The following is a 72089-nucleotide window of genomic DNA, read 5'->3' as shown; positions in this document are numbered from 1 at the left end:
GGTAGTATGGGCTGAAGTCAGAAATAGGAAAGGAGCAGTCACCTTGTTGGGTGTTTACTATAGGCCCCCCAATAGCAGCAGAGATGTGGAGAAACAGATTGGGAAACAGATTTTGGAAAGGTGCAGAAGCCACAGGATAGTAGTCATGGGCGATTTCAACTTCCCAAATATTGATTGGAAGCTCTTTAGATCAAGTAGATTGGACGGGGCGGTGTTTGTGCAGTGTGTCCAGGAAGCTTTTCAACTCAGTATGTAGATTGTCCAACCAGAGGGGAGGCCATATTGGATTTGGTACTTGGTAACGAACTGGGACAAGTGATGGGCATGTTAGTGGGTGAGCATTTTGGTGATGGTGACCACAATTCTGTGACTTTCACCTTGGTTATGGAGAGAGATAGGTGCATGCAACAGGGCAGGTTTTACAATTGGGGAAAGGGTAAATACAATGCTGCAAGACAGGATCTGAGGAGCATAAGTTGGGAGCATAGGCTGTCAGGGAAGGATGTCGTTGAAATGTGGAACTTTTTCAAGGAACAGATATGACGTGTCCTTGATATGTATGTACCTGTCAGGCAGGAAAGAGATGGTCGTGTGAGGGAACCTTGGTTGATGAGGGAGGTTGAATGTCTTGTAAGGAGGAAGAAGGAGGCTTACATAAGGTTGAGGAAACAAGGTTCAGACAGAGTGTTGGAGGTATACTGGATAGCCAGGAGGGAGCTGAAGAAAGGGATTAGGAGAGCTAAGAGAGGGCATGAAAAATCTTTGGCGGGTAGGATCAAGGATAACCCAAGGCCTTTTATGCGTATGTGAGAAACATGAGAATGACGAGAACGAGGGTAGGTCCGATCAAGGACAGTAGTGGGAGACTGTGTATTGAGTCGGAAGAGATAGGAGAGGTCTTGAATGAGTACTTTTCTTCAGTATTTACAAATGAGAAGGACCGTATTGTTGAAGAGGAGAATATGAAACGGACTGGTAAGCTAGAGGAAATACTTGTTAGGAAGGAAAATGTGTTGGGCATTTTGAAAAACTTGAGGATAGACAAGTCCCCGGGCCTGACGGGATATATGTTGGAAGCAAGAGAGGAAATTGCAGGACGTTGGCAATGTTCTTTTTGTCTTCACTGTCAATGGGGGTGGTGCCAGGGGACTGGATAGTGGCGAATGTTGTGCCCCTGTTCAAAAAAGGGAATAGGGATAACCCCGGGAATTACAGGCCAGTTAGTCTTACGTCCGTGGTAGGCAAAGTAATGGAAAGGGTACTGAGAGACAGGATTTATGAGTATCTGGAAAGACACTGCTTGTTTAGGGACAGCCAGCATGGATTTGTGAAGGGTAGGTCTTGCCTTACAGGTCTTATTGAATTCTTTGAGGAGCTAACCAAGCATGTGGATGAGGGTAGAGCAGTGGGTGGAGTGTACATGGATTTTAGTAGGGCATTTGATAAGGTTCCCCATGGTAGGCTTATGCAGAAAATCAGGAGGCATTGGATAATGGGAAGTTTGGCCAGTTGGATAGAGAACTGGCTAACCGGTCAAAGTCAGAGAGTGGCGGTAGATGGTAAATATTCAGCCTGGAGCCCAGTTACAAGTGGAGTTCTGCAGGGATCAGTTCTGGGTCCTCTGCTGTTTGTAATTTTTATTAATGACTTGGAAGTGGGAGTCGAAGGATAGGTCAGTAAATTTGCAGACGATACGAAGGTTGGTGGAGTTGTGGATAGTGAGGAGGGCTGTTGTTGGCTGCAATGGGACTTAGATATGATGCAGAGCTGGGCTGAGGAGTGGCAGATGGAGTTCAACCCTGCCAAGTGTGAGGTTGTCCATTTTGGAAGGACAAATAAGGATGTGGAATACAGGGTTAACGGTAGGTTCTTAGTAAGGTGGAGGAGCAAAGGGATCTTGGGGTCTATGATCATAGATCTTTGAAAGTTGCCACTCAGGTGGATAGAGCTTGTAAGACGGCCTATGGTGTATTAGCATTCATTAGCAGAGGGATTGAATTCAAGAGTCGTGAGGTGATGTTGCAGCTGTATAGGACCTTGATAAGGCCACATTTGTCTGCAGTTCTGGTCACCTCACTTTAGGAAAGATGAGGAAGCTTTGGAGAAGGTGCAGAGGAGATTTACTAGGATGTTGCCTGGAATGGAGAATAGGTCATACGAGGATAGGTTGAGAGTGCTAGGCCTTTTCTCATTGGAACGGCGAAGGATGAGGGGTGACTTGATAGAGGTTTATAAGATGATCAGGGGAATAGATAGAGTAGACAGTCAGAGACTTTTTCCCCGGGTACAACAGAGTGTTACAAGGGGACATAAATTTAAGGTTAAGGGTGGAAGGTATAGGGGGGATGTCAGGGGTAGGTTCTTTACCCAGAGAGTGGTGGGGGCATGGAATGCGCTGCCTGTGGGAGTTGCAGAGTCAGAATCATTGGTGACCTTTAAGCAGCAATTGGATAGGTACATGGATAGGTGCTTAAGCTAGGACAAATGTTCGGCACAACATCATGGGCCGAAGGGCCTGTTCTGTGCTATATTGTTCTATGTTCTATGTGCTGAAAGGCAGAGGCAGATGGAAATGGAAAAAGAAGCCATTTGATGAAGCGTTACTGGACCCGAAACATTAACTCTGCTTTCCTTCCACAGATGCTGCCAGACCTGCTGAGGTTTTCCAGCAATTTCTGTTTTAGTTAAAGAAACGGAAGATGGGAAGCGATTCTGGACCAATCAGCTCTCTGTGCTCTGGGAATGTTTGACTTCTCCATTCACTCAGATCACTTCTGTCCCACACTGAACCCTCACAATCCTGCCTCTCTGTTACCGAGAATAACTATTTCATTGAGTGAACTCATACGGTCATGCTATAAGATAACTTCCCTTGTTTCTTGGGTAATGTTCAGGGAGAGTTCCCATATGTTTTTCTCGGAACCTTCTGAATAAGTTAATTCTGGTTCAGCTCTATTAACATGGAGCCGCCACTGTCAGTGTCCCCAGGAAGTGGCCATTCTCATTCTGTGACTGAGCAGTTTTGTTGGTGCAGAGCTGGAGTGGAACCTGCCCCTTTGAAGGTGATATATTCATTGTACATTCGGCTGCACCTCCAAATGTATGTCTGGAACTTCCAGTACAGCAGAGACAGTTTTCACTCAGAAACTGGTACCTTAATAAAAGCAGCCGGAGAGAGAGAGAGACCCTGTTTTGGGCGGTGACATTCTGGGAGAAGGGACCTGAGGTCCACCTCGGAAAGTGAACTTCCAAAATGAAGGTGCCCAGTGTGCGGCCTGAACCCATGTCCCTGAGATTAAGGGTCTCATGTTCTGCAGACTGAGCTAGTCAGGCCTGACTTGGTGCTGTTTATTTTCCCATTTTACATGAAGCCAATTCCACCTGGAACCCCAATTCCCACAATTCCAGTTCATTCCTCCCGATCACAAATAACATCATTCACATCTTTCACTGTTCAGCTGTTACTCCTTCAGAGCAATGCAATCCATTTTCAGCACTTATTACAAGATTTAAGGTTCAATGCTGATTAGCTTAGATTACTAACAGTGTGGAAACAGGCCATTTGGCCCAACAAGTCCGTACCGAGCCTCCGAAGAGCAACCCACCTAGACCCACTCCCCTACATTTACCCCTTTACCTAACACTACCACCGATTTAGCATGGCCAATTCACCTAACCTGCACACTGATATTTTAATGTTATTGCCTTCATCTTTAAGCAAATAGAGAGTTGATTTGTGTCTGCCATCACTGAAAAAGTTACAGAACATCTCTCAGAAATACTAGGTTGCCATGGTACCAAAGGCAACCTGAATACCAAAGACTCATGAAGGGATGGCACTTGAAACGTAACTGGTAAATCAGTTGTCATAACTTTACTTCGTCCTAGAGTTTTGCCAAGGTGGAAAGGAAGATAATGGATACGTTGGTTGTTGTATTTCAAATTTTTCTAACAATATCAATAGTTTTGGCTTCAGCCTGCCTGCATGCCTCTCTTAGTTTCTCAGTTTTTGCTCTCCGTGAAACCTATGTTCATTTTTTTTGACTGCATATCTGCATCAGATGACTTCTGGTTCTATATTTTAGTTTGCACTTCCGATTTCTGCTTTCGCTCTGTATTTCTGATCCTGATTATTTCACTGATTTTTTTTATTGAATACACCGTCATTTATTCTGAAATTTAAACACAGAGTAACTGCACAAGATTAAATAACACTCAAGTTTCTTTCAGAACTGTGACCTCATACAGCATATGAAACAACAAATGTCCCGACTCATTTTCATAGTCCCTGAAACTGACAATGACGAATACCAACATTGATAGGAATAGACTGGAGTTAGTGTCCTGCTGCTTTGAGTCATGTGCTGCATTGAATCACGAATTTTTGTTGCAAGTTTATAATATACATAAGCTGATAATTTATCGTAGATCTAAAAACTCAAGTTAAACAAATCTCAGCTATAATTTTCGCAATTTTTAGGACATTGGAGCAAATGATCTTTAGATTGCTAGGATAAAATGAAGGCTTTCTTGTTGTTGTCACATGGGGACATTCAAAGCTGTATTCACAAAATGTTTAAATGCACAGAATGCAGAAATCAGTTTTTGGAAGCTGAAAAGGAAACATCCATATAGTCGCAGTTCTTGATAAGAAACAAGAGTGAGCTAAAGTAGCCGATGAAGAAGATTTGAGTGTAATATAACGAGAGATTTTAAACAAGTCTCAAAGTAGACACATTGAGGTGAAGGCAACAAGTGAACTAAAAGTAGCAATACCCAAACAGGAACAGAATGCAATGGCAACAAAAGAACTTTGGCTTAAAGATTTTGAAAACTGGGCATGAAGAGTCAAGACGCAAATTGTTCTAAAAAATTAGGACAGCTAAGCAAAATTGAGGCAGCTGGAACTATTGATTAAGAAAGAATTAGATGTGTTGGAATAAATGAGTTCTTCGAGCAGCTCACATATTTGGGTGGCACAATGGCTCAGTGGTTAGCACTACTGCCTCACAGCTCCAGGGATCTGGGTTCGATTCCTGCAGTGGGTGACTGCCTCTGTGGAGTTTGCACATATTTCCTCCCTGTGTCTGCATGGGTTTCCTCCCGATGCTTTAGTTTCCTCCCACAATCCAAAGATGTGCAGGAAAAGTGAATTGGCCATGATAAATTGCCCATACCGTTAGGGGCATTAGTCCAGGGTAAATAAAGGGAAGTGGAATGGACCTGGGTGGATTACTCTTCAGAGGGTCAGTGTGGACTTGTCAGGCCAAAGGACCTGTTTCCATACTGTAGAGAATCTAATCTAATCATATCTTTCTAGATTAGATCAGATTCCTGACCGTATGGAAACAGGTCCTTTGGCCCATAAGTCCACAAGACTCTCTGAAGAGTAATCCACTCACACCCATTACCATATCCGATATTTACCCCTGACCAATGTACTGAGTACTATAGGCAATTTAGGATGGCCAATACAACTGATTTCCCCATCTTTGGATTGTGGGAGGAAACCAGAGCACCCGGAGGAAACCCACGCAGACACGGGGAGAATGTGCAAACTCCACACAGACAGTCGCCCGAGGCAAGAATTGAACCAGACTCCTTGGCGCTGTGAGGCAGCAGTGCTAACCACTGAGTTACCATGCTGCTCCACATGAGCCAGTTTGATAAAAGTTAATAAAAAGAAAGTAAGAATAAAAAGATTCACATCTGAGAATTTGTGTGTGTATGCGTGTGTGTGTTTATGCGTCTACTTGTGTTCTGTTTGTATGTATATCTATGAACCTATATGGTAGTGGGAGAGAACCACTGTGACAATGGTGTCACTCTAAAATGGTTATTTTGTCCAGGGGTTTTTTTAAGAGATTGTAAAGGCAGATGTACCGTAATGTCTAGTGAGCTAGGACTTCTTAAAAGCAGTTTAACAATGGAAGGAGAGTAGCCAGTTCTCCCAGTTCATGTTTTCTTTATTTGTTAGGTGGAGTAGTTACAGGATTTTGGAGTTGCAAGCTTCAGTCATTGATTCCTAAGTGGCTTTCTCTGAAATCTCTCTGGATGTTGTTCCCTCCTGCCTGTAAACATCTGTGTTTGAATTTACCTCTTTGCCAAGGGATGTGTTTGTATAATGTTACTATATTGGAACAGTTAATTAGTTAAGTTACAGTATTGAGTATTCAGTTAAGTTTTCCAATAGTTAGGTTTTTCTAAATTTCACTTTCTTTTGTTTATGTTCAAACTGTAGTGTTCAAATTAATTGTGTTTTGCTTAAATCGGAGTGCTTTGACAAGCTGCATTACACCTAAAACACCCACATCACATCTACCTTTAAAATAAGAAAAGGTTAAGGTCTAGGCTACCTTTTTAAAATACTTTGAGGGGGTATGGCCTGGTGCATAGCAGATTTGGCACTCTTGTTGGGATCATTCAATACATTCAATTTAAGTTTAAGGTTTTTGGATTCAAAGGCAGCAAGTGGTAGGTGTTAGTGTCTTTTGTGTCAGGTATTGAGTTTGGTTGCTTTAAACAGTACTTTACGTAGTAAATGCTCTTTTGGTCACTAGGAAAATTCTGGGAGTGGAATAAGTAACTTTGGAGGTTTTACTAAAAGTGAGCAAGTCAAGGCTGTTGGAACTTTCAGACTAACTGAAGCTGACGTTGCTTTTGTCGTGAGAAGAGGAGAGATAATTACAGCAATAGCTCGACATTAAAATTTACTGGAAATGCCACCGGAATCTTTGCAAATGGCTAGAATTCAATTGCAGATGAAGGAGCTTAAACATGAAAAGGAATTGAAACAATATGAATAATGATTAAATGCAGAAGAAGGAAGAAAGGAAAGAATTGCCCTGGCAGAATAAAAAGAAAAGGAGAGGAAGGCCCTAGCAGAACAAAGGGAGAAAGAGAGAGAAGAAAAACAGAAATAGAGTTTGAAATTCTGACATTGGCTGTTAGAAAGGAAAGTTGATGTAAAGGATGGAGGTGAAGATAGAAAGTCAGTTTAGAGAGGAGGATGGTGATGATCAGCAACCCGTTTAGAGCCAAAAGCTCCAAGCATTGCCTTAATTTGACGAGAAGGATGTCAAAGCCTTTTTCATTTCATTTGAGAAATTGGCTAATCAAATGAAGTGACCAGTGACGATGTGGGTTTTGTTGATCCATACAAAGTTGAAATGTAGAGCAACTGAGGTATTTGCATCACTATCAGAGGAGTTGTCTGGGGAGTATGAGGAGATCAAGAAAGCTACCTTAAGTGTGTATGAGCTTGTGCCAGAGGCCTACAGACAATTTTTCAGAAATCTCAGGAGGGACCTTGGTCAAACATCCACTGAGTTTGAAAGAATCAAAGAAAGTCATTTTGGTAGATGGATAAGGGCATTAAAGATAGATCAAACATATGATGCCCTGAGATAGACGAATATTTTGGAGGAGTTCATTTCCTGACATAGTGAGAACTTGTGGAAGAGCAACGAGTTAAAACAGCAAGATTAGCAGCTGAAATGGCTCATGCTTATGAGTTGGTTCATAAGTCAAAACTTGGCTTCCAACATCAGCTTCAATCCATGACATAGAAATTGGGGAGAACAGAAATCCTCAGGTGATAAGGGAAAAGTAGATCTCAGATGAAGACAATAAAGATAGCTTACCACAGGGTGAAAAGGAAACCGATGAAGGGAAAAGAGAAATTAAAAAGCTCAAGTGTTTTTACAGCAATAAAGTAGGCCACATGAAATCAATGTGTTGGTGGCTTAGAAAAAGCACTGGGAAGATGGATATAGGAAAACAGGATAAGCCAATGAATTTTGTTAAAGTGGTAAAATAGAGCACAGTGGAGGCTAGAAGTCTGCACCAGAAAGTACACCCTGGTCAGAGGTTGGTTAAGAAGGAAGTGCCAGATCTTCTTAAAACATTTATGCGCAGAAGTAAGGTTTTTTTTTTCGCGTAGATCAGGAGCAGAAAGAATTTATAATATTAAGAGGCAGTGGATCATATCAATCTTTGACGTTGAGAGATAAGGTGACATGTAATTCGGAATAACTATTGCCAGATAAAGTGCGAGTACATCAATTCATAGTGAGATAAGAAATGCTCTATTATGTAAAGGGAGGTTGGGTTGTCCAGTGAAAAGTGGAGAAGTAGTGGTAGGGCTACTGAAGAAACTCTTGACTTTAGGAATACAGTTTGACCTTGTTAATGATTTGCTGGAAATACAGGTAGGACTGCGGCCTACTGTGATTGAAAAGCTAGTGGAAAAGCAAACAACAGGGGTTTTGCAGGAAGTATACCCTGGGATTTTTCCTAAAAGTGTGGTAACAAGGTCACAAAGGCACTGGTTGAAACAGGAGGAGAATCAAAAAAATACAGAAAAGAAAGTTGAAGTAGAATTATCAGAGACCAAATTTGATCCATTGGTTGAGAAGTAAACAAGACCTGGTGAGGGACAAAGTGCATATTTTTAGATCCAAGAAATTAACTGAGTTACAACAGAAAGATGAAAAACTGAAGCAATTGTATCAAAAATTGTATAGAGAAGCAGAATCTGAGTGCATTCCCAAATGTTACTACATTAAAAATTATGCCTTGATGAGGAAATGGAGATCATCACATCAGTTGGATGAGAAATGGACAGATGTTCATCAAGTTGTATTACCAGTGGGTTATAGAAGGGAGGTGTGCGGGTAGCACATGAATTACCAGTACGAGGTCATTGGGGAGTAAGAAAAGCTTAAGTCAAAATACAAGAAACATTTTACTGGCCTGGACTGCGTAATGATGTCATTGACTTTTGCCAGACATGCCGTAGATGCCAGGTAATTGGAAAAGATCAGGCAGTAATAAAACCAGCATCTTTCATTCCCATTCCTGCATTTGAGGAACCTCTGTCTGTTGATGATAATGGATGTCCACGAGATTTCCAGAGAGCATTTAGACAATATCACAGCTGAAAAGATTGTAGAGGAGTTATTGAATTTTTTCACTAGATACAAGACACCTCACAGAGATACAATCAGATCAAGCATCAAATTTTATATCACAATTATCCAGTGAAGTTAAAAATCACACAACACCAGGCTATAGTCCAACAGGTTTAATTGGAATACACTAGCTTTCGGAGTGACACTCCTTCATCAGGTGATAGTGGAGGGCTCGATCGTAACACAGAATTTATAGCAAAAATTTACAGTGTGATGTAACTGAAATTATACATTGAAAAATTGATTGATGAGCCTTTCATCTGTTAGAATGCAGTGATAATTTCATTTCTTTCGTGTGTAAATCACGAAACCTTTTTTTTTAAAGTTGCATTCTCAGGTTAGCTGTTATCCAGCGAAGTTATGGACAGCTTAGTAATAAAACAATTCAGATCCACTGTGTACCATCCAGAATCACAGTGACCATTACAAAAGTGGCATCAAACTTTACAGGCCATGGAAAGGGTTTATAGTCAAGACTATCCAGACAATTGGCACACAGAAATTCTGTTTGATCATTTTGCCAGTAGAGATGCACCAAGTGAATTGGCTAAATTCAGTCCATTTGAATTAGCTTTTGGCCATGAGGTTAGAGAACCACTGAAATTAAAGAGAAATTAGTGAATCAGGATTCAGTGACCACATATTTAGACAATGTCAAATTTGAGCGAACAATTAAATAGGGAGGGGTGGAGTTGGAAAGGCAGCATTTACAGGTATCAGGAAGCAGTCAAAAAATTTCTAAAAATCACAATTTTGCTAATGGAGATAAAACATAGGACGTTACAGCACAGTACATGCCCTTTGGCCCTCGATGTGCCGACTTGTGGAACCAGTTTGAAGCACATCTATCCTACACTTTTCCATTTTCACACATATGTTTATCCAGTGACCATTCAAATGTGCTTCATGTCGGTGAGTCTACTACAGTTGCAGGCAGAGCCTTTCATACCCTTACTATTCTCTGAGTAAAGAACCTACCTCTGACATGTGTCCTATATTTATCACTCCTCAACTTAAAGCCATCTCCCCTCATGCTAGCTATCACAATCTGAGGAAAAAGGCTCTCACTGTCCACCTTAGCTAACCCGCTGATTAGATGTCTCAATTAAGTCACCTCTCAACCTTCTTCTCTCTGACAAAAACAGCCTCAAGTCCCTCAGCCTTTCCTCATAAGACCTTTCATTTAATATCTCTGAACCCTTTCCAAAGCTTCCACATCCTTCCTATAATGCAGTGACCAGAACTGTATGCAATACTCCCAAGTGCGGCTGCACTAGAGTTTTGTACAGCTGCAACATGATCTCATGGCTCCAAAACTCAATCCCTCTACCAATAAAAGCTCACATAGTGTATGCCTTCTTAAAAACCCTATTAACCTAGGTGGCAACTTTCAGGGATCTATGTACATAGACACTGAGATCTCTGCTCATCTACACTACCAAGAATCTTATCATTAGCCCAGTACTCTTTATTCCTGTTGCTCCTCCAAAATGAATCACCTCATGCTTTTCCACCACTCAGCTCAGCTCTGCAGTTTATCTAATGTCCCTCTGTAACCTACAACATCTATCGGTACTATCCACAACTCCAAGGATCTTAGTGTCATCTGCCAATTTACTAACCCATCCTTTTATGCCCTCATTTATAAAACTGACAAACAGCAGTGACCCCAGAACAGATGCTTGTGGTAAACCACTGGTAACAGAACTCCAGGATGACCATTTCCCATGAACCACCACCCTCTGTCTTCTTTCAGCTAGCTAATTTCTGATCCAAACTGTTAAATCGCCTACAATCACGTGCCTCCATATTTCATGCAATAATTTACTGTAGGTAACCTTATCAAATGCTTTACTGGACTCCATATATGCTACATAAACCGCTTTACCCTCATCCACCTGTTTGGTCACCTTCTCAGCGAACTCAATAAGGTTTGTGAGGCACAACCTACCCTTCACAAAACCGTGTTGACTATGCCTAATCAAATTATTCCTTTCTAGAAGATTATAAATCCTGTCTCTTATAAGTTTTCCAATACTTTACCCACAACCAAAGTAAGGCTCACTTATCTATAATTACCAGGGTTGTCTCTACTCCCTTTCTTGAACAAGGGGACAGCATTTGCTACCCTCTAGTCATTTGGCTGTATTCTTGTAGACAATGATGACAAGATCAAAACCAAAGGCTCTACAATCTCTGCCCTGGATTCTCAGAGAATCCTAGAATAAATCCCACCCAGCCAGCAGACTTAGATTTTTTCACACTTTCCAGAATTGTTAAGACCTCCTCCTTGTGAATCTCAATCCCATCTAGTCTATCGCCTGTATCTCAGTATTCTCCTCAACAACATTTATCTTTTTCGAATGCGAAAAGTCTTCCAACATGAGGTAAATCTCTCTGCTAATTTAAATACACCACAAAAAAAGTTTACCTCGTGCCATAATCTGTTAAATCTTGAGAGGCAAAGACCTATTCCAAACCAATTTCTAAAGAAATAATTTTAACAATTTTATTTTTTAAGTCCAAAAGAGAACATTAAACAGCTATTTATAACTCCTTTCTCTTAAACGTATTTCTACCTCCCAATCTACAATACTGGTCTAATAAATTCCTTCTTAAATCACTTTCAAAAAGACAATTGTTGTCTTCAGATGTTGAACTTTCTCTGTCTGTCTCTCTAGGTCAGCTTCGATGTTCTGCTGCACAAGTTTCTTATGGACAAGTAACTTTCAGACAGTTATTCTGCTGGCTATTATTTAGTGCTTAGCAGCTCTTTGCTGTTCTCCCTCTAACTATTCACAATGTTCGATTTAATACTAGACCATCTCATTAAAATTAAAATTCGATTGGATTTTAGTATCTGGGGCATGATTGGCTGAATTGGAATTTGTTTTGTACCATGACAACGCAACTCCAGCTATTAGTGTCAACCAAATGTTACACTTTTAAATCGTTCAGCACAATCTGTGCCTGCCTGAAATTTCAGCTTCCTTAAAGGTACAGTACATGTCTATAATTTCATAACACTTCCACCCTTCTGAAAAAAATTGTCATAATGAAAGGATGGCTTCATTTTTTTCATTTCATTAACCACATTACCATGGCTTACGTACAACGTTAATCTAAGTTCATCTTAACGTCTTCTAATATACCTTGGATAGATATCAATGTCATCGAAACTTTATCAGTTAAATCCGCGATAACAACCTGTAATTATGTTTTTACGACCCGCAGCATGTATGATTTGTCATTTAAAAGTCTATAACGTAAGACTCCAACAAAATAATCTCATATTCTTGTCTTTAAGGTGTTCCAAGAATACAAGAGGATTGTGATCCATATACACAACCATCTCCCTCACATTGTTTGTGACACACGCATTAATGTTGTAAGGCCAGTACCAAACTCAAGAGTTCTTTTTTGATCATGGAGTATTTCCACTAATGGATGTTGAGTTTTTTCGAAAAGTAACCAACTGGCAGTTCAATCTGTAAGAAACAAACTGAATAAAATTATACAAGACCAACAAAGCTGGAAACAAGACAATTTATTTTACGATCTTACAAGAAAGGATCCCAATTGCAGAAAGCAATTGAAGTGATGATTATTCAAACTACGACACAGTTATACTTTTGAGCTGCGTGAGGTCACCTCTCCCTACTCCTACATTACTCAACCTCTCTTAGTATTTTGCCTCTGCCCATCTATGCTCCACCCTCAATGCCCCCTTCCCCAGGTTGGCAACCTTCCTCTCTGTAAGTGCTGACACACACGTTATTTTGTCGACAGTACATCAAGATCTGGTTTAACATTTTGTATTAATTCTGCTGATACATGCCATCCTCGGACATTTCATTAACTTGTATCATTTTGTATAGCCCAAGCATTTCGGTTATCTCAGCTTTTTGCTGAAAACATAATTTTTAAAAAGAACTTATTTGCTATAATAATTACATACCAAAGTTAGTATTTAATTAACCACAAATATACACTGAAAAGTAGAAATACTCTTCCCTAAATAGCTGCAGAGTTAATAGTTCTCTTGCTGTACCCCTTTTCTGTATGCTTTTCCTATATCTGCAAAAACAACACTTTTCCCCATTTCTAACAAATCCCATCATCATCTTCCTATCACAGTGCAGCTCCAACTCCTATGTCACTAGCATCGATGGCAACTTTAAAGGATTTCAAAAATTTTGATGTAGCTAAAACTGGTGTGGTGGTTAATATTGATTTTAAATGGTCAATGCCTCCTGTCCACCGAAACTGTGTACTTCTTCAGCAAATCTGTTAAAGGTGCCACTACACTGCTGAGGTTTGGAACAAACTTAAGATAGAATCAGCTTAGTCCCAAAAATCGAAGCACCTTTTTCTTCGAGGTTGGTTGTAGAAATTCTTCGATGGCCTTCGTCTTTGCGTTCCATGGGGTTAACTTTCCATGACCAATGTTATGTCCTAAGAACATCACCTCTGCTTTAGCAAATTCAGTTTTATTTAAGTTTATCACCAGTTTTACTTCTCTTATTTGTTCAAAGCACTCTACCAACTGTACCATATGATCTTTCCATGACTTACTAAAGATCACTACATCATCCAAATAGACTGCACAGTTTGTTAACCCAGCCACAACCCTGTCCCCGAGTCTTTGGAATGTGGCGGGTGCGCTCTTCATTCCAAAGGGCATCATTTTGAATTGATGTAGTCCATTTGGGGTTACAAACACAGAAGTTCCATTCGCTGTCTCTGATAAAGGTATCCGCCAGTGACCATGAGGTAAGTCCAACTTGGTGATGTAACTGGCTTGTCCAACTTGCTCTATACAGTCCTCCAATCTGGGAATTGGACATGAGTCCAATTTTGTAACAACTTTGACTTCTGATAATCCACGCAAAATTGTTGAGTCCCATCAGGATTGGGAACTAAGACAATCAGTGCACTCCACTCACTCTGGCTCAGTTTGATAATATCCTTGTTGAACATGGCCTCCACCTTCATCTGGTTATGTCTGGCTTTGAAAGGATTAAGCCGATAGGGGTGTTGTTTATTGGAGCAGCATTCCCTACATCTACTTAATGCACAATAGCATTAGTCCACTCTATCTGATTTCTACAGATGTCCTTATACTGCAGTAACAAACTTTTCAATTGTGTTCTTTGTTCCTGAGACAGACAGTTCACTAAGCTATCCCACTCCTCAAGGACTTCTTCGTTTTTGAACATATTTTGAGGCACATCAAAATCCAAAACATCTGGATTTGATTCATCACTCTGCAGGGCAGTAACTACCATCGGTTTCTCCAGTGTTTTCTCTCTATGATAGTAACCCTCAGGAATCTCATCTGCCTCCTTTTTGTAATACACATCAACATATATATCTTTTTTCATCTTGTCTTTCTGTTGCAATCCTTTAGCCTTTCAGAATTAAACTCTCCTGCCTGACCCTCTGCTTGTTTCAGTTTTTCTGGCACCATTACATCATACAGGGTGTCTGCTGACTGAACCTCAACTCCTTCATCTTTCTGTTTAGTTTTTGCTTCATGCTGTGATTTATGATAGTGGGATCTTGTTACCACACAGTCTGGGAAAATACCAGGATATTTTTCTTTTAACTCCAGTTTTTTGGTCTTCCTTGGGTGTCTCCATAACAAGGGGTGTCACTCCCACTTTGGACCCTGCTAAATCATTCCCAAGAACAAACTGGATTCCTGGAACTGACACTCTGTCAATCACTCCCACTGTTACTTCCCAGTCTTGAGTTGGCACTCCAACCTGATCTTACATATGGGAATGCTAAATTTCTGTCCATCTATCCCACAAATTAACACACACTTGAATAACAGATCAGAAACAGTGCAAATTCACTCACCTCTAGCCGAGACTGGTGAGATCCAGTATTTCTCAAAATTATAACGTTTTGTCCTTCTCCCCTGTTCTTTCTGAGTAAACTTGATGCACATTTAGCAAATTCTTTATAGAGATAAAGCACTAACATCATACCCAGCCCCTGCCGAGGTTATGCACTCTTCTGCAGACCTCCCTGGGGTCTCCTTTACTACATTCACTAATGCCACTGGCTTAGCTTCTTTTCCCACATCTTTTCCCACAATGCCTTTCTTTAACGACCAGCGCTGTGACTTTACATGTCCCACTTTACCACAGCGGAAGCACCTGAGGCCTTTCACCCTCTTGGGCTTCTTTTTTTAATCTGTGGTAAACACTTACCAGTGTTCTCTATCCTTTGTTTCATAATGTAGGATCCCCCCTTCTCCCAAATTCTATCACTCATAGGATGAAATTCTTGCCAGAAATTTGTCATATGCACCACGTATTCATCTGCTAACTCTGCTGCCCTTCTCACTTCCTGAACTTTCTGTTCATCCACATGAATTCTTATCATCTCTGGAAGTGAATTTTTAAACTCCTCCAGCAGAATCATCTTTCTTAGATCCTCATAGGTTTTATCTAACTTTAAGGCCCACACTCTAATTCTTTTGAACTCGAAATAAGTCTGACCTGGTTCCTTCTTTCTGAACCACTGTTTATACGTTTCTGGTACCAATTCATAAGCGCTTAAAATAGCCTGTTTAACCTCTTCATAATCTCTTGACCCCTCATCTGACAGCATAGCAAATATCCCACTAGCTCTGCCTACCAGTTTAGTCTGAGCTAGCATCGCCCTTAAATCCACAGACCTCTCCATCTACCTAGCCAGGTTTTGAAATGAAATAAAAAGGATTCAACATCTTTTTTATCAAAATGTGGCTGAGTTTGACATTTTTATATACCACTACCCCCTCTTTTAATCTCCATCTTATTAACTTGGTTTTGCTAACTAAGTCGCAACTTCTCAAGTTCAAATTCTGTCTCTTTTTGCCCAGCTCAGCACCTTTTCTATCCTTCTCTCTCCCTTTCTGCTCAGCTAAAAACCTTTTCTCTCTTTGTTTATCTTCTGACTCCATTTTCCTCAATTGTAATTTAAGTTTTTCTAACTCTACTGCACTTGGCTGTTTCTCTGACACACTTAAATGTTTGAGTAATTTTCTTACAATTTCAGCATTACTTTTGTCCTTGGTTAAATCCAACTCTAACTTAGTGCTAATTCTAAAAGTATGGCCTTTTTCTTTCCTTCCAAGCTTCCTTGGCAAATTTGGGAATCATCTTCAAACCCCAGAACCTATTTATAAATTTGAAGAGCCATTTCTCTCATTTTTAATTTAACCAACCACATATCACCGAAATTAAACAGGTTCTTCTACTTATGTTTTATTTAAAGATTGAGGACACTAAGCTGCAAGTGTTTAAATCTACTGGGCTTTTCTCGTACCCCAAATCTACTCAAATTGTGCCAATCTCAGACTGGATATGTCTAAACCTATCCAAATCATGAATCTGAGACCCAAACTGTTCAAATCCTGGCGACAAGCCCACAAACTATTATGACATGGGGTAAACCCCTCGGATAATTTAACCCCGACACACAGTAAAGCTCACTTCGCGCTATAATCTGTTAAGTTTTGAGAGGCAAAGAACTATCCCAAATACCATTATTTAAATAAAAAATTATTATCCATTTTATTTCTTTTAATTCCAAAAGAGAACATTACACAACTATTTGTAACTCCTTTCTGTTAACTCTATTTCTACCTTCCTCTCTGGGAGGTAGAATTTACTGGCCCAATAAATTCCCTCTTAAATTTACAGCAAATCACTTTCAAAAAAAGCAATTGTTTCTTTGGATGTTGAACTTTCTCTGTAGATTTCTCTAGGTCAGCTTCAGTGTTCTGCTGCACCAATTTCTTCTGGACAGGTACCTTTCGGAGAGCTATTCAGCTGGCTGTTGCGTTGGTGCTTGGCAGCTCTTTGCTGTTCTCCAGCTGTTCAAAATGTCTGATATTATACTGCAAACCATTGGATGATTTCATTGGTTTGATGTCATCAAAATAGTAAAATTCAAATTTGATTGGATTTTATTATTGGGGCATAATTTAAACTGATTGGCTGAATTGGAATTTGTTTTGTGCCATGGCAATGCAGCTTCGGCTATTAGTGTCAACCAAATGTTACACTTTTAAATCGTTCAGCACAATCTGTGCCAGCCAGAAATTTCAGCTCCCTTAAAGGTACTATACACATCTAAAACTTCATAACAATACTGACAAAAAACAGTCATTTCACAGTTCTGCTATCTCCTCAGACTCTACGCACAACTTCCCACTGCTACCCTTGATTGGCCCTCATCTTAAATTCTTTTATTCCTGATATAGCAAAAGAAAGCTTTAGGTTTTTTTTATCCTATCTTCCAACAATTTCTCACGTCCCCTCCTGGTTCTTCCTAGTTCTCTCTCAAGTGCCGTCACTGAGCCTTCACATCTCATCCTAACATAAGCCTTCTTCGTCCTCTTGACAAGAGATTCAACTTCTTTAGTAAACCACGGCTCCCTCGCTCAACCATTTGCTCCCTGCCTGACAGATAAATACATATCAAGGACATGCAGTAGCTGTTCCTTGAATTAGCTCCAAATTTCAATTTTGCCCATCCCCTGCAGTTTCCTTCCCTATCTTATGTATCCTAAATCTTGCCTAATCACATCAGAATCACAACAGTAAATTCAAACACAGATTCTTACAGGCAGGAGGGAACAACATCTCAAGAGATTTCAAAAAAATTCACTTAGGAGTCAATCACTGAAGCTTGCAACCGTCTTGTACTCCAATATCTTGTGAGTGAATCTGTGTTTGAATTTACTGTATTTGCCAATGAGTGTACTTATGGGATGTTACTATATTGAAACAGTTAATTAGTTAAGTTACTTTATTGAGTATTCGCTTAAGATTTCCAAGAGGTTATTCTAAATTCTGCTTTTTTTTCGTGTATTAATTGTAGTGTTTAAATAAAGTGTGTTTTGCTTAAAGTCCGGTGGTTTGACCAGTTGCATCTTGCCTGGAACATCCACTTCACATCTAGGCCACCTTCTTAAAATATGTTGAGGGGACCTGGCTGAATCCATAGCAATGCATTTGTGTGTGCCTGGATCCCCTTCATCTCAGAAACGTGGGTTCATGCGTGTTAATGTTCTAACTTTATATTCTAAGGTGAAGCCCAGCTCTTCATTTCTGGAACAATGTTACAGTTCAGACTGATCTTTCTCCTGCTGCTTTGGTTCATATTTCAGTTGTTGTTTCCTGAGTGAAAACTATCTCCACTTTACAAGAAGTATCAGAGAAACATTTGCAGGTGCAGCCTAATGTTCAATGAGTGATGGCATTTTCAATGTGCATGAAACAAAGACAGAAATTGCTGACAAATCTCAGCAGGTCTGACAGCTTCTGGAGAGAGAAAACTGAGTCAACATTTCAGGTCCAGTGGCCCTTCTTCAGAACTGAACTCCCAAACATTCCAGTCTCCTGCTTTGAGAAGCTTTCCAAATTCTGTGGTAATCAAAATAGGGAGAAATTAACCCCAAACAGTCAAGGCAATTTTCACTTTTTTAAGATGCTGGTAAGTTCTCTCTGATGTTTTGGGTTACATTAACGAAAGTGAAACTTTTTATTGTAGTTATTGAAAAAAATGTTTTCTTTTTTTCACAAAAAACAAACCAAAAAAACAAACAAAATTATAAAAGTACAAAAGTACAGAAAAGTAGAAATGATATTGTACTATTGTTATATTACAGCAATGTAACCAATAAGCTACCTATTATTCTCCAAGATACAATTGATTCATATTTACTTAACTTAAACCAAATTAGCATGCACTCAAATTAAATAAAATAACACTAAATTAAATTACATTCCACTAAAATTAAATTATATTACATTGTATGATATTACATTACATTGCTCCATTCGTCACACCTCCATCAAGGCTCCTATCCATAGGAGCAACTGTAATTATACACTTATTTGATAGGCCTTGTCCCCACCCCCACCCATCTGGGGTCCCTGGACTGCCATATAAGGCCCTTGGAGCTATATAAGGGCCCTAATCAAATCACCAACAGATCCATGTCTATATAATTCAGAAAGAGCCACCATGTCTTATAGAATCGCTCCGTTCCATGGTGTACCGTACTTGTCAGGTAATCCTGAGGGACATGCTTTATCACAAGTCTATGCTACCCTGCAAGACCTGGAGGTGTTTCTGATATCCAGTTCATTAGGATATTTTTCCTCGCTCAGTGCATTAGGATATTAAACAATCTCTTCACGTGCTCATCCAGAGAGAGAAGATTCGGTACTCCCAACAGGAGGGACACCAGATCGCCCCTTAACTTCCCTCCCAGAATCCTCTCCAACTCATTCACTATAGCTCCCAGTATCCATGGATCTTGTAACAGGTCCAGAAACAATGTATAAAGGTGCCAATACTGTTCTTACATTTGGGACATTTCGGGGACGTTCCTTTCTTAAACTTTGCTAATTTCTCTGGTGTCGTATGCGCCCTGTGGAGGATCTTCAATTGCATCACTTGTGCCTTATTGGATAGTGAAATCTTCTTTACAATCGCCCATATAATCCTCCCATGTTTCTGATGAGACTTCTTCTCCTATCTCCTGTTTCCAAATCTCATGGAGTCTTTCCATATCCCCCAAGGCATTCTCTCTCTGCAGATGGTATATGACACTAATTCAGATAGCGCCCCACATCAGAGCACTCTACGTTCTATATCCGACTTGTAGGGCTGAGTCAAGAGCGTGGTTTTCTTCTGTATATAATCCCTAACTTGGAAATATTGGAAAAGGTCCATGTTAGGGATTCTGTATTTCTGACCTAATTGGCTAAAAGACATCAAGACCATCCCTCAAATAGATCTCCCAGACAGGAGATTCCTTTACCCTCCCAAGCTCTGAAGCCGGAGTCCATTGACCCTGGTCTAAATCCTGGGGCTCCCACTAATGGGGTAAAGGGCTAAGTCTTAAACAAATTGCCCCCAACCTGCCGCATCATTCTCCATGCTTTTACCTTATTTATGATAATCGGACTTTCACCGTGCTCAGCTACCGACCTCATCTTATCCATGAACAGTAAGATTATGAGGGGACACTTTGTCTGCGAGGCGTCCACATCAAGCCATATCGACTTTGTGTCATTGTGCACCCACTCGCCTACGTATGACAGCAGGGCGGCTATTTGACATTTATTCAGATTCGGGACATCCACCTCACCCATATACTGCGGAAATTGCAGTTTGGTAAATTTAATTAAGGGCCGCTTATAGCACCAAAAAAATAATCCAAGCCATCAAGCAAACCTCCGCAGCACCTGTTTGGGTAATAACAGCGGGAGCATCCTCATAAGATATAGCAACCGAGAGAGATCATTCATTTCATTCAAGGCTACTCGGCCAAGCCATGACATGGGTAGTCCCTCCCATTGCTTTATCTTTTCAAACAGCTGCACAAAGTTCGCCTCATGCAGTTGCCAGAGGCAAGGGGTAATAAACATTTCCAGATAGAGAAATCCTTTATGTAACTGTCTAAAGGGAAATTCCATTCCATCTTCCAGCTTAACCTCCACCATCCCCCAGCCCCATTTCCCTCCCACCACCACCACGGGCATGACTTCCGATTTTGTAACATTTATCTTATATACCAAAAAGGTACAGAATAATTTAACTTTTTGTATTAACTAGGGTATGAATTTTTTGGGGTTAGCTAAAAAAAGGACATTGTCCGCATAGAGAGTGATTTTGTGTTCCCCAACTGCCACTTTCAGTGCCATTATTTCAGGGTTTTTTTGGATAGCGTCCACCAGTGGTTCAAGTACCAAGGTGAACAGTAGCAGCAACAAGGGACATTCCTGTCGGCTGCCCCTCTCCACATCAAAATTGCTCAATTTAACCGCTGCCTTCGGGTCTTTATATAACACTGCCACCCACCTGGTAAAGGACCCTCCCAGACCAAAACAATCTACAGTAGCAAAGAGATTTGACCATTCCACCCAATCAAAAGCCTTTTCTGCATTCAGGGAGACCACCAAAACTGGAACTGCTCTCTGTTGACATATTTGCACTATATTCAACACACATCTAATGAGTTTTGAAAATGTTTGTAGCTCAGGTTGAGGTTCTGGATGTAGGTTTGGTCACTGAACTGGAAGGTTCGTTTTCAGATGTTTCATCACCATACTAGGTAACATCTTCAGTGAGCCTCCAAATGAAGCACTGATGGTGTAGCCTGCTTTCTATTTATGTGTTTGCGTTTCCTTGGGTCGGTGATGTCATTTCCTGTGGTGACATCATTTCCTGTTTTTTTCCCCTCAAGGGGTGGTAAATGTATTACCGTCCAATATTATTCAAGGAGCTGCAGCCATTGATAAACCCGTCTGGTCCTCTTTTATAATAATGGCCAGCACCTTCTCAGTCTCAGAGCCAACACCTTTGACAAAATTTTAAAATCCATCATCAACAACGAGATGGGTCTGTATGATGCACAATCCTCATTGTCTTTCCCTTTCTTTAAGATAAGGGAGATATTAGCCTCCCTAAGAGAGGCCGGAAGATGGTCCTGGTTTTATGAGTGACTATACATCCCCAGCAATGGATCAGTCAACATGTGCACAAAGCCCTTGTAAAATTCACTGGGGAATCCGTCTGGACCAGGTGCCTTACTATTTGGAACTGCCTTATCCCCTACTGCACCTCCTGTATTTTCAGCGGTGCATTTAAAAGGTAGGCCTGACCTGCATTTATACCGGTGAGGTCCAAGTTTTCCAAAAAGGATTCCATTCTCACATTTCTGTCCCCATATCCCTCCACCTGGTATAACTCTGTATGAAACTCTTGGAATCTTGTATTGATCTTCTTCAGTTCACAAGTGACATTGCCAGTTCTCTCCCTGATAGACACAATGGACTGTGGATCACTTGTCTTCCTAGCCAGGTATTTGCCTGGCTTATTCCCTTATTCAAACAGTCTCTTCACCACCTGTGTAAGCACTGAGTCCAGATCAGCCCAGAGAGCCATGACCCATTGCAATTTGACCTCGGATGGTCTGGTATAACATGCCGATTCAGCTGCTTTCAGCCGGGCCTCAAGCATTGGCTGCTGCTCTCCTCTCTGTCTCCTTCACATTGTCAAGTGTGAAATAATCATACCCCTTAAGAATGCTTTGGTGGTCTCCCAGAACACTGATGGATTGCTGGCTGTACCCCGACTAATGTCCCAAAAAGCCCCGAACTCCCTTGTGATATACTGAACAAAGTTATTATCCTTCAACAGAAACGGATCCAAGCACCACTGCTGCGTGCCTACTCTATTATATTTGGTCTTAACATCTAAATATACTGCTGCATGGTCCCAAATACTTACACTCCCACTCCTGCAGGCTCACATCCAGTCCAAACAAACTGACGGAACAAAGAACATATAAATTCTTGTGTGGTACTTGTGTGGATTGGAGTGGAAGGTAAAGTCCCTCCCATTTGGGCAGAGGCACCTCCACATATCCACTAGCCCCAGCTCCTCACACAAGCCCATTAATTGTTCAGACTGCAAAGGTGTACCCGACAGCCCTCTTGGCATCTCATCTACCCCAGTGTCCATGAAACAATTAAAATCTCCTCCCGTACCCCAAGAGCCATTAACTTAGAGACTTCATTAACTAAAAATTTGAGAGGGTGCGTCAGGGGACAGTAAATGTTCAGGGTGCCATACTCCTCTCCATGTATCAGCACCTTGAGAATGACGAACCATCTATACTCATCCTGGATTTGATCTGTAACTCAAAATGGGAAGTTCTTTCGTACCAGTCTGGCGACACCTCTTCTCTTGGAGTTAAAGGACGAAAAGAACAGCCTATCATATTCCCCTGCTGTAACTTCAGATGTTCCCTTTCAGTCAAGTGTGTCTCTTGCAAAGCACCTTTTTACTTCTAATGGGGGAATGGCTCCCCTTTGTGTTCCAGGTGCACCATCTGAACAGGTCACGAGCAATGACCGCACACTACAGCCTGAGTCCCCCGAGAGGAAGAAGCCCATTCAATGAGTGATGAGTGGAGAAATAAACAGACTTTATCAAATCTGAAGATTATTCTTACAAACACTACCAGAACTAGCAAAACTAAAAAAATTAACCTCTCCCCCTAACTTAAGCAAACAGACACAAAAAACACAAATTTCCAGAGAATCCCCCCCTTGCCCATAGGGGGCATTCACTCCCAACCTCAAAACCATCCTCACACCTTCCTGTTAAGGCTGCGCCCCAAACCCAAACAAGAAAAAGCCCAGTTAAATATCACACAACACCAGGTTATAGTCCAAGAGGTTTAATTGGAAGCACACTAGCTTTCGGAGCGACGCTCCTTCATCAGGTGATAGTGACTACCACCTGATGAAGGAGCATCGCTCCAAAAGCTAGTGTTTTCAAGTAAACCTGTTGGACTATAACCTGGTGTTGTGTGATTTATAACTTTGTACACCCCAGTCCAACACCAGCATCTCCAAATCAAGAAAAAACCCATTATTATTGACACTCTCACCAGTTAACAATGGACACTCACCCCTCCCCCTCCTCATCTCAGCCCCACACATCTTTACATCAAAGGAGTAACCACCCGTCAGCGACCCAAAACAAAACAACAGAATAACAAGTAACCTCAAACTAGTTATAATAGATACAATAGATATAAAATCGATATAATATAAACCATACCGGATATTACACCTGAGCGATAACAGGCTTATCAATCCTGAAACCCCAAAATGGAAAAGAACAAAGAGAAAGAGGAAACAAAAATACAGTTATATTTTGCCATTGTCTGTACACCTCTTTTCGTCCTTTCTTCTCGGCCAAAGTCTATCATTTCAGCGAGTCCAAAAATTCTTTTACTTCTTCCGCTGAGTCGAAGTTGTAGACAGCTCCCCCATAACTGAAATGCAACACTGCAGGTACCTCAGAATATTGAATGTTTAAATCTCTCAGTTTTTTTATACCATCAAAGGTATTCCTTTTCTTAATTACAGCCCCAGAAAAGTCATGAAAGAATGTTATTTTTGATCTTTAATAAGCTAAAGCCTGTGGATCTTTTCCCAGTCTTCGAGCTGTTTCTATTATTAAAGACTTTTCCTTTTCATGCTGGAGTCACACTAGGACCGAGTGGAGGCGCTGGGCCAGCCCGGACCTACATATCCCGATCTGGTAGGCCTGCTCTACATTCACTCAGCCTGACTCGATTTCCAGGCCCAGCAACTCCGGAAGCCATCCCGAGAGGATGCCAGGGAGGTTTTCACCTTCTTCACGCTCAGGTAAGCCCAAGATCTGCAGATTTTTTTCCTTCAACTTTGATTTTCAAGGTCGTCTACTTTTTCCTGCAGGACCTGAACCTGGCCTTCCAAGGATTGGGCCCATCCCTCGGAGGTCTCCATCATGGCCCCCAAAGCCACGGTCCTCTGTCCCACAGTTTTCACGTACCAATCCAAGGTCTGGATCTCCTGCTCATACTTTGCCAGCATGGCAGTGATTGGTTCCAGCACTCCCTCAAACTTTTCACAGAGTTTTGTAAACTCCATTATAGTAACTGCTGCTGCTCCATTGAGGCGGCACAATGGCTCAGTGGTTAGCACTGCTGCCTCACAGCATCAGGGACCCGGGTTCAATTCCAGCCTTGGGCGGTTGTCTGTGTAGACATATTGCACATTCTTCCCGTGTCTGTGTGGGTTTCCTTCGGGTGCTCCACTTTCCTCCCACAAGGTGTGAGGATGGTTTTGAGGTTGGGAGTGAATGCCCCCTATGGGCAAGGGGGGGATTCTCTGGAAATTTGTGTTTTTTGTGTCTGTTTGCTTAAGTTAGGGGGAGAGGTTAATTTTTTTAGTTTTGCTAGTTCTGGTAGTGTTTTGTGAATTGGCCATGCTGAATTCCCCATTGTGTTAGGTGCATTAGTCAGAGGGAAGTGGGTCTGGGTGGGTTACTCTTCGGAGGGTCGGTGTGGATTTGTTGGACCGAAGGGCCTGTTTCCACACTATAGGGAATCTAATATAACTCAAGGGCACCGTCACAGGAGTCAAGGTAATTGCCGTGGGTGTACCTGACATAGTAGAGGAGTGCCCTGTTTGCCGCACTCCCCCGGGCCTTTTCCCTTTGATGTCTTCATTTCAGCTCCAGATCTGCTAAATCCTGAGTTAAAGGGGTTCTAAGTATTCTACTTAATATAAACGAAAGACTTTCCTCAGGGGTGACCAATGGGAGCAGGGCGGGGGTGTGGGCTAGGAGCCTAACACAGCAGACTGTTCAGACTGCCACCATGTTGAATCCCACCAAAAGCAAGATTTTACAAGGATTTTTGTTCTTGTCTAGCTGAAATTCTAACCTTATTTGATCTTCCAGACGGTCAGAATAGTTGGGAACTGAAACACCACTGCAAGGCACGGAGGGGGACTGCCTTGGTTGAAGGAAGAGCACGATCTGGAGACATGGATCTGTCTGCTGTGGATGGGTCACACTGTCCCAATCCCACTACAATGAATGTCCCAGCATATAACCAATGAGCTCACCACAACCAAGAAATGCTGTTCTGAATTTAAAGTGTCTACTCGCCAATATTTGCTATTGTGGGAAAAAAAGACAATTCCAATTAATTGTAGTGAGAAAGTTGATTGAATTTCTCTCTGTCCTGGTTCTGACTATCAGATAGATTGCCTTGCCCAAACTGTCGTTATAACTAAGGTGCTGAATTACTCAATCATTGTGCATTGCACGTGTGAGCTGGTGCCCAACGTTTGTTGCTGTTCCCATAAACTCAACGCACGGACTGTACTTTTTCCACTTTTTATGTGATCCTACGTACCTCACCAGAGAGCCTGCAGTTGTCTGTCCTTCAGTAGGATATTGTGTAATAACTGAAATTCATCATCTAACTTTTATCAGAATGTAGATACCTTGGTATTTATTAAAAGGAACAAGAATTTCCCCATTCAATTCCTTCCTCTTATCATTAATTATTATGGAATTACTTCCAGTGAAAGAGGAAAATGAACAGCAAATAACGAGAGAAGCATAGGATTATCTTGTGGAATATGTTCAGTTTTTTCACTTTCTTCATAGATTAAATAGAGTGAGATACTGTTTGATTTTTTTCCAATCTGAAAGAATTGTAGGTGCTGGAACTCAGAAACAAAAAGAGAAATTGCTGGGAACATTCAATAGATCTGTCTGCATCCGTGTGGAGAAATCTGACTTAATGTTTCTATTTCAGTGACTGATCTTCAGAACATTGTGCTCATTTTCTGAGCCAGCACCTTTTACAGATTCCGTTATTGTCCTGGTCAGCTAACGTCTCCAACCTGCTGCAATCCTTGTGGTGCAGGTACTCTCACAGGACTGTTCAAAAGAGAAACTTAATCAAATCAAACCCACGGTTGACAAACTTCACTTTCATTGGGTCTTGCTTATTTTGTCAAACTATTAATGGAACACGTTGGACAAAGCAAGGTACTGGTCTAAGGCTCCAGTCTCTTTGCAGGCATTGATTGGAGCTCCACTAATGCTATTTGTGTCAGACTCCTTATGCTGTCTCACATACACATTACATTGGTTTTTCACTGTGTCGCCAAATATGTTCAACCTGTCATTTTTACTTCAATATTAGTTAAAAGCTGCCATTTCGGGGACTCAGTGGATAGCTGTTAAGGCTTGTGAGATACCTTCCCGTGAATAAAATCCCCATTGACAGTTTAGTAACGTGTGACACGAATAATAATGCCAATTGGGCACCAGTAAGGAGACAATGAGGGACACCAGTTCAACTGGGACAATACATCTATCTTAGGACAGGCTAAACAAAGACATGCATGTGAATTCTTAGAGGCCTGCATCAACAAATACAATGATTTGGACCCCATTTACCAACCTCACCAAGCACAACAAACCAAGCCACATAAATAGAAAGCGGGACAGAACACCAGCGGTTCAACTTAGGCTTACTGATGATGTTACCCAGCATGGTGACGAAACATCTGAGAACAAATCTTCCAGCTCAGCGAGCAAACTTACATCTGGACCCTTCCTCCCTGGATGGTCTTGATTCATTGACCTACCTGTTAACAGCTGAATGTGCTGACCCATCATGCCACAGAGACAGCTGCAAGTGCTACCTACACAATCCAATAAAAGAGGGTTCGGATGCTTCTGTGAGTTATTTTCTTTTTAGAATATTTCCAATAAATGTGCTAAAATCCATCTGTTTAAAACAAACAATGAAAAGCGATGATCGGCCGCAACATTGAATGATATAGCAAGATTAATGGGCAAGACCAGCGAGTTCTGTTTATGTAGTAATAGTGATTATCGTGTTCACCTAATGTGCAAAAGATTCTTGCTTCAAAGCCAGGCAGAGACACCAGTGTTTCCTTGTTCCAGGGGAGAGGGAGTGCTGTCCACACCTGATGTGACTAGGCCACAAAGCTTCAACAGTCCAATCCTACTTTCTCCCATAACCTTTGATCCCATTCACCCCAAGTGCTGTACCCAACTGCCTCTTGAACACATTCAATGTTTTGGTTAACTACTCCCTGTGGTAATGAATTCCACAGGCTCACCCCTCGTTGGGTGAAGAAATGTTTCATCTCTGTCCTAAATGATCCATCCCGAATCCTCAGACTATGACCCCTGGTTTTGACCAAACCCACCATCAAGAACACCCTCCCTGCGTCTACCCCGTCCAGCCCTGCTAGAATTTTATACAGCTCTATGAGATCTCCTCTCACTCATCTTAACTCCAGCAAAAACGATCCTAACCTCATCAACGTCTCCTCATACATCAGTCCTGCCATCCCCTGGAATCAGGCTGGGAAACCTTCACTGCACTCCCTCAAGAGCGAGAGCATCCTTCCTCAGAAAAGGAGACCAAACCTGCACACAATACTCAGGGTGTGGCCTCACCAAGGCCCAGTATAACTGCAACAACACATCCCTGCTCCTGTACTCAAACCCTCTCACAATGAAGGCCAACATCCCATTTCCCTCCTTTACTGCCTGCTGCCCCTGCATGCTTCCCTTCAGTGCCTGGTGCACAAGGACACCCAGGTCCCACTGCACACTCCCCTCTCCCAATTTACAGCCATTCAGGGAGGAATCTGCCACCTTGTTTTTACTTCCAAAGTGAATAACCTCACATTCATCCAAACTATACTGCATCTGCCACTGATTGGCCCACTCCCCCTACCTGTCCAGATCATGATGTAGGATCTCTGTGCCCTAATCACAGTTCAGTCTCCCAACTTGGTATCACCTGCAAACCTTGAGATCTCAAATTTTGTTCCCTCATCCAAATCATTAATATACATTGTGAATATCTGGGGTCCAATGACGGATCCCTGTGACACCCCACTAGTTACTTCCTGCCAATTTAAAACAAACCCATCAATTCCTACTCCTTGTTTCCTCTCTGCCAACCAGTTTTCTATCCATCTTCTTGTATGTTATTTCTGTCATGGCTATCACATTCACTTTATCTGCGAAAGGCTTCAGTTCAAAAGCAGTAGAGAAGTGCTGATGTCCCAGTGGAAAACTGCTCCCTTAGTATTTAATATTATCTCAAAAGCACTCTGAAAGGCCTAATTCAGTTGCTGTTGCTGTCTGCTATTTCTCAAAATAAATGAATCAAAACCAGAACCTCAATAATCTGAAAATAAACCCACAAATCTTGTGGATGCTGGGAATCAGAAAGAAAAAAAACAGAAATTGCTGAAAAAGCTCAGCAGGTTAGGCAGCATTTGTGGAGAGAAATCAGAGTTTATGTTTCAAGTCCATTATCCTCCACTTATTTGGAGTAAAGAAACATGTTTGCATTCGCGCTGCGCCCATCAGCATATCGTTCATGGAATAACAGGAATGAATGGATTCATAGACTGGCGATCATTGACGTATGTTCAGGAAGACAGACCCAAACCATGCTGTCGATGAGAAAGAGGAAATGACAGACAATCTGCCAATTCACATTGTATTTGTTTAACCTTTATATCACAGAGGAGCAGTAAAATCTAAACTTGCAGGAAAGGAAAGCGAGATATAGGCCTGGGGAGAAACCTTCTTTCATCTTTAGTCAGCAAGCAGAGACAACTCAGTGCCAGAAACTTTTTTTAACAACTAGAACAAAGATCAGCCACCCATAGTTAGTACCTCATTGACACCTCTGAGTGCCTTCTATGTTCTTTCATTATGCTTGGAAACTGCCTTCTGTCCATCTCTAAATAAACACTGAGGCATTTTGCATAATCTAGTGAGTCACTTTACTTTGTTTTCCACACATATTTGTAACTAAGTTTCTGGTCATGTGATATTTGCTCTTGCCAAAGTTTGGAAGCTGCTCAGGAAAATGCATGGTTAAGAATAATGACAAGATACATGTTCAGGAGGATTTAAACTAGTGTTTGAAACAAAAACAGGGTAGTTGTGGTGAGCGACTTCAAAAATGCTCTTATTCTCAGGGATTCCTTTAGACTCAGGCGCTCGAATGGAGAGCAATTTACTCGATGTGTCCAGGAGGGCTTTTTGACACAGTTGTTGACAATCCTGAGAAGAGGCCATACTAGACTTGCAATTAGGGAACCAAAAGAGAAAATGCTGGAAAATCTCAGCAGGTCTAGCAGCATCTGTAAGGAGAGAAAAGGGCAATTAGAGAATGTGCCAGGACAGTTGATTGATGTTCCAGTAGGAGAGAATTTTGTGCTTAGTGACCATAACTCCATAAGATATCAAATCGTTATGGACAAGGACAACAGTGGCCCTCAGATTGTCAACAAACTGTGTCAAAAAGCCCTCCTGGACACATCGAGTAAATTGCTCTCCATTCGAGCGCCTAAGTCTAAAGGAATCCCTGAGAATAAGAGCAAATTTGAAGTCGCTCACCACAACTACCCTGTTTTTGTTTCAAACACTAGTTTAAATCCTCCTGAACATGTATCTTGTCATTATTCTTAACCATGCATTTTCCTGAGCAGCTTCCAAACTTTGGCAAGAGCAAATATCACATGACCAGAAACTTAGTTACAAATATGTGTGGAAAACAAAGTAAAGTGACTCACTAGATTATGCAAAATGCCTCTGTTTATTTAGAGATGGACAGAAGGCAGTTTCCAAGCATAATGAAAGAACATAGAAGGCACTCAGAGGTGTCAATGAGGTACTAACTGTGAGTGGCTGATCTTTGTTCTAGTTGTTAAAAAAAGTTTCTGGCACTGAGTAGCCTCTTCTTGCTTACTAAAGATGAAAGAAGGTTTCTCCCCAGGCCTATATCTCGCTTTCCTTTCCTGCAAGTTTAGATTTTACTGCTCCTCTGTGGTATAAAGGTTAAACAAATACAATGTGAATTGGCAGATTGTCTGTCATTTCCTCTTTCTCATCGACAGCATGGTTTGGGTCTGTCTTTCTGAACATACGTCAATGATCGCCAGTCTATGAATCCATTCATTCCTGTTATTCCATGAACGATATGCTGATGGGCGCAGCGCGAATGCAAACATGTTTCTTTACTCCAAATAAGTGGAGGATAATGGACCTGAAACATAAACTCTGATTTCTCTCCACAAATGCTGCCTAACCTGCTGAGCTTTTTCAGCAATTTCTGTTTTTTTTTCTTTCTGATTCCCAGCATCCACAAGATTTGTGGGTTTATTTTCAGATTATTGAGGTTCTGGTTTTGATTCATTTATTTTGAGAAATAGCAGACAGCAACAGCAACTGAATTAGGCCTTTCAGAGTGCTTTTGAGATAATATTAAATACTAAGGGAGCAGTTTTCCACTGGGACATCAGCACTTCTCTCCTGGTTTTGAACTGAAGCCTTTCACAGATAAAGTGAATGTGATAGCCATGACAGAAATAACATACAAGAAGATGGATAGAAAACTGGTTGGCAGAGATGAAACAAGGAGTAGGAATTGATGGGTTTGTTTTAAATTGGCAGGAAGTAACTAGTGGGGTGTCACAGGGATCCGTCATTGGACCCCAGATATTCACAATATATATTAATGATTTGGATGAGGGAACAAAATTTGAGATCTCAAGGTTTGCAGGTGATACCAAGTTGGGAGACTGAACTGTGATTAGGGCACAGAGATCCTACATCATGATCTGGACAGGTAGGGGGAGTGGGCCAATCAGTTGCAGATGCAGTATAGTTTGGATGAATGTGAGGTTATTCACTTTGGAAGTAAAAACAAGGTGGCAGATTCCTCCCTGAATGGCTGTAAATTGGGAGAGGGGAGTGTGCAGTGGGACCTGGGTGTCCTTGTGCACCAGGCACTGAAGGGAAGCATGCAGGGGCAGCAGGCAGTAAAGGAGGGAAATGGGATGTTGGCCTTCATTGTGAGAGGGTTTGAGTACAGGAGCAGGGATGTGTTGTTGCAGTTATACTGGGCCTTGGTGAGGCCACACCCTGAGTATTGTGTGCAGGTTTGGTCTCCTTTTCTGGGGAAGGATGCTCTCGCTCTTGAGGGAGTGCAGTGAAGGTTTCCCAGCCTGATTCCAGGGGATGGCAGGACTGATGTATGAGGAGAGGTTGACGAGGTTAGGATCGTTTTCACTGGAGTTCACACCAGTGAGGGGAGATCTCATAGAGATGTGTAAAATTCTAACAGGGCTGGACAGGGTAGAGTGTCTGGACTGGACAGGGTCGATGAAGGGAGGGTGTTCCTGATGGTGGGTTTGATCAAAACCAGGGGTCATAGTCTGAGGATTTGGGATGGATCATTTAGGACAGAGATGAAACATTTCTTCACCCAACGAGGGGTGAGCCTGTGGAATTCATTACCACAGGGAGTAGTTAACCAAAACATTGAATGTGTTCAAGAGGCAGTTGGGTACAGCACTTGGGGTGAATGGGATCAAAGGTTATGGGAGAAAGTAGGATTAGACTGTTGAACCATGACTGTGATGAAGGTCAGGGCACGCTACAAGTGTCAAACAGCTTCCTGCTCCTGTCTTTTATGTTTTGTATGTTTTCCTGTCTCCCCGCTCCTCCGCCCTTGAGCCCCTCTCCTCCAATCGCCACCAGGACAGAACCCCACTGGTCCTCACATACCACCCCACCAACCTCCATATACATTATATCATCCGTCGTCATTTCCGTCACCTCCTAATGGACCCCACCACCAGGGATATATTTCCCTCCCCTCCCCTATTAGCATTCCGAAAAGACCACTCCCTCCGTGACTCCCTTGTCAGGTCTACACCCCCCACCAACCCAACCTCCACTCCCGGCACCTTCCCCTGCAACCGCAGGAAATGCAAAACTTGCCCCCACACCCTCCCCCACTTACTTTTCTCCAAGGCCCCAAGGGATCCTTCCATATCCACCACAAATTCACTTGCACATCCACACACATCATTTACTGCATCCGCTGCACCCGATGTGGCCTCCTCTATATTGGGGAGACAGGCCGCCTACTTGCAGAACATTTCAGAGAACACCTCTGGGACACCCGGACCAACCAACCCAACCACCCTGTGGCTTAACACTTCAACTCCCCCTCCCACTCCACCAAGGACATGCACGTCCTTGGCCTCCTCCATTGCCAGGCCATGGCAACACAACGGCTGGAGGAAGAGCGCCTCATCTTCTGCCTAGAAACCCTCCAACCACAAGGGATGAATGCAGATTCCTCCAGCTTCTTCATTTCCCCTCCCCCCACCTTATCTCAGACCCAACCCTCGGACTCAGCACCACCTTCCTAACCTGCAATCTTCTTCTGACCTCTCCGCTCCCACCTCCACTCCGGCCTATCACCCTCACCTTAACCTCCTTCCACCTATCGCATTCCCAATGCCCCTCCCCCAAGTCCCTCCTCCCTACCTTTTATCTTAGTCTGCTTGGCACACCTTCCTCTTTCCTGAAAAAGGGTTTATGCCCAAAACGTCAATTCTTCTGCTCCATCGATAAAACCCACTCAATCCCAGGCATCATTTAATTAGATTACTTACAGTGTGGAAACAGGCCCTTCGGCCCAACAAGTCTATACCCACCCAGACCCCTTCACCTAACACTATAGGCAATTTACCATGACCAATTCATCTAAACTACACATTTTTGGGCACAGGGAGAATGTGCAAACTCCACACAGTCAGTCGTCTGAGGAGGGAATTGAACCCAGGTCTCTGGCGCTGTGAGGCAGCTGTGCTAACCACTGTGTCACCGTGCCGCTCTCTTTGTTGATGATATTAGAATATTCCCAATACCCTTTGTTTTCATATTCTAGGGGCCATCTGTTGATGGCAGACGTGCTCCAGAACATCCCACCTCCCTGATCAATTTGTTTGGTGCATCCCTAATGACAAAAAGTACAATCTGAAATCCTTTACTCTTGACTGTAAGCCCTGAAAATTGTCTCTAAAGTTTGATATCGATTTTCTAATACTTCCTGTGTTTCTGGGTGGTATGTGCTGGATTTGAATTTTTCCTTCTTAAGCTATCCAAACCTTTCCTGAATAATTTTGATATAAAATTTGACCCATGATCTGTTTGTATCTCTGTTGGTGGTCTGTATATACTGAAAAAGTTGAAGGACTCTTCAACAATCATTTAGCTTTGATATTGCATAATAGAATGGTCTCTGGAAATCCATTATTGTCAATAAATACTGATTTCCACTTTTTGTTTAAGATAGGGGCCCTACTCAATTAGTTTAGAATCAAAAAGTGTGGAGTTGGAAGCTCATAACTGGTCAGGCAGCATCCGAGGAGCAGGAGAATCGATGGTTTGAGCATAAGCCCTTCACCAGGAATGATGTTCCTACCTGGGCATCCCCAGATCCACTGCTGTCTGGGCCCAGCTCCTTGCTGCTGTTGCTACCTGGGCCTTCCAGCCACCATCGCCTGGTACTGTTGCTGTTTAAGAACTGGGACTGCTGTCAGTGTTTGGCAACCGCCCATCAGAAGAGCCCTAGCAGCACAGCATGGCTAGACCCAAGATAGCAGGCCCCAGCCACACTGATGCCAGGGTAGCCATGGGCTTAGTCTTGGCTGCTTTGTCCCCAGCCATGAACACAACACCCTTTCGGCTCCTCACAAAGGGCCTGGGGGTTAAGGCCTAATCCTATCCTGACATGACCATTGAGGCCTGCAGCAAGGCCATGGTAAGTGTGGTCTGTCTGCTAGCCACTGTTAATGCAACAAAAATGTATGGAAAGGCTGTTTTGTTCCTGTGTTCTGAACGGACCATGCACCAGGCCATGGACAAGCGACTCACTGTGGCCGGGATATATTTGCCTGTCGACCCTCTGGAGGTCACGGAGCAGACGGCCTTGATCTGCAATGTCTCACCTTTTCTTGGCTGTGAGCTCCTCCTTTCCCCATTTATATTCACTCGGGGACATCCTGTCAGGCATTACACTGCTCCTGCTCAGGTGTTAGGACCCTGCCCTCAAGCACATTTACTTCCTCCGGCGCCAGTTTTTATTTGCTTGGCCCAGAGTGGAGGTAACCATGGGAACGTTTACTCTGCTTCACGAGGGTGCAGTCTATGGCATCTTCTGGATGGCAGATGGCATTTAGTGCTACCTGTGCCAAGAGGTGGCGTACATCAGGAAGGATTTCCCCACACCAGCGACCGCAGGTGACACTGCCACATCTGCACACCCTTCCCCCAAAGCAATATCAGGAATGTTGCAAGTGGGGTCCGAGTCAGTGATTGCCTTCACCGTGGACTCTGGTGGAGTGGGGATTGGGCGTCCAGCCAGGCCCTGAGTCTCTGCCACCCGATGACCCAGAACAGGCCTCGATGGAGTGCATCGAGGATATTCCCGTTGGGGGTGGTGTCATTCCCATTCTCTGTGGGGGAGGGACCAGCAGCTGAGGGCAACAGCCAAGAGAAGGGTTCGGGCTGCATGATGGGCACTGGTAACAATGTGGTGTCTATCACCAGTGTGGTTTTTGACTGCCTTGTGCCCCTAACCGCACTCCCCCTCGTACCCCTAGAGAAGATCTGGGGCTTTGTTGAGGAAACCCGAGGCCACTGGAATAGAGTCCAGCCGAATACAAGTATTGGCTGAATCTGAGCTGGCTGGCCAGTGTTACTGTGTGCAATAAATGACTGGAAGAATGACTTGGTGACAGGGACCAGTCTTCTTGCTGCTGGTTCGTGTATTGCACCCTCATGGGTAAACTAACCGTCTGTGAGTGGAATCTGCTCTTATGAGTAGACTTTGCCAACATGTGTGTACTTGCTTTTGTATGTGGACTTGGTCTTGTGTGTGATTTCAACCCTTGTGAGTGACCTCTGCCCGTGGGTGTTGACTCTTGCCTTTTAGGGGGTTATGGATTCTCTGGTATTGAGACTGGCTCTATTTCAATGAGAGGTACATTGGCTTCCAAGAGATCAATTGTGTGAGGGGATTCTGCAGTCTGAGGTACAGACAGATGTTTCTGTGGCCAGCAGAGAAAAAGCAGAATGGTGTGTTGTTTCCCTGGTGCCAGGATCAAGGATGTCTCCGAGAGGGTGCAGAATGTTCTCACAGGGGAGAGGGGCAGCAGGAGGTCATTTTCCACATTGGAATATTGTGTGCAATTCTGGTCTTCTTCCTATCGGAAAGATGTTGTGAAACTTGAAAGGGTTCAGAAAAGATTTACAAGGATGTTGCCAGGGTTGGAAGATCTGAGCTACAGGGAGAGGCTGAACAGTCTGTGGCTGTTTTCCCTGGACCGTCAGAGGCTGAGGGGCGACCTTATAGTGATTTACAAAATTATGAGGGGCATGGACAGGATAAATAGACAAAGTCTTTTCCCTGGGATCAGGGTGACCTGAACTAGAGGGCATAGGTTTAGAGTGAGAGGGGAAAGATATAAAAGAGACCTAAGGGGCAACTTTTTCACGCAGAGGGTGGTACGTGTATGGAATGAGCTGCCAAAGGAAGTGGTGGAGGCTGGTACAATTGCAACATTTAAGAGGCATTTGGATGGGTATATGAATAGGAAGGGTTTGGAGGGATATGGGCCGGGTGCTGGCAGGTGGGACTAGATTGGGTTGGGATATCTGGTCAGTGTGGACAGGTTGGACCGAAGGGTCTGTTTCCGTGCTGTACATCTCTATGACTCTGATTCTATGACTCTATGTATACTCTGAGAGTACAGGCTTGGTGATGGGATGCAGAGTCTGTCTACAGTGAGGTTGTTGATTCCCTAGTTCCTAAACTCCACCAAACCTCCCTTATGCTCCTTGAGGAATTCTGGGACTTTGTTGAAGATACTTCCAGTCACCAGGACAGAATCCAGCTGGGACTCGACCAATGGAGTTTCTTTAAGTTGATCATCTGGTCCACCCAGACTGCACAGCACACACCCAACTGGGGCCTGAATGATGGAAGTGGTTCAGATATTTCCTCGGTGCATTCCTGGTGTAGGTGAGGGACTTGTCTACCCCTCCCCCATTCTTCCAGTACAGGGGAACCTTGATTATCAGAATATTAATTATCTGAAAATCAGTTATCCGAATATTGCATTATCCGAAGGAGACCTCAAGGTCCTGATTGAAACATTTTGTTTCCAGGTACAATGACTAAAAACGAACTCAGCTCACTGAAATGCTGACGAGAACAATCCTGGACTGTCCAGGCACCATCTCCAAATGATGGACTTCCCACTCTCTCTCCCTCTCTCTCTCTCTCTCTCTCTCCCCATATTTTCCCTAGAGCAGGGGTGTATCCTAAAGCCCCCCTTCCCCAGATGATCTCCCCAACATTGCCCTGTACAGGGCAGAGGTGGAACCTGTCCAAAGGTTGTGGGCATGTGTTTGTGTTTGTGCAGGATTTGGAGACTCACCCCACAGAAGGCAGCAGCAGTCTCACTGTTGGAGTCCAGTCCGGCTGCCCCAGAGGGGAGCCTGGTGGCGGTGGAGGGGGTTGGGGTGAGAGGGGGTGCAGGGTGGGGGTGGATGGGGTTGGGAGTGGGAGGGGGTACATGATGGGAGTGGATGGGGTTGGGGGTGGGAGGGGGTGCATGGTGGGAGTGGATGGGGTTGGGGGTGGGAGAGGTGCACAGTGGGAGTGGATGGGTTGGGGGTGGGAGGGGGCGCATGGTGGGAGTGGATGTGGTTGGGGGTGGGAGGGGTTGCAGGGTGGGAGTGGATGTGGTTGGGGGTGGGAGGGGTTGCAGGGTGGGAGTGGATGGGGTTGGTGGTGAGAGGGGGTGCATGGTGGGAGTGGATGGGGTTGGGGTGAGAGGGGGTGCAGGGTGGGACTGGAAGGGGTTGGGGGATGGGAGGGGGTGCATGGTGGGAGGGGACAGGGTTGGGGGTGGGAGGGGTGCAGGGTGGGAGTGGATGGGGTTGGGGGTGAGAGGGGGTGCAGGGTGGGAGTGGATGGGGTTGGGGGATGGGAGGGGGTGCATGGTGGGAGGGGACAGGGTTGGGGGTGGGAGGGGTGCAGGGTGGGAGTGGATGGGGTTGGGGGTGAGAGGGGGTGCAGGGTGGGAGTGGATGGGGTTGCGGGGTGGGAGGGGTACAGGGTAGGAGTGGATGGGGTTGGGGGGGTGTGAGGTTCAGGGTGGGAGTGGATGAGGTTGGGGGGTGGAAGGGGGTGCAGGGTGGTAGGGGACAGGGTTGGGGGGTGGGAGGGGGTGCAGGGTGGGAGTGGATGGGGTTGGGGGGTGGGAGGGGGTGCAGGGTGGTAGGGGATGGGTTTGGGGGTGCGAGGGGGTTCAGGGTGGGAGTGGTTGTGATAGTTGGGTGGGAGGGGGCGCAGGGAGAGATTGGATAGGGTTGGGGGTGGGACGGGGTGCAGGGTGGAAGTGGATGGGGTTGGTGGTGGGAGGGGGTGCATGGTGGGAGTGGATGGGGTTGGGGTGAGAGGGGGTGCAGGGTGGGAGTGGATGGGGTTGGGGGATGGGAGGGGGTGCATGGTGGGAGGGGACGGGGTTGGGGGTGGGAGGGGTGCAGGGTGGGAGTGGATGGGGTTGGGGGTGAGAGGGGGTGCAGGGGGGAGTGGATGGGGTTGTGGGGTGGGAGGGGTGCAGGGTGGGAGTGGATGGGGTTGGGGGGGTGTGAGGTTCAGGGTGGGAGTGGATGAGGTTAGGGGTTGGGAGGGTGTGCAGGGTGGGAGTGGATGAGGATGGGGGTTGGGAGGGGGTGCAGGGTGGGAGTGGATGGGGTTGGGGGTTGGGAGGGGGTGCAGGGTGGGAGTGGGCGGGGTTGGGGGGTGGGAGGGGGTGCAGGGTGGGAGTGGACGGGGTTGAGGGGTGGGAGGGGGTGCAGGGTGGTAGGGGACGGGGTTGGGGTATGGGAAGGGGTGCAGGGTGGTAGGGGACGGGGTTGGGGGTGGGAGGGGGTGCAGGGTGGGAGTGGATGGGGTTGGGGGTGTGAGGGGGTGTGGGGGGGGGGGTGTGCAGTGTCTCACGTGCAGTGTGCCTTTATCTCGTCTCCTGAACAGTGAACAGACTTCACAGAAAACTCCAAGCCCCAAAGGAAATCAATTCACTGAATAATCAATTATCTGAATGAAATAGTTCCCCCCCACCCCCCCCCCCCATCTCATTCGGATAATATTCGATGTTCTTGAATAAAGATTTGTACACTTTGTGTCTTTCACTGTGTCTTACACCTGCACACACACACCATGGGTGCTGGGGAAAACAAATAAGCACGACCGCATTTAGGCGGGAGTGTGGGGGATAATAAAAATAGGAATAAACAGGAGTATTCAAGAAAAAAAAGGAAAAAAAACAAAAAAAAATTAACCAGGAGATTATTTTCATTTAGTCCCTGCCCTCCCCTTCACTGTTTCAACACACCACATTAAAAAGATTTAAAAAAATAAAAAAAAAGAAAAGAAAATAATCAAAGTTCTTCTGTAAATGTACATAGTTTGTAACTGTTTACTGGTGGTGGTTGCACTATGCTTCCGACATGGAGACAACTATATCCAGCCTCAACATCAACGGCAGCAGGGAGTCACAGCGCAGATTCCAGACCCTCTCGGTCCTTCGGGACGGGAGGTATGCGGTGTGCTTCCTGCAAGAAACCCACACTACCCCGGGAGACGAAGCCACCTGGCTCCTGGAGTGGCGAGGGGGGGTCTACATGAGTCACCTCACCCGCAGATCTGGCGGGGTGGCTATCCTGTTGGCCCCGCATTTTCAGCCGGAGATCTTGGTTGTCAGGGAGCCAGTGCCAGGCCGTTTGCTTCACCTGACGGTTCGGCTGGGGGGGCGCGGTGCTTCACTTGGTGAACGTCTACGCTCCCCTGGCCGGGCCGAGGCAAGCGAGCTTCTTCGAAGAAGTGTCCGCTCATCTTGCTTCCATCGACGAGAACCAGTGCGTCGTCCTCGGGGGAGATTTTAACTGCGTCCTCGAGGACAGGGACCACGGCGGTGCCCGCACGAGTTCGGCGTCGGGGAGGAGGTTGGGGGACTTGATCAAGTCCTTCGACCTGGTGGACGTCTGGCGGAATCTCCGTCCTGACTCCATCGCCTTCACCTTCGTGAGGCCTGGGGTCGGAGCGTCCAGAATCAACCGCCTGTACGTTTCGCGGGCGTACGCCTCCTGTTTTCCGAAGGCCTCCACATGGCAGGTGTCGTGCACGGACCATCACCTGGTGTGGGCGGAACTCCTTCCATTCTGCACTCGGCTCGGCTCCGATTACTGGCACTTTAAAAATTTGAGGAGCTGATCGGCGTCTTCACCTGGCTCTTGAGGTGCACATTCTCAGGACTGGAGCAGCTGACTGTGGAGTTGTTCAGAAGGTTTTGGGACATCCTGGATGTGTGTGTGTGGAGTGGGGAGGGTGTCTACGCACAGGTCCTGGGGGAGTGTCTAAACGCCGGAGAGCTGCCTCTTTCTTGGCACAGGGGGTCATCATCCTGCTGCCAAAGAAGGAGGACCTTCGTTCTTTGAAGAACTGGCGTCCGGTCTCACTCCTCAGCACGGACTACAAGATCTTCGCCAGGGTGTTGTCTTCTCGCCTGGCTTCCGTGCTGGCCCACATGATTCACCCGGACCAGTCCTACATGGTCCCGGGCCGGAGGATACAAGACAACGTCCACCTGGTCCGGGACCTGATCCATTTCTGTAAACGGGCAGGTCTGCCGAGCGTCTTCCTGTCTCTCGACCAGGAGAAGGCGTTCGACAGGGTCGATCACGAGTACCTGCTCGGGACTCTGCAGGCATTCGGGTTCAGGACGCAGAGTGTTTGGTTAAAGTTAACGGGTCCCTGACGGCGCCTCTTCGCTTCGGGAGAGGAGTGCGTCAAGGCTGCCCCCTGTCCAGCCAGCTGTATTCCCTGTGCATGGAGCCTTTCCTGCGCCTCTTGCGGAGGAGGTTGTCGGGGCTGGTTCTGCGCGGCGCGGGCACGGGGGTCGTTCTTTCGGCCTACGCCGACAACATGCTCCTCACTTTCACCGACCCGGCTGACCTGGGGAGGATGCGCGAGTGCCAGGCCGTGTACTCGGCAGCGCCTTCCGCCAGGATCAACTGGGCCAAATGTTCCGGGCTACTGGTGGGTCCGTGGCGGGTGGACTCCCTGCCAGAGGAGTTTCGGGGGTTCAGCTGGAGTACCACCCATCTCCTCTACCTGGGGGTCTACCTCAGCCCGACCGAGGAATCCTGGCCGGCCAACTGGCAGGAGCTGGAGGCCAAAGTCTCGGCTCGCCTAGGCCGCTGGACAGGACTGCTCCGAGTGCTATCTTACAGGAGCCGAGTGCTGGTCATAAACCAGCTGGTGGCCGCCATGCTGTGGTACCGGCTGGTCACTTTGGTCCCTCCTCCTGGCTTTGTCGCTGACATCCAGAGAACGTTGGTCGACTTCTTCTGGGACAAAAAGATGCACTGGGTCGCTGTGCAGGTTCTGAGTCTCCCTATTGAGGAGTGCGGTCAGTCGCTGGTGTGCGTCCACAACCAGGTCGCGACCTTCCGCCTTCAGACCTTGCAGTGATACCTTTACGTCGAGCCTCCTCCTAGGTGGTGCGCCCTGGCGACATATTTTTTCCGCCAGGTATGTAACCTCAACTACGACACGCAGCTCCTGTTCGTCGACCGTGACGGTTTGGAGGTCGCCCTCAAGGTGCTGCCTGTCTTTTACCAGGACCTGATCACTGTCTGGAACATGGTCGAATTGCACCGCGCCTAACCTCCGGCAGGAGTAGCAGCTGTCGTCAGGGAGCCGTTGCTCTGGAATCCGCACCTCCGTGCTCGCAGGTTCGAGTGGCTGTCGGAGGGGAGGGCCGTGGCGGCGAGGGTGACCAGGGTCGGGGACGTGCTGGGTGCTGGGGGCCTGGGCTGGACGTTGCCGCAAGACATAGCGAGCAGGGCAGTGGTAGACGTCCGGTACGTGGCCACCGCCATCCGACACCTTAAAACGGCGGTGCTCGGACCCGACGTAGTGCACCAGTTGGAGGACGCTCAGGTGTGCGGTGGGATCCCGTCCGCGCTCATCCCAGCCCAGACGGAATTTCACATTGGCCCCAAGGTCCCGTACTTCCCGCGGGAGCCTGTGCCCCACAACCTGAGCCGCCTCTGGAATGTTTGTTTCTTGTTTCTTCAAGAAATGAGATGCTGTGTACAGATTGTGCTGCATCCCATCCACCTCGTCTCCTTTTTCCATCGCCCCAATACACCTTGATCTGCCCATTTGTCACCGAGTGATGGTGGTCCCCAGTGAAGTACTCTCGATGTGGGAGTCCTTCCTTTTATCCTGGGTGATCTGGGGCAGGGGGGTGGGGAGGGGGGTGGGGTTGGGAGCAGTGGTGGAGGGTGTTGCACTCAGCAATCCATTGTAACTGCAGATTGCCATAGTTCATGGACTCCCAGCCCAACTACTTCTTTTGTGGCACTGTGGAGTCCGTGGACTGGGTATACGTTGGGTGTGGACATTTCTCCTCGTTTTTTAGTTATCTGAAGAACCTTCTCCTCTTGGTTTTTGATTGCCCTTCAGTCCCAGGCTCCTGATCTTTAGGCACCCGGTGTGAAGGGAGGAGGACCGGTCAGAGGACCTCCTTGTGGGTCTACTTCTGGGTCTGGCCAAATTGGCCATAAACAGTTCCAGGCAGTGGGTCATGGCGGGGGTCTGCTTCTCTTCTGCGGTTACATCTGGGTCTGGGTGTCCCTGGAGAAGGAGCACGCAATATCGAATAATACTCTTGATGCCTTTGGGGAGAGATGGGCACCACAGGATGTGGAGTGCTTTATTTTCCCTTTCAACTCTATTTTGATTGATGCTTATTCTCCCCTTCACTTTTTCTTTCACATTGGCATTGCCCGTATGGGACTCTGCTTGTCGCTGGTTCCTTGGCCACATGGGTATTTTTCCTCGTGGTGGAATATGAAAGTTATTCACACCCTGTGTTTTCACTGTGTCTTGCACCTACACACACGGACATGGGTGCTGGGGAAGATAAGCAGTACGGCTGTATGGCAGTAGTTTAGGGATTTATAAATATATCTCTGTATGATCACAGTGAAGGCATGTTGGTTCAGTGGTTAGTACTGCTGCCTTACAGCACCAGGGATCCAGGTTTGATTCCAGCCTCAGGTGACTGTTTGTATGGAGTTTGCACATTCTCCCTGTGTCTGCGTGGGTTTCCTCCGGGTGCTCTGGTTTCCTCCCACTGTCCAAACATGTGCAGGTCAGGTGAATTGGCCATGCTAAATTGTCCATAGTTTGCATTAGTGAGGGGTAAATGGGGAATGGGTCTTGGTGGGACATGCTTCAGATGGTTGGTATGGATTTGTTGGGCCAAAGAGCCTGTTTCCATACTGTAGGGAATCCAATCTAATAATCCACGTAAACAGCAGAGTTAGAATCCCCTCAGTTTTGGGGATTGGATTCGAGTATTCCTTCCTGTGCCTACATTATCTCGTCCTGTTTGATTTTCATAAGTTTCTCTGAGATCCACCTGCTATTCTTCTGAATTCCAGTTAATACACTCTTAACTGAACTAATATCTCCTCACACGTCATTCCTACCATTCCAGGAATCAGTCTTATAAATAGTGATTACACTCCTTCAGTCACTGGAATATCGTGCGTTAGATAAGGAGATTGAAACTGGATATAATATTCCGGGTATGGACTTACCAAGGCCTTGGATTACTCGGAAGGCATCCCTGCTCCTGTACTCAAATATTGTCTTTCTGGAAGCGAACATTTAATTAACCTTTTTACTGCCAGCTGCATCTCTGCGTTTACCTTCAGCAACTGATGTAAGAGGAGATCCAGGTATCATCCCATCTTCCCCTTTCTCAACTTACAGCTCTTCAGATAATAGCCTGCATTCCTGTTTTTAAACCAAAATGGATAACATTACAGTTATTCACATTATACTGTACCTGCCAAAAAAACAATATACCGAAACACCTCTGCATCCTTCCCACAGTTCTGCCTCTCACCCAGCTGTGCCATCTCCTGACTTGGAAATATGATATTTAGCTCTCTGAGCTAAATTATCAATATATACTGTGAATTGCTGGGATAAACATACTGATCTTTGCCGTACCCGGTTTACTCCTATTAATTGTTACAAAGACCTGCATTTTTAAAATTGTTTCCTCCTTCCAATTGGCCTTGTGTTCATGTCAGCATACAAACACCGATCTCAAAATCCCATCGGCTTTAATTGTACACGTAAATTTCTTCTGTGGGATATTGTTCTTCTGGATGTGCAAGTCAACCACATCCTCTTATTTAAGTTCTAGAGAAGTTGTTGTGGTTCTGTTCGCCAAGCTGGGAATTTGTGTTGCAGACGTTTTGTCCCCTGTCTAGGTGACATCCTCAGTGCTTGGGAGCCTCCTGTGAAGCGCTTCTGTGATCTTTCCTCCGGCATTTGTAGTGGTTTGAATCTGCCGCTTCCGGTTGTCAGTTCAAGCTGTCCATTGCAGTGGCCGATATATTGGGTCCAGGTCGATGTGCTTATTGATTGAATCTGTGGATGAGTGCCATGCCTCTAGGAATTCCCTGGCTGTTCTCTGTTTGGCTTGTCCGATAATAGTAGTGTTGTCCCAGTCGAACTCATGTTGCTTGTCATCTGAGTGTGTGGCTACTAAGGATAGCTGGTCGTGTCGTTTCATGGCTAGTTGGTGTTCATGGATGCGGATCATTAGCTGTCTTCCTGTTTGTCCTATGTAGTGTTTTGTGCAGTCCTTGCGTGGGATTTTGTATGCTACATTGGTTTTGCTCATGCTGGGTATCAGGTCCTTTGTTCTGGTGAGTTGTTGTCTGAGAGTGGCTGTTGGTTTGTGTGCTGTTATGAGTCCTAGTGGTTGCAGTAACCTGGCTGTCAGTTCAGAAATACTCCTGATGTATGGTAGTGTGGCTAGTCCTTTGGGTTGTGGCATGTCCTCGTTCCGTTGTCTTTCCCTAGAGAAGTGTCATCGAACCCGAAATATTAACTCTGGTTTCCCTTCACAGATGATGCCAGACCTGCTGAGCTTTTCCAACAACTTGATGAAATTGAAATTAGATTTATTGTCACATGTATACAAAAAAAGTGACTTTTTTCGCATGCAAAATGCAAGCTGTTGCCATTTTCTGGCAACATCTTGAAGCACTGAATATAATGCAAGATTCCATTGAAATAGAGATCATCTTTCCATCTTCTTCTTGTTACTCCCCATTACTCCTACGTTCGCTACTTGACATCAGCCAGGGTCTTTGCAAGGGGCTCCCCAGGAGCTGCCTGAGTTACAGTCACTGCCACCTCCAATCGCCGGGAAAGATTGGTTCTGTTGTAACCACTGCCACATGCCCTCAATAGGCTCGGTCCACTCTGGCCCAGCCAATGATGCGGAAAAAGCCTTTTAAACAGAGGAAAAAAATGATGACTATCAGGCAAGTGAACGTCAAATCTGAAAGCTTGCGGGCAATGCATGCTGGGTGGGAGAGTGAGCTGTGAGTAGTATACATAAAAATAAGTCTGTTTGATTTAGACAAATTGAGTGAGTGAACAAATATGTGGCAGTTGCGATGTAACGTGGACAAATGGGAGATTATCGACTTTTATGGTCTGAACAGGAAAGCAGATGATTATCTGCATCAAACCCAGTTTCTGCTCGGTGATTCTGCATTGTGTATTTCAAAATCTGCCTTAGTGGAGGCTTACCCGAAGATCGCAGGCTGAATGTCCTTGATCTGAAGTATTCCCCAACTGGGAGGGACAATTCCTTTCTGGCAAATGTTGCACGGTGTCCATTCACCTGTTGTCATAGTGTCTGTATGGCCTCACCAATATACCATGTCTTGGGGCATCCGTGCCTGTAGTGTATGAGATAGACAACTTTGGCCAAATCACATGAGTATCTGTTGTGTACATAGTGGGTGGTGTTCCCACATGTGATAGTTATTTATTGCTTTAGTTAGACCCTTAGCATATGACTCTTATTTATGTTATCCTGTGGTTTGATTTGTCTCAAGGACCACCTTATTTTTAAGATTTAGTAATTATCTATCTGTTTCATTTGATTGTATTCAGATTGAGAAATCTCTGGTCCAGAAGTTGGTTGTGGGCAAACTATTGAATGTTTCAAGAGGGGTTAAGATTTTCTTCTTAGGGATAAAGAGCTCAGAGGTTATGGGGACAGTGGACGAACAGTAAACTAAACTGTTGTTCAACCATGATCATGTTCAAAGATGAACCAGGCTGAAAACGCCTTTCAGGAGATTTTTAGATGTAATTGTTCATAAATGGAAAGATTATTTCATTGTGTGGGAAGTTGTGTGTGGAGGCGGAGGAGATTGGAGAGACATTAAATCAGTACTTTTCATCAGTATTCACTCAGGAACAGGACACTGTTGCTGATGTGAATATGGAATCACAAATAATTAGAATGGATGCCCTGGAAATATGCAGGGAGGAGGTTTTGGGAATATTGGAAAGGATGAAGATAGATAAGTCTCCTGGGCCTGATGGCATTTACCCCAGGATCCTATGGGAAGCTAGGGAGGAGATAGCAGAGCCATTGGCCTGGATTTTTATGTCGTCATTGTCTACGGGAATAGTACCAGAGGACTGGAGGATAGCGAATGTGGTCCCATTGTTCAAGAAAGGGAGTAGGGATAGCCCTAGTAACTATAGGCCAGTGAGTCTGACTTCAGTGGTGGGCAAAGTCTTAGAGAGAATGGTAAGGGATAAGATTTATGAACATCTGGGTAGGAATAACGTGATCAGGGATAGCCAGCATGGTTTTGTGAAGGGCAGGTCGTGCCTCACAAACCTTATTGAGTTCTTTGAGAAGGTGACTAAGGAAGTGGATGAGGGTAAAGCAGTAGATGTTGTGTATATGGATTTTAGTAAGGCGTTCGATAAGGTTCCCCATGGTAGGCTAATGCTAAAACTTCGGAGGTATGGCATTGAGGATACATTAGAGGTTTGGATTAGGAATTGGCTGGCTGGAAGGAGACAGAGGGTAGTAGTTGATGGATTATGTTCATCTTGGAGCGCAGTTACTAGCGGTGTACCACAAGGATCTGTTTTGGGACCATTGCTTTTTGTTATCTTTATAAATGATCTAGAGGAAGGACTTGAAAGCTGGGTAAGCAAGTTTGCGGATGACACAAAAGTCGGTGGAGTTGTGGATAGTGAGGAAGGAAGTGGTAGGTTACAGCGGGATATAGATAAGTTGCAGAGCTGGGCGGAAATGTGGCAAATGGATTCAATGTAGCTAAGTGCGAAGTCGTTCACTTTGGTAGGAATAACAAGATGATGGATTACTGGGCTAATGGTAGGCTACTTGGTAGTGTGGATGAGCAGAGGGATCTTGGTGTCTATGTACACAGATCTCTGAAAGTTGCCACCCAGGTAAATAGTGCTGTGAGGAAGGCATATGGTGTACTGGGCTTTATTGGCAGAGGAATTGAGTTCCGGAGTCCTGAGGTCATGTTGCAGTTGTATAGGACTCTGGTGAGGCCTCATCTGGAGTATTGTGTGCAGTTTTGTCGCCATACTATAGGAAGGATGTGGAAGCTTTAGAACGAGTGCAGAGGAGGTTTACCAGGATGTTGCCTGGAATGGTAGGAAAATCTTATGAGGAAAGGCTGAGGCACTTGGGGCTGTTCTCATTGGAGAAGAGAAGGTTTAGGGGAGATCTGATAGAAGTGTATAAGATGATTAGGGGTTTAGATAGGGTAGATACTAAGAACCTTTTACCGCTAATGGAGTCAGGTGTTACTAGGGGACATAGCTTTAAATTAAGGGGTGGTAGGTATAGGACAGATGTTAGGGGTAGATTCTCCACACAGCGGGTTGTGAGTTCATGGAATGCCCTGCCCGTATCAGTGGTGAACTCTCCTTCTTTATGGTCATTTAAGCGGGCATTGGATAGGCATTTGGAAGTTATTGGGCTAGTATAGGTTAGGTAGGATTCGGTCGGCGCAACATCGAGGGCCGAAGGGCCTGTACTGCGCTGTATCCTTCTATGTTCTATGTTCTATGTAACAGTAATAATATTACAAACAATTACGAATTGACACAAAATCTTTCCAGGACATAGAACAGAAGAACCAGGAGCAGAAGTAGGCCCTGTGGCCCATCGAACCTGCTCCACCATTCAATAAGATCATGGCTGATCTTTTCATGGCCTCAGTTCAACTTACCCATCCACTCACTATAACCATTCATTCTTTTATTATTTAAACTGTGAGCTGGTTTTAAACCAAGACAAACAGTAAACTCCTAAAGCAATTATAGTTCATCTCTAACTGGATTGTAATGGATTTTAATTAATCATTGTGAAAATTTACACAGCACTTTCTCTGCACATCAAAGATACCGTAAGCTTAGCAATGCTCATTAAAGGATGAACACTCTCTGAGAATAGTGAAGGTAAGTATATCTTGTGACTTGCTTCACAGAAAACATTGTTGTTCGGTAAAAACAAACAGATTCATGGGAAACAAATGTGGCAATAAGTGAACAACTGAGCAGAATAAGAAAATTAAAACCAACTTGAGACTGCGTTAGGCATAACATTTGATAAATTATTTGCGCACTTAGCAACCTGTTTCAACAGTTACCTGTGTCACAAATATTACAAGATCAGAGTAGTAAATACATTCTATCTGAAAGAGAAAATACTGGGTATTCCACTGCATGAGCGATGAAAGGACTCGTGATATTACAGCAAGGCACTCACTGAGTGAATGTCGTTTTGATGGAGACCTTCATTGTAGTGAAATATGGCATCTGCCAAATTAATTTTTGGAGTCAGGAAAATGAAATAAGCAGATGTAGTTGATCCTGTTCCTCGTTTTGCAATCACTGATAAACATGTATAATAGAATGTAAGAATAAAGGAAACCTGGACAATTGTCTGATTGTCATAAACACCAAAATGGATAACATTTATATTTGGTTGAATGTTGGTGTTCTTGTGAACAAGTTATTGTAACTGTCATTTAAAGAAATTCAAAACTCAAACTACTGGAACAGACATTAAAACATGGAATTTATTCATCTTCAGTGTAAAATTAAACTTTGGCAGAAGGCTAGTTGAAACCAGTCAGACACATCTTCAAATTCCTCCTCACTGACCTCAAGGATTGTGTGGTAAATTCTCAATGCTATGTCCATGATTATTTTATCCAAACGGAGGAGTAAATTGTCAGGATTCGACAGATTTCATCAATTGATACTTTAGGTCCCATTAGATGAACAATCAAAAAACGGTAATTTCCATTGCACAACATATTCATAACCAAGTAAAGGCTACCTGGATTGGAATGAACATACACCAGCATTACTCAAAAGTTAAAAATTAAAATGATTGAAGAATTATGAACTTGTTTTGTATTTATTTATTATGTGGTTGTGTTGACCTAAGTCTGGGTGAAATTATTACACATCTTGATCAAAAACTGCATATCTGGAAAAATACACTTTGAGTTTGGTGTTGAATTTACAATATATTTAAGTCTCAATTATTAGCTGATTATTTATACAGATCAATGCTCTAAAGTTCTGAGTAAAGATTCAGAACAAGAATCAAAATCTTTTCTGTTGGAGATGACAGCTGCAAGCACACAACTTGAAAGGCATTCATACAGATGGAATAAACGATATTATTGGAGATTCTTCCACAGACTGAATGTGCAGGTTAACAATTTCATGAACAAAATATAATATGCTATATGTGATTGCTGTCAAAATTTCTTATGTATGCAACATAATAGAACTGTACAGTTAAAATAAACATTACAACAAAAAGCTATCTTAATAGGAAATGACATTTTTTCCTGGAGAGACTTTTTATTTTAAGTACTCAGCTACTCATTTCTAAAAACATGTATGACTTTAAGAATACTCTGTATATATATTGCAAATTGGGTCAAAACTGTAAATCATTGGGTGAATATTATTTTCTTTGTGGTGCCATGTGAGTTTGGGAACACCAACCTGGAGGAAAACTTACATCCTTTATTTTCAAATACATCTTATTGCCTTCACTGTGAAGAGGCACTCGTGTCGGTGTTTTACTGCAAGAAAGGGAGCTTTGGAACAACCTTTTGCTGTGGCCTATGAACAGTAATCCAGAGACAAAAAAGAAGGGAAATTCAGAGTGGCAGTATGTGTGGTGGGGAATGAAGGTAGTTATGCTGAGCTCTCTGGTAATTACTCCTGACAGACTGCTCAAAAAGTGTGTATGGAACAAATGAGTTTTCTCTGAAGGTAATATATTGTAAGAGTTAAAGGTCACTGAGGCAGTCTTGTACAAAATACAAGTTGACAAGTTGCTGGCAGGGCGTGCAAAGAAAAACATGAGACGAAATTTGCTTGCACTTTACCAGTCTAAAGTAGAAACCTCAGTGATAAAATGTCTTCTGGAGTTTTTGTATGTAAGGTTTTTCCATCGATGCAAGGAATGGTGTGAATTTGAAACATGGTTTGATGTTTGAAATAAACTGTTTCCAGCTTATTTTGTCTGGTTCCGTGCAGATCAAATATTGTGTTATTGAATAAACGTTTTGCTGTTGTTTCACTAAAGTACAACAGTGGCCTTTTGTGAAAGTGTTCAGTAATTGACCTCCTTCTTCTTTTAAACAAATTTGAGTGTCCATCAAGCCAGGTTTCTAATTGAGATCTGAACCAATAATTACCGGGGTCAGAACATCACGTTAAGAAGGAGGCTTAATTCAGATGGAGTATCTCTCTGCCATTTTCTACAGAGAAAGGAAAAAATGATACGGGAGGATAGGTACTTGTTTGGACAAAGATTGAAGTTTAATCAATAATTGTCTAATCTATCTTCCCAGGAAATATCGGTATGTGTGTTCGTAGGGTGTGCAGAGCAACAAAGGGAAGTTAGTGTACAATACAGGATAAGTCACAGCTTTGCAGGAAGGTATTAAATTTGGAGAGGGCAAATTTTGTCACAATTTGACAGGAGCTAGGAAATGGTAATTGGGAGGAGCTGTTATCCATTCGTGCACATTTGACATGTGAGAATTGCTTAACAGAGTTCAGAACCAGGAGGCACAAGGAAGGAGGAAGGACAAGAATGAGGGAGTTTGTGAATTTAATGAAAGGGGGGGGGGGAAGAGGTATGCAAGGTTAATGAAACAAAACTCAGATGGGGGCCATGAGGAATATGAAGAAAGCAGGAAAGAACTTAAGCAGGGAATTAGGAGAGCAAGAAAGGGCCATGAAATAACCTTGGCAAGAAATGTCAAAAAACATTCCAAGGTATTCTACACATGCATGAGAAACAAAAAAGCTAACTAGGGAGAAGGTAGGACCACTCAAGGATGAATGACAGAATTTGTTCTTTGAGGCAGAGGATGTGAGTAAGTCCTGAAATGCATAATTTGCAACAGTATTCACCAAGGAGAACGATATGGAGGATTGTGAGATTATTGTGGAGCATTTTGATGTGCGAGGACATTTTGAGATGGAGTAAGAAGTAGTGCTGGGTGTCTTGAAGAGCATTAAAGCAGATAAGTCTCCAGGTCCAGATGGGATCTACACCAGGTTATGGACTGAGGCAAGAGAGGATCATGCTGGGGCCTTGACCAAGACCTTTGTTTCCTGGCTAGCCAGCCACTAGACAATCCAGGAGGACTGGCAACTAGCTAGTGTTATCCCTCCATTCAAGGAGAGAAATATAGCTTATCCAGCAAACTATAGATTGTGGAGTTGCACATCAGTATTTAGGAAGCTATTGGAGAGAATTTTTAGGAATAGAATTTTTACATATTTGGAAAACCGTGGCATAATTAGGGACAGGAGTGTTTAAGGGGATTTAAATAAGCAAAGAATGAGGGGATATGGACCAACGGCAGTGAGAAGGGAGAAGTTTGATTTGTTATGTTCAACTTAACATTGAGTTCCGAAGGACCCGTTCCGTTTCTATACTGCTCTGTGTTCTATGTTCTAAATCTACAGATACACAGATTGGTTAAAGTTCAAAATCACAGAACATCAGGTTATAGTCCAACAGGTTTATTTGGAAGCACTAGCTTTTGGAGTGCTGTTCCTTCATCCGAAAGCTAGTGCTTCCATCTAAACCTGTTGGACTCTAACCTGGTGTTGTGTGATTTTTAACTTTGTATACCCCAGTCCAACACTAGCACCACCAAATTAGATTGATTAAGTAAGTATACGCGATTCTGACCTTCATCAGTATGCGCAGACTTTAAGAGCAAGGACGGCGTGTTACAAAATTATGGAACATTGGTTAGGTATTTTATAAATATGTAAGGACCAATTGGTTAGCTGCAGGAAGGCTAGGTCCTGTCAAGGACAAGGGGATTTCTGCATGAAACTGGTGGAAGTGGGTGAATAGAAAGTGAGGGAAATGGTGAGTGGTGAGTTTAGAGTGGGGTATATTCATACTCTAGGGCATGTCAACAAAAAAAGAAAAGAAGATCTTGGGCATTTTTCAAGCATTAAGGTAGACATGTCCCCAGGTCATGATTGGACCTATTCCAGAAATCTGAGGGAGGGGAGGGAAGAAATTGCTGGGGCCTTGTACGATACCTTTGTATCCTGTCTAGTCACATACAACGTCCCAGAGAAGAAGAGATTACCCAATGTTATTCCTTTGTTAAACAAGGAATGTGTAGGCTGATAAATCTCACATTCATGGCAGAGAAATTATTTGAAAAGTATATAACTGACAGGACATATTCATATTTGGGCATATATGGACTTATTAGACACTGCCAGCATGGCTTTGTATCGGGGACATTGTATCCCACAACTTTGGTTGAGTTTTTTGAGGCAGTCACATAGCTGATTTATGAGGGAAGACCATTAGAGATGGTGTATATATTAGTTCAGTAAGGCCTTTGACAAGAGCCATCATGAAGGGCTGACACTGACGTTTGTGTCATAGGTGCTGGTCGGATGACTCTAGAATTGGTTTAGTCAGAGATAACAGAGTCTAGTTGAGGAATGGTGTTTTTCATCTTGGAGATCTGTGAATTGTGGTGTTCTGCAGTAATCAGTGTTTTGGACCCCTGTGTTTGTAACATATATAGTAATGATTTGGAGGAGAAAATAGTTGGTCTGATTCTCAGTTTGCGGACAAAGGCTGTGGGAGTTGCACTTAATGAGGAGGATTGTCAGAGAGTAGAGCAGAATATACATAGGCTGGGGACTTGGGTAGAGAAATGGCAGATGGAATTTAATCCAGACTATTGTGAAGTGATGCACGACAAAAGAATACAGTCAATAACAACACTTAAAAAAGCATTATCGCACAGACGAACCTGGGCGTACAAGACTACAGTTCCCTGACAGTGGCAACACAAGTGGATAAGGTGGTCAAGAAGGCATGTGGCAGTCATGCCTTCATTGATTGGGACAGAGAGTAAAAAAATGGCCAAATCATGGTGCAGCTGTAGGAATATTGTGAGGTCATATTTGGAATATTGTGGACATATCTGTTCACCAAACTACCAGAAGGATGTGGAGGCTCTGGAGAAAATACAGAGATTGTTTGCCATGATGTTGTCTGGTTTGAAAAGTCTTAACTATAAAGAGTTTCAGGGTGGAATGAACAAATGATCCACACAACATTGAGGAGTTCATTTCCAGCATTAAAAAGGTTATTAAACTTACATTGGGGGAGCAAAAAATCTCTGAAAATCCAGAGAGATCTTTAGTGACCAAAGAAAAACAGGCATTTCTATGCATTGGTTTCATTCTGCCTTGATCAATTAGAAACCAATTCATTATCATTAATTAACTACATGAATTAAGCTCGTCATATGACTGCATGGCTAGAGATTAATAGGTTTGTGGTCAATCCTTAGCCTTCCATGGTCTTGTGATGATTATCTAATCTCCCTTCTTGGGGCTTTTCACAATGGACACTATTCAAGTACATTGTTTCTCAGACAAGTTAGTTGTGCTGTGGTAACTGTCAATAAACTAGATAGTTGCCTATCACTTAAAGAACCATTACATTCTGTTTTACAGTTTACTAATCTAACTACAGTATATGCAAAAGAATATTGATTTTTATTAATTGCTGTAATATCAAGTCCAACAATGTTGAATGGATTTGGCTAATGTTAGAATTCCTTAGCTATAAAATTTGTGAGCAGTTCTTTTTCACCATGAACAATTGTGTTAGGGGATTCTGTAGTCCGAGGTACAGACAGACGTTTCTGTGGCCAGCAGAGAAAAAGCAGAATGGTGTGTTGTTTCCCTGATGCCAGGATCAAGGATGTCTCAGAGAGGGTGCAGAATGTTCTCACAGGGGAGAGGGGCCAGCAGGAGGTCAATTTCCTGATTGGAACTAACAACATAGGAAGGGAAAAGATTGAGATTCTGAAGGGACATTACAGAGAGTTAGGGAGAAATTTAAAAAGGTGGTCCCAAGGGTAGTAATATCTGGATTACTCCCAGTGCTACGAGCTAGTGAGGGCAGGAAGAGGAGGATAGAGCAGATGAATGCATGGTTGAGGAGCTGGTGTATGGGAGAAGGATTCAAATTTTTGGATCATTGGAATCTCTTTTGGGGTAGAAGTGACCTGTACAAGAAGGACGGATTGCACTTAACTTGGAAGGGGACTAATGTACTGGCAGGGAAATTTGCAAGAACTGCTTGGGAGGATTTAAACTAGTAAGGTGGGGGGGTGGGACCCAGGGAGATAGTGAGGAAAGAGATCGATCTGAGACAGGTACAGCTGAGAACCAAAGTGAGTCAAACAGTCAGGGCAGGCAGGGACAAGGTAGGACGAATAAATTAAACTGCATTTATTTCAATGCAAGGGGCCTAACAGGGCAGGCAGATGAACCCAAGGCATGATTAGAAACATGGGACTGGGATATCATAGTAATGACAGAAACATAGCTCAGGGATGGGCAGGGCTAGCAGCTTAATGTTCCAGGATACAAATGCTACAGGAAGGATATAAAGGGAGGCAAGAGAGGAGGTGGAGTGGCATTTTTGATAAGGGATAGCATTCTAGCTGTGCTGAGGGAGGATATTCCCAGAAATACATTCAGAGAAGTTATTTGGGTGGAACTGAGAAATAAGAAAGGGATGATCACCTTATTGGGATTGTATTATCGACCCCCCAATAGTCAGAGGGAAATTGAGAAACAAACTTGTAAGGAGATCTCAGCTATCTGTAAAAATAATAGGGTAGTTATGGTAGGGGATTTTAACTTTGCAAACATTGACTGGGACTGCCACAGTGTTAAAGGTTTAGATGGAGAGGAATGTGTTAAGTGTGTACAAGACAATTTTCTGATTCAGTATGTGGATGTACCTACTAGAGAAGGTACAAAACTTGACCTACTCTTGGGAAATAAGGCAGGGCAGGTGACTGAGGTGTCTGTGGGGGAGCACTTTGTGGCCAGCGACCATAATTCTATTCGTGTTAAAATAGTGATGGAAAAGGATAGACTTGATCTAAAAGTTGAAGTTTTAAATTGGAGAAAGGCCAATTTTGACGGTATTAGGCAAAAACTTTCGAAAGCTGATTGGAGGCAGATGTTCGCAGGTAAAGGGACGGCTGGAAAATGGGAAGCCTTCAGAAATGAGGTAACAAGAATCCAGAGAAAGTATATTCCTGTTAGGGTGAAAGGGAAGCCTGGTAGGTATAGGGAATGCTGGATGACTAAAGAAATTGAGGGTTTGGTTAAGAAAAGGAAGGAAGCATACGTCAGGTATAGACAGGATAGATCGAGTGAATCCTTAGAAGAGTATAAAGGATGTAGGAGTATGCTTAAGAGGGAAATCAGGAGGGCAAAAAGGGGACATGAGATAGCTTTGGCGAATAGAATTAAGGAGAATCCAAAGGGGTTTTACAAATACATTAAGGACAAAAGGGTAACTAGAGAGAATAGGACCCCTCAAAGATCCATAAGGCAGCCTTTGTGTGGAGCCACAGAAAATGGGGGAGATACTAAATGAATATTTTGCATCAGTATTTACTGTGGAAAAGGATATGGAAGATATAGACTGTGGGGAAATAGATGGTGACATCTTGTAAAATGTTCATATTATAGAGGAGGAAGTGCTGGATGTCTTGAAAAGGTTAAAGGTGGATAAATCCCCAGGACCTGATCAGGTGTACCTGAGAACTCTGTGGGAAGCTAGAGAAGTGATTGCTGGACCTCTTGCTGGGATATTTGTATCATGGATAGTTATAGGTGAGGTGTCAAAGACGAGAGGTTGGCAAATGTGGTGCCACTGTTTAAGAAGGGCGGTAAAGACAAGGCAGTGAACTATAGACCGGTGAGCCTGACCTCAGTGGTGGGCAAGTTGTTGGAGGGAATCCTGAGGGACAGGATGTAGATGTATTTGGAAAGGCAAGGACTGATTCGGGATAGTCAACATGGCTTTGTGCGTGGAAAATCATGTCTCACAAACTTGATTTAGTTTTTTGACGAAGTAACAAAGAAGATTGATGAGGGCAGAGCAGTAGATGTGACCTATATGGGCTTCAGTAAGGCGTTCAACAAGGTTCCCCATGGGAGACTGGTTAGCAAGGTTAGATCTCATGGAATACAGGGAGAACTAGCCATTTGGATACAGAACTGACTCACAGGTAGAAGACAGAGAGTGGTGGTGGAGGGTTGTTTTTCAGACTGGAGGCCTGTGACCGGTGGAGTGCCACAAGGATCGGTGCTGGGTCCTCTACATTTTGTCATTTACATAAATGATTTAATGCGAGTATAAGAGGCACAGTTAGTAAGTTTGCAGATGACACCAAAATTGGAGGTGTAGTGGACAGCGAAGAAGGTTAACTCATATTACAATAGGATCTTGATCAGATGGGCCAATGGGCTGAGAAGTGGCAGATGGAGTTTAATTCAGATAAATGCAAGTTGCTGCATTTTGAGAAAGCAAATCTTAGCAGGACTTTTACACTTAATGAGAAGGTCCATTTATTTATGTCTTATGTGCAAACAACTGCAACTGCGTATTCTATCTCAGCTCTGTTACCTTGGGTCTACAGAGCTTTATTGTTCTACTTGTAAAGACTACATTAAACAAATATTTTCTCAAGCTCTTCAACTAATGCCAGCCACATTCTGTTACTAATTTCATATATCGCCAGCGACCATTTGTGCTGCTCAGTCATGGGGAGCTGAATTAAGTAGATATTGGGTCAAAAATACCTCAGTTTGTTTTCAAGAGAATGAGAATGGATAAGAGGAAACCAGATGGAGGTTTACAGAATTCTTAGAATCTTAGATAGCATGGATAGTTGATTTTGTTTTATTCCCAGAAAAGAAAAAAACACAGGTTTAACTTGGAAAGGGGAAAGTTTAAAGGATGTACAAGAGACACGATATGCACACAGAGAGTAGTTTGTACCTAGAAAGTGCCAGAGGAGGTGGCAGAGGCAAACACAACAGAACATTAAAGAGACATCCTGCAAGATACATGAGATGATTAGAACATCGAACATTACAGTGCAGTGCCTTTGATGTTGTGACGACCTGCAAAATTAATGCCCATCTAATCTACACTGTTCCATTACTCTCCATATGTCTGTCCAATGCCCATTTAAATGCCGTTAATGTTGGTGACTGTTGCAGGCAGGCCATTCCATGCTCCTACTACTCTCTGGATAAAGAAACTAGCCCTAATATCTGTCCTCAATTACTCCTCAATTTAAAGCTATGTTCCCTTATGTTAGCCTTCACCATCCGAGGAAAATGGCTCTCACTATCCATCCTATTTAACCCTCTGATTATCTTATATGTCTCAATTAAGTCATTTCTCAACCTTCTTCTCTCCAAGGAAAACAGCCTCAGTTCCCTCAGCCTTTCATCATAAGACCATACCAGGCAACATCCTAGTAAATCTCCTCTGAACCCTTTCGAAACTTCCACATCCTTCCTATAATCTGGTGACCAGAACTGTACACAATATTCCAGGTGCGGCCATACCAGTGGCTTGTACAGCTGAAGCATGACCTTGTTGCTCCAAAACTCAATCCCCCTACCAATAAACGTTACCATTAGCCCAGTACTCTGCATTCCTGTTACTTCTTCCAAAGTGAACTACCTCACATTTTTCTGCATTAAACTCCATTTGCAACTTCTCAGCCCAGCTCTGCATCTTACCTATAACCCATAACATCCTTTGGCACTATCCATAACTCTGCCTACCTTAGTGTCATCTGCAAATTTACTAATCCATCCTTCTATGCCCAACTCCAGATCATTTATAAAAATGACTCACAATAGTGGCCCCAAAACAGATCCTTGCAGCATACCACTGAGAAGTAAGCTCCAGGATGAATATTTCCCATCAACCACCACCCTCTGCCTTTTTACAGCTCGCCAGTTTCTGATCCAAACTGCTAAATCACCTTCAATCCCGAAACTCCTTATTTTGTGCAATAGCCTACATGTGGAATCTTATCAAACGCCTTACTGAAGCGATTCATATGAATAGATTCATATGCACCACGGAAAGACAAAAAAGATTTTCGTTAGAAAGATGTCATGTGCAGGTGCAGGCTTGATGGGTCAAAAGGCCTATTGTTGTGCTGTATTGTTCATTATTTTTTGTTCTTATTTTGAGTAAAACCTTCATCTGTTTTATCTATTTCATGTTCTGTATTGTAACTATTTATGGTACTAAATTAGTTTTTACCTCGATCATATTTAATGCCATTGCAAATTGCATCAGAAGTTTTAGTTGTTGAAGTTTGCACTACTGTGATGAAACTGAAGATTTAAATAATTTTATTGGAAATACATGAAGTGTTTTAGCCACACGGTCTGTGCTGTCGTAGCCTCACTGAAAAATGCAAAATGTTATTAAGGAGTACAATGGATTCAAATGGATCACAAAAACAATGGTTTCTACAGATTATACTCAATGCTTGAAAAATATCTTCCTCTTTACTGGGAGAGCAGTGTCTGCATTTTTTAAAGTGGAATGTTGCCAGTGTTTTTTCGTTTGTTGTTATTATCATGAAACGAATTGTATTTGGTGTTGTAACCTAATTGTATGAAATGAGAAGGAGCAGGAAGATGATGTAAGTCCCTGTGGAAATATTAAAGCTTATAAATTCAAGGTCTCACATTAAGCACATAAAGTGAAATTCCTTGCAGTATCCAGGGAGATAGCATTAGAAAAATAGGCATGCGCGAAATCATTTTCAGTATCAGAAAAATATACTTCGCAATCATTGCGGTTACTGGCGTTCCCGGTAAGTATCGGTAATTACTGAAGTTGACCTATTTTCGGAACGAGTTAAACTCTGTGATTTGTCTGTGACTGATTGTTTATGTACTCATTAAACAAACACCCAAATAGTGTTTTCAATATCATAAGTGAATGTGACAAATTATAGCAGCAGTTTTACTTTATTTCCACTGGCCTTAAATCGCCCATTCTAACTCAGTTTAACAGAATCAGTCTGTGATACTTTCAGGGGCCCACGTGGACAGCAGTGCCAACAGCTGTAGCTCATTCAATGTCTGGCCCCGTCGAAAGTGTACTGATTTTGTGCAATGAATTGGGGGTGCCGGTGTTGGACTGGGGTGGACAAAGTTTAAAAAAAATCACACAACACCAGGTTATAGTCCAACAGGTTTAACTGGAAGCACTAGCTTTCGGAGCACCGCTCTTCATCAGAGGGTTGTGGGGGTTAAGATCACGCTCACAGAATTTATAGCCAAAGGAGTTCAGTGTCAGGGAGATGTGATACAGTAAACAATGTTAGATTAAACCTTTCATGTTTTATAATGGGATATGCTGGTTTCTGTTCTTTAATATGTAAATCCCAGCACTTCTTTTAAATTGCTTTCTCAAGACAGCTCAGGTTTTTAAACAATAGGTGTGAAGTCTGTCTGTGTCCCAGTGCTCTGTCAGACTGACAAACCCTCTGGATAGTTTTACAGAGTTTTACATGGATTCATGCAGTTTTTGAAAAAAAATGCTGCAAAAACCACTTCACGTCATAAGCTTATATGTGTGCGCATGTAGGAGCAATATATTGAGTGTGCATGTGAGTGTGCGGGGGTGAGTGCACGTGATAGCGTGTGTGGAAATGTGTCTTGATTTGGAGATGTCGGTGTTGTACTAGGGTGTACAAAGTTTAAAACTCAAAATTATTTTTAATCCATAATTGTGGCAACTGTATATCTCCAACAAATTAAGACTTGACAACGTATAATTACTAAGATTCTTCTACTAACAAATGCCTTATGTCACGTTGAGCTTTGATTAATTTATCATTGAATATTTATTATACACAATATTATCAACAATAAAGTGTTATTCTATTGGAATGCGCACTTTAATTTCTCTTCCCTAATAATGGCACTTTCAATTTGGAATTATCTGAAAAATTTGAGTTCTTACTTCTGCTTTCTGATTCCTTGTTATATATGAAGAATGGTGCTGAACCTGATGGGGAATAACCTCCCACTTACGGACAGTCTGAATAAATCCCTTTCACTTGTCCTGTCTGCTTTCTGCTTTGTAAATGAAAATGCAATGCATTTTTCAGCTTATCCCCTACATAAATTGCCATTGTGATTTGGCAGAGAACACCATGTGCTTTTAATTAATTGCTCAAAGGAAATCAAACAATCCTGCAACTCTTGCAGTTTTGTAAGAAAATCTTATTTTAAAACCTCTTTTATACCTCTGTTGTTATACGTGCAGAGTTAAGTTTCGTTACAATTGCTCTATGTTATATTAAAAGGCGTAGTTAACAGTGTACATCAGTTTATGAATTCTGGTGGAGGGAGCGGGAGATGGGATGTTGGTTGGGGAATTGCTGCTAACTTACTTTGGAATGACGGGAAGCATGTGATTGTATAGTGTGGCATAACAGTAATGCTCGATGTGAGTCTGAGGTAGACCAGGCTGGATAATCCCATAATATGTACGAATGAGGTAGAGCGATTAATTGCTGTGTTGGCAATGCAGATGGTTGATATATCCCATTTGGTGACAGGAGGTTTAATTGATAATGGTGAGCAATATATCTTTACAGGGTTTAAGGCATTTTGTACTTTTGTCTGTGATACAAAGGAAGATAGAAAATAGGAGAATAGGTTTTCCATTGGACATTTGAGTCAGCTCCACCACTCAATATTAGCATGGTTTATCATTCAGATCAATAGCCTGTTCACTGTTTGCACAGATAAGATTGCATCTTTTTTAGTTTCATTTGCTATATCCAACTATTTCTTGAAATCACACAATATGTGAACAGCAAATTACACAGCTTCACTACTCTGTTTGGGGAGCAGCCTAATTAAGGTGTGCATAGAGAACATGGCATTATCAGAGTATCTCTGACAGGCAGGGTAATTGTTCACAAAGAGATGTGGGCTGATTGAATGAGGAAATTTACATTGTGTACGGGGTATCAGAGAACCTCATCAAAGATAATGAGGAGATGACAGTGTTGGACTGAGGTAACAAAGTTAAAAAATCACACAATACTGAGTTATAGTTATTTGGAAGTACTTCTAAATAAACATGTTGGACAATTACCTGATGCTGTATAATTTTTAATTCTGATCAAAGATTGCATGCTTCTAGAGTTTCTGACTCAAAGTTCGGCAGGTGAATCTGCAGTTTACTGTAAGATCTGCATTTGAGGAACATTTGGAGCATCAAAGGATCCTCAGTTGTCTGTAATTGTAAATTTTTACATCAATGCACTTTCAAAGCACACTAATGTCCAACGTGCCTTGGTTCTGAGCATTTTACCTTCACATTCAGGCAAATTAACTACCTCTGAATTGGGTTGTAAGTTAACTATAGTGATATCTAAATTCATGAACCAAATGATGTGATGATCGGAATAAATCAGAATCTGTGATGATGTAATAAACATTGCTTTCTTGTCATTCTACCTTTGTAATATACAAGTATTATAATTGGTCACAATGGAAAATAATATCGAATCATCTGCCCAAACTGAAGATTTGACGCATGTTTAGCTTTCTCACAAGATTAATATTTAGCAGCATCTACATGGTGAAGGGCTACACAAACTCGTGTATGTTTGGTTAAGATCAAATCTCAAATTCTCGAAATGAATGTGACACAAATTAACATAGCTCAATTGATTTGCAACACAGTTAAATTCATTTTTCTTTTTCTGTCTAGCATGCAGGTATGTATGACTGTCTTTGAACATAAAATAATGAACAGTGCAGCACAATAACAAGACCTTTGGCCTAGGATATCTATGTGGAATAAGATGTTAATCTGAACTTATCTCATTTGAGTGCGCAAAATCCATATCACTTTGTTACTTGTCTGTTCATCTTTTTAAATGACTCATAAAGGTTGCTATTTTAGCAGCTTCTACCACTTTACCATTAGCATGTTCCAGGCACCTACTGCCCTCTGTGCAAAAAGGTTTCCCTGCACATCTCCTTTAGATTTTCCACTCCCACCTTAAAATGTCTGTCCTTAGTATTTTAAGTTTCCACCCTGGGAAATAAAGACTCTGCTATCCACCCTACCCATGCCTCTCATACTTTTTAAGCCTCCATTCAGCCTCCATGTTCTCACACAAAAAAAAATTCCAACCACTCCATACACCTAATATACTGCAAACAGGCAACATCTTGGTAAACTACATTTCCAAACTCTGCAAATCCTCCATTTCTTCCTTCAGTCCAGTGACCACAACTGTATACTATAATCTAAGTTGTACTGAACTGAAGTTTAGTACAACTGCAACATGACTCATTACCGTTTATACTCAATATCCAGACTCTTGAAATCAAGCATGCTTTATACATTCTTTACCACCTTATTCACTTGCGTTGTCAGTTTCAAGATGCTCTAGACTTGAACCTCAACATCCATCTGATTATCAATACTCCTAATGCTGCTTCCGTTTACTTTATACTTGCCTCTTGTGTTTCCCCTCACAAAATGCATCACTTCACATTTGCCCAGATTAAATTCCATCTGTCAGTTTCCCACTCAACCCTCTCAATTTATCTATACCCTGGTGTATCATTTGACAACCTTACTCACTATCCACAACTCCAGTAAATTTGTATTGTTTGCAAACATTCTAATCAGATCTCTTGCACTTTATTCCAAAAATCATTTTACAAATAGCACAGCTTCCTGTATTGCTCTATGTTGGATACCATTGATCACAGTCCTTCAGTCAGAATAACATACATCCAAAATAATCTCCAGCATCTATTATTAAATGAGGTTTGATTCCAAGTTGCCAAGTCACTGTGAATCCCATGTTACTTTATATTATTGACCAGCTTACCATGAATGAGTTTGTCAAATGCTTTAGTAAAATCCATATAGACAACATCCACTGCCCTAGCCTCATCAATTATCTATGTCACTGGCTCAAAGACTCAATCAAATATGTGAGACAAGACATCCATTGGAAAAAAAAATGCAGATTCTCTCCAATAAGTCAATTCATCTCCATATATGAGCACATTTTGTCCCTAAGAATCTTCTCCAATAATTTCCCTGGTATTGATGTAGAACTTACCATCCTATAATTTTCTGGAATATTCCGGATGCTCTTCTTAAACAAATAAAAATAGTGGCTATTTTCCAGTCTTCTGTGACCTCACAGAATAAGGTACAAATGTCTCTGCTAAGCCCACAGCAGTTTCATCCATTGGTGTTCTTGGACAATTCCCTTTAGGCGCTGGGGTCTTACCTACCTTAATGTCTTCAAGACACTCAACAGTTCCTCCTTCTTGAGACCAACATCATCTTCCGTAATCTTACTATCATTCATGTCCTTCTCATTGATGAAAACCAATGTAAAATATTCATTCAGGACCTCAGACACTTTCTCTGGCTCCAAGGAAAATATTCCGCCCTCTGCCCTTGAAGAAATCCAGTTTTTCTTTTGTAGATTCTTGCTCCTGATACATATACAATTTCTTGGGATTCTACTTAACCTTGCTTGTTAAATATATTTGATACCACCATTTTAGCCCTCCTTTATGCTTATGCTGTTTTCCACTTTCTTTAAATTTGGCTTGATATCATTTTAACCTGATTACAGTTTTCTTAACTTATATAAACTACTTATTGCTTTTTGACTATACTGTCAAGATCATGTTTGTTGCAATGTTCCCAAATATTACCATTCTTATCTTTGATCCTCTCAGGAATATTTAGGTCCTGAATTATGGTCAGATGTCCTTTAAAATATTCCCACATTCTGGCTGTGGATTTACCTTCAAATAACTACCCACAAACTAATATTTTCAGTTCCTGTCTAATAATGTTGGAATTACTCTGCCATTAACTTAACAATTTCATATGATGGCCAGTCTTATCCATTCACATTAGTATCATAAAATTTATGGAATTATGATCACTGTTCCCAAAATGCACCACACTAAAACTTTGATTACATGTGCAGGCTCATTCTTCAATGCACATTCTTGTATGATAGAGATGTCATATAATTATGATATATCATTCCATAAAAATATGTTTATAATTAAATTGAATGACTCATAACATAAAAGAAAATTTGGTAAATGTCCACATATCCATTACTGCTCATGGGCTGTTTGCAAATATGTATAGTTCACTTTTTTTATTGCTACAAAGTAATAACCTGTGTGACATTTGCAACAATTTGCTTGCCAAAAACATGCACATCACTGAGGGAATCAGATACAGTCATAGAAATCTGTCACTAATTTCCAACTTGCTTACTCTTTTATTTCTTCCAGTTAATCTAGTGGCAATTGCTATTCTGTCTCAGGGAAAATGTGGCCTCTCAAAATGCACTTCTAATTACCTGGTGTCCATGGCGGTAGCGGATTTACTCGTCATCATTGCTGATGTGATACTCTATCGGATCAGTTATTACTTTTTCCCTGGATCATTTCTGGACATCACTCCTGTATGCAGTTGTATTTTTGTGGGTAGTCGTGCGGCAACTGACTGTTCTGTTTGGTTCACGGTTACTTTCACCTTTGATCGATTTGTCACAATTTGTTGTCAGAAGATGAAAGTTAAATATTGCACAGAGCGAATTGCCATTGCAGTTCTGGCATCAAGTGGCATTTTTCTCTGCTTCAAGAACATCCCCTTTTACTTCATATTTGAACCAGGAGAGATAATCAACAATATACATTGGTTTTGCTATGGAAATCCCAGCTATTTAACTGATCCACGATGGGTGGGCTTCGACTGGTTTGATACCATTTTAACACCACTGCTTCCATTCACTTTAATTTTGTTGCTTAATATCACAACAGTTCAACACATTTTAGTGGTCAGTCGAGTTCGCAAACGACTGAAGGTTCAAAGCAACAGCGAGAATACCCGTGATCCAGAGATAGAGAACAGACGCAAGTCTATAATTTTACTCTTCTCCATATCAGGCAGTTTTATAATTCTGTGGTTACCATTTGTTTTAGAGTTCCTATACTATACTGTTACAGAGATAGATCCTGGTGATTACAATGATTCTGAATATATCTTTCGACAAGTTGGATCCATGCTGCGGAGTTTAAGTTGTTGCATAAACACCTTTATTTATATGGTGACTCAGTCCAAGTTCCGAGACCAGTTTAACAATGCCTTAAAATATCCAGTTACATTATTAATGCAATTTATCAATTTTAGATCCCACTGAGAGAAAAATGGAATCAGGGCCTTATATGTTTCCAATTTAGTGATGCAATCACTGAATCAACTGACTGCCAACAGCTGAATCACAGTAGAAATTGCTAATAGACACACTCATTAAAAAGTGATTAGAGGCTCCTCTGTCTGTCAAGAATGATGTCAACTTGCTCAATAAAATGTTAAATTCTTCATTTGTTTGAAGTCAATACTGTCAATCTCGTCTGGTTACACCGAAATGGAGAATATATTAAAACTGGGTTTTGATTTCATTAGGAGAAAGTGACGACTACAGATGCTGGAGATCAGAGCTGAAAATGTGTTGCTGGAAAAGCGCAGCAGGTCAGGCAGCATCGATCAGAGCTGAAAATTTGTTGCTGGAAAGGCGCAGCAGGTCAGGCAGTATCGATCAGAGCTGAAAATGTGTTGCTGGAAAGGCGCAGCATGTCAGGCAGCATTGATCAGAGCTGAAAATGTGTTGCTGGAAAGGCGCAGCAGATCAGAGCTGAAAATGTGTTACCGCACCTTTCCAGCAACACATTTTCAGCTCTAATCGATGCTGCCTGACCTGCTGCGCCTTTTGATTTCACTAACCCTCTTTCACTGATGTATCCCTCTGTTTTGTAACATTATTATTCAGCTTTGAACAGTATGATCTTCAAATATATGTCCACCAGATACAATAGTTAAGAAACTGCGTAAGTATGTTGGCTCAGAAAACATGGAGTTGTTATGAAGATACGTAATGTAACTTTAAGAGAGTTAAAAGCTAGCAGTGACAGCACCAAGTGTTGTTAATAAGACATAGTGTAATATGTCGTCCATCTACTGGGGTAGCTAGTGTAGCTGGTTGCCTGAAGACAAAAACAGATTTGAATTAGGCCAATCAGTTTGAATTAAAACCAGAAAAATTACCAAACGGCAATCTGATGCTTTGGGGGTATAAAACTGGGGAAAATTGAACTGTTGGGAAGAGAACTGCCCAGTCACTAGCATGGAAAAATACTATGTAAAATAGCTCTCTTAAAGGTACCTTTATCCATCAGTAATCTGTGAAGCAGAATCCCCAAGAAGAAAAAAGGACTGGAATATAGAGAAAGCTGCCTGCTTTTGAGATATGAAGGTTTGATTTGTAAATCTTAATCGGGTGTTTTATTGGACTTGTATTGGAGAGGGAAGAGTAAAAGATAGGTTAGAGAAAGGAGTTGTAAATAGTTGTTAGTTAATTATTCTCTGTTAAACTTTAAGAAATAAAGTTGTTACTTTTACTTTAACTAGTTCTTGGCCTCTAATTTTCACAGATTACTGCATGGGATAAATCTTGTCTGTGTTACTGGTTTAAATAGGCAGGAGGGTTTACCCCATGCTGTAACAGAATATAAGGTCCCTGTGGCAGAAAAAGGGGAACAGCACAACAATCATTGACATGCTCTGCCCATTGCCTCATTTTATTCTTCTGAGTTGGATGAAGGTGATGCAAAATGGCCACCCATGTTTATTAGCTGATATAAGACGGCCATACAAAGGGGCAGCTGAATATAGCAGACTTTTGCAGTCAGACTTGTGACCTTCATAGAGTATCACTGGATAAGACAATGACTGGTCCTGTGGAATCAGGAGCTCAAGTCAGAAAAAGGCAGAATAGTGTATATATTGAGACATCACTGATATATATTGTACAATACTGGTAGCTCCATTTTGAGTGCATTAGATATCAGGGAATTTATTTAGATTTCTATAAACAGGCAGCTCGAAGCACATAAACACTTTTGATCAGGAGCGACCTTGTAAAAACCAAGATTAGAGACAGATGGGGAGTATTGACAGTCTCAAAATTATTCTTTAGTAAAACATAGAAGGAAAAGTCTGATCCAATAGTACTTCAAATGTTTTTGACAATTGTAAATTAGAAATGCAATCAACAAATCAACATATAGGGATGTAATTGAATTCCTTTAAGTAAATAGCTATAAGCAGCAAAGAAAATGTCTGCTCTGTCATGTGGGAAGAAAGCAGCGAAATGGCATAACCAAATTACCTCATGAAAGGAATGGATAGCACAGTGGGGAGGGTAGGGGGTGGGGTGGGGGTGTGGGGGGAGATGTGGTGTGGTCAAAAGGCAGTCGTAAAACAAACAGTCATTATGACCTCAAAGAAATAAGCAATTGCACCTTCACAACTGCATGAACAGCTGAAGTGCAAGATGTAAAAAAATTGGAACAGATCCTTGCACTCAAAGCTCAAGAGGATAATGACAGAGAACATTTGCAAGATACAGGTGAGAATAAGATCATGTCATGTTGCACCTTAAAAATCCAAATAACTTCCTTTAACTGACATGATCCAGCTGTGAAAGTGAATAAATTCCACCCTCATCAATGATGTATTTCATAAAGAGAACTAGAATGAAAGTATTTTGACCAGAAACAGTCAGGTTTATTCAATGGTAAAACTTTTGTTTAAAACCCACTTACAACATGTGAACTGAACAAGTTGCAAATGCAGCTGCAAGCTGTGTTGTTTGAGCTTCCAAGGTCGAGTGAGAAAGAAGTTGCTGCCCAACGTGTCAGCTTTGTAAAACAACTATGGCAGAAAATTTAATGATTTAACTTTATATACAACTAAGTTTATACTGGAACTGACGCCACGTGTTATGTATTAATTGGTAGTAATTAGCATCTATTTTGTTTCCTACATTCGAGATACTGGGGATTATAAATCATATGACAGAATATGAAAAATTATTGGTGTTAACTAGTTTCCAATTTATTGGCAATTAACATGATTTAGCTGGGAAGTGTCTGGGAAGGAGCAAACTTGTCAATGTGTGAATGAATATGATGCATTGTAAGATCCTCAGCACGGCTGATCAATGTGTTTGGTTTACCCGATGATTTCATGGGAGGACCTAGGGCTGTCCAAATAGTTGTCCATCATTGACCATATGTTGATAGAATTTGAAGTGAATATTTGGAGAATGTGTAACAATAGAGTCAAAGAGTCCTACAGCATGGAGACAGTCCCTTTGATCCAAACTGGTCCTTGCCAACCAGAATGTCCATTCACGCTAAACCCATTTCCCTGCACTTGACCCATATCTTTTTAATCTTTCCTATTCATATTATTGTTCAAATGTCTTCGAAATGTTATTAATATACCCACCTCAACCACTTCCACTGGTAGCTCATTCCATATACATACCACCCTTACGTAAAAAAGTCACCCCTTGGATTCTTTTTTATTCTTTCCGCTGTCACGTTAAACTAGTCCTCGATTCCCTAACCCTTGGAAAAAGACTGAGTCCATTCGGCCTCTTCATGCCTCTAATGATCTTATACACTTCTATAAGAGGCTCCCTCAATTTCCTACTCTCAAAAGAAAAAAAATCCAGCTTGTCCAACCTCTCCCTATAATTCAGACCATTGAGTCCTGGCAACATCCTTGTAAATTTCTTCTGCTCTCTTTCCACTTTAATAACCTGCTCCCTGGAGCAAGGTGACCAAAACTGAACACAATATTCCAAGAACTGCCTCACCAACATCCTGCCCAACTGCAACATAACTTCTCAAATTCTATACTCAGTGCCCTGACTGACGAAGGCCAGTGTGCCAAAAGCCTTCTTCACTGCCCTGTCTACCTGGGACTCCACTTTCAGAGAACCGTGTACCTGAAGTCCAAGGTCCCTTTGTTCCATTACACTACTTAAGACCCTCCCATTCATCATGAAAATTCTGCCTTGATTTGACTTTTCAAAATGCAAGACCTCACACTTATCGATATTAAACTTCATTTGCCCGTTCCTGGCTTACTTTCCCAGCTGATCAAGATCTTGCTGCAATTTCTGATAGCCATCCTCAGTGTCCATGATACTGCTATTTTAGTGTCATCTGCAAACTTACTAATCATGCTTTGTATGTTCTCATCCAAATCATTGTCTGTTAAGCCTTTCGTCTGTTAGAATACAGTGATCGTTTCACTTCCTTCATGTGTTTAATCACAAAACCTTTTTTTTAAAGTTGCATTCTCAGATCAGCTGTAGTGTTCTTGGTTGTTCAGTTGTCAGTACACTTCCTTGCAGTAATCTGTTCTATTCTGAATGACAATGGCTCCTCCTTTATCTGCTGGTTTGATGACAATGTTGTGATTGGTTTTGAGAGCCTGGATGGCATTGCGTTGTGAACGGGTGATGTTTTGCTCTACCTTGTGGGTACGGCTGATGACTCTGGCATTTATGTATTTCCTGACAGTTTGAGCATACATGTCAAGCCCAGGGCAGCGGCCCTCCAGTGGGGTCCATGAACGGGGTACGATGCTCAACTCATCGACTGCCAGTTCCGACGTGCCACAGCAAGGAACCGTAATGACCTCCTCAGGAGACAGACACGTGCTGCAACTGACAGGGTACCCTTCGTTGTTCAGTACTCCCCAGGGGCTGAAAAATTACGCCATGTTCTTCGTGACCTGCAACACATTATCAATGAGGATGAACACCTCACCAAGACCTTCCCCACACCTTCACTACTTGCCTTTAAACAACTGCCAAACCTCAAACAGATCATTGTTCGTAGCAAACTGCCTGGCTCTCAGGACAACTCCATACGACCCTGTCTCGGTGGACGCTGCAAGACGTGTCAGATTGTGGACATAGATACCACTATTACACGTGGGAACACCCCCCACCTTGTATATGGCAGGTATTCATGTGACTCAGCCAACATTATTTATCTTATATGTTGCAGGCAAGGGTGCCCGGAGGCATGGTACATTGGGGAAACCGAGTAAAGGCTACGACAACGGATGAATGGGCACCGCACAACAATCAACAGACAGGAGGGTTCCTTCCCAGTTGGGGAACACTTCAGTGGTTCAGGACATTCAGCCTCGGACCTTCGGGTGACCATCCTCCAAGGTGGACTTCAGGACAGACAGCAGAGAAAAGTGGCCGAGCAGAGGCTGATAGCTAAGTTCCATACCCCTAGGGAGGGCCTCAACCAGGACCTTGGGTTCATGTCACATTACAGGTGATCACCATTGCACTACACACCCACACAGATATTCCTACACACACACACTCCCACATACACACGGACACAGGTACACACAGACGCGCACACAGACACCCACACACACCCTTATAGACACACACACTCCCACACTCACACATGCACCCCCTCGCAGACTTAAGACACTCTGCACTCACTACATACCCACACAGACACTTTCTCACACTTACAACCCCCACCCCAGACAGACACACACACACACAGATACACACACACACACACACACACACACACACAAAGACCCACATGCACACATATATTTTGTGGGGTGAATTTGTACTTGCAGAGTTACATTGTACTTTGCTCAAAAACTGCATGCATTCATAAAAAAAAGATTTTGTGATTTACACATGAAAGAAGTGAAACGATCACTGTATTCTAACAGATGAAAGGCTTTACAGACAATCAATTTTTCAATGTATAATTTCAGTTACATCACACTGTAAATTTTTGCTATAAATTCTGTGTTCGGAATGAGCCTCCATTACCGCCTGATGAAGGAGCGTTGCTCCGAAGGCCAATGTGCTTCCAATTAAACCTGCTGGACTATAACCTGGTGTTGTGTGGTTTTTAACACTGTACATCCCAGTCCAACACCGGCATCTCCAAATCATGACTACTGATGGGACAGTGCTGAAAATGTGTTGCTGGAAAAGCGCAGCAGGTCAGGCAGCATCCAAGGAGCAGGAGAGTCGACGTTTTGGGCATGAGCCCTTCTTCAGGGCTCTCCTGCTCCTTGGATGCTGCCTGATCTGCTGCGCTTTTCCAGCAACACATTTTCAGCTCTGATCTCCAGCATCTGCAGTCCTCACTTTCTCCTACTGATGGGACAGTGTTCACCTGAATGGTGTTGGGACCAGAGTCATAGCAAATCGCATCACTAAGGCTGTAGACAAGGGTGTAAACTAAATAGGAAGAGGGAGGGATCAGTTAGCGGGGAAATTAGAAAACCCAAATTAAAGGAGGTGGAAATTAGCAATGTGGTGGGTGGTTACCAGACAATAAAGGTGAGGGACAAAACAGTTGAATATCTTTATATACCAAGGCATTGTAAAACAATGCAGGGAAATTTACCAGTGGAACACATTTAAAAGTATTGTATCCCAATGCACAGAACATCTGAAATAATGTGCATGATCTAACTGTGCAGCCAGATGTAAACAGGATTATGGAGACATGGCTGCAGGGTGACCAGACATGGGAACTGAATGTCCCAAAGTATTCAGCATATATGAAGAACAGGGACAAAGGTAAAGGTGGTGGCATTACTGGTTAAACTGGCAGTTAGCACAATAGTGACAAGGGATATTAACTCTGACAATGTGGAGTCTGTCTGGGCAGAGCTGAGGAATACCAAGGTACAACAAGCATTAGTGGGTGTCAGATATAGACTCCCAAACTGCAGTGGCAATATTGAGAATGACATTCAACAGGAATTTAGAGATGCAGAGATAAGAGGAGATCAGTAATTGTGGGTGATTTTAATTTGTAAATAGATTGGGCAAATCAAATTAAGCCATAATGCCAAAGCAGAGGAATTCGTGAAATGTATAAGGGATGGCTTTCTTGACCAGATACAGAGCAACCAGCTAGAGAGCAGACCACATTAGACTGGGTACTGTGTAATGAGAAAGGAATCATTGCCAAACTAGCTGTGAAGACCCCTTGCGGATGAGCGATCATAACATGATAGAATGTTTTTATCAAGACGGAGAGTGAGATTGTTGTTTCAAACATGAGAGTGCTGAATCTTAATAAAGTAAACAATGAAGATATGAGGTGTGATTTGATCTTAACAGCTTGGGGAGAGTTACTTAAAGAAATTACAGTGAATAGGTCACGGCAAATATTCAAAGATTGCATCAGGGTAACAGTTAGGAGAAAGTGAGGACTGCAGATGCTGGAGATCAGAGCTGAACAATGTGTTGCTGGAAAAGCGCAGCAGGTCAGGTAGCTTCCAAGGAACAGGAGAATCGACGTTTCAGGCATAAGCCCTTCTTCAGGAATGCCTGAAACGTCGATTCTCCTGCTCTTTGGATGCTGCCTGACCTGCTGTGCTTTTCTAGCAACACATTTTCAGATCACGGTAACAGCAACAATTGTTTATTCCTGTC

The sequence above is a fragment of the Hemiscyllium ocellatum genome, chromosome 32 (genome assembly GCF_020745735.1).
Source record: "Hemiscyllium ocellatum isolate sHemOce1 chromosome 32, sHemOce1.pat.X.cur, whole genome shotgun sequence".
NCBI classification, from domain to species: domain Eukaryota; kingdom Metazoa; phylum Chordata; class Chondrichthyes; order Orectolobiformes; family Hemiscylliidae; genus Hemiscyllium; species Hemiscyllium ocellatum.
The sequence above is the reverse complement of the archived record's forward strand: the minus strand, read 5'-3'. Positions refer to the sequence as shown.